This window comes from Diospyros lotus, chromosome 1 (assembly GCF_014633365.1).
Source record: "Diospyros lotus cultivar Yz01 chromosome 1, ASM1463336v1, whole genome shotgun sequence".
Lineage (NCBI taxonomy): Eukaryota > Viridiplantae > Streptophyta > Magnoliopsida > Ericales > Ebenaceae > Diospyros > Diospyros lotus.
In genome coordinates this window covers 31,061,812-31,133,900 of record NC_068338.1, presented here as the reverse complement: position 1 = coordinate 31,133,900, position 72,089 = coordinate 31,061,812, and the positions used below count along the sequence as shown (strand labels likewise).

General features: G+C 36.4%; 5 protein-coding genes across 8 annotated transcripts; 1 reads left to right on the top strand and 4 right to left on the bottom strand.

Moving 5' to 3' along the window:
- Positions 1–9,937: 9,937 nt before the first annotated feature.
- LOC127792239 (scarecrow-like protein 30) lies at positions 9,938–13,018 on the bottom strand. Of its 2 annotated transcripts, none has more exons than XM_052322690.1 (2): positions 12,772–13,018; positions 9,938–12,631 (listed from the first exon to the last, which is right to left on the bottom strand). In XM_052322690.1, the coding sequence occupies exon 2, from the start codon at positions 12,507–12,509 to the stop codon at positions 10,323–10,325; it is 2,187 nt and encodes a 728-aa protein (XP_052178650.1). In that variant the 5' UTR covers positions 12,510–12,631; positions 12,772–13,018; the 3' UTR covers positions 9,938–10,322. The 2 variants fall into 2 exon arrangements, with proteins under 2 accessions (XP_052178650.1, XP_052178657.1); XM_052322697.1 differs by having other exon boundaries at positions 9,938–12,523.
- Positions 13,019–14,368: 1,350 nt separating this feature from the next.
- Positions 14,369–17,640, bottom strand: LOC127799920 (scarecrow-like protein 9). Its single transcript, XM_052337911.1, has 2 exons — positions 17,054–17,640; positions 14,369–16,601 (listed from the first exon to the last, which is right to left on the bottom strand). The coding sequence occupies exon 2, from the start codon at positions 16,449–16,451 to the stop codon at positions 14,583–14,585; it is 1,869 nt and encodes a 622-aa protein (XP_052193871.1). The 5' UTR covers positions 16,452–16,601; positions 17,054–17,640; the 3' UTR covers positions 14,369–14,582.
- A 5,471-nt stretch (positions 17,641–23,111) lies between these two features.
- On the bottom strand, positions 23,112–29,091 carry LOC127797052 (scarecrow-like protein 14). Of its 2 annotated transcripts, none has more exons than XM_052329544.1 (5): positions 28,786–29,091; positions 27,309–27,447; positions 24,800–26,818; positions 24,614–24,680; positions 23,112–23,390 (listed from the first exon to the last, which is right to left on the bottom strand). In XM_052329544.1, exon 3 carries the CDS (start codon positions 26,801–26,803, stop codon positions 24,827–24,829), a length of 1,977 nt encoding a protein of 658 aa, XP_052185504.1. In that variant the 5' UTR covers positions 26,804–26,818; positions 27,309–27,447; positions 28,786–29,091; the 3' UTR covers positions 23,112–23,390; positions 24,614–24,680; positions 24,800–24,826. The 2 variants fall into 2 exon arrangements, with proteins under 2 accessions (XP_052185504.1, XP_052185512.1); XM_052329552.1 differs by lacking the exon at positions 28,786–29,091 and adding an exon at positions 23,781–23,891 and having other exon boundaries at positions 27,309–28,001.
- A 1,679-nt stretch (positions 29,092–30,770) lies between these two features.
- LOC127803867 (uncharacterized) lies at positions 30,771–34,023 on the top strand. Of its 2 annotated transcripts, XM_052340466.1 has the most exons (6): positions 30,771–31,018; positions 31,440–31,509; positions 31,921–32,058; positions 33,085–33,155; positions 33,307–33,393; positions 33,493–34,023. In XM_052340466.1, the coding sequence occupies exons 3-6, from the start codon at positions 31,941–31,943 to the stop codon at positions 33,754–33,756; spliced, it is 540 nt and encodes a 179-aa protein (XP_052196426.1). In that variant the 5' UTR covers positions 30,771–31,018; positions 31,440–31,509; positions 31,921–31,940; the 3' UTR covers positions 33,757–34,023. The 2 variants fall into 2 exon arrangements, with proteins under 2 accessions (XP_052196426.1, XP_052196418.1); XM_052340458.1 differs by lacking the exon at positions 31,440–31,509.
- Positions 34,024–34,689: 666 nt separating this feature from the next.
- On the bottom strand, positions 34,690–60,244 carry LOC127803863 (ABC transporter G family member 3). Its single transcript, XM_052340445.1, has 12 exons — positions 60,051–60,244; positions 57,719–58,398; positions 57,549–57,628; positions 50,032–50,318; positions 49,233–49,404; positions 48,793–48,906; positions 48,423–48,551; positions 47,684–47,875; positions 45,061–45,147; positions 36,147–36,419; positions 35,702–35,809; positions 34,690–35,085 (listed from the first exon to the last, which is right to left on the bottom strand). The coding sequence occupies exons 2-12, from the start codon at positions 58,188–58,190 to the stop codon at positions 34,825–34,827; spliced, it is 2,175 nt and encodes a 724-aa protein (XP_052196405.1). The 5' UTR covers positions 58,191–58,398; positions 60,051–60,244; the 3' UTR covers positions 34,690–34,824.
- Positions 60,245–72,089: the final 11,845 nt, after the last annotated feature.

Here is a 72,089-nt window from a genome sequence, read left to right as displayed (position 1 = left end):
GTTCCAAAACCTAGAGAAGATGGTGAAAATAATGTAACTCAAAATTTTGAAAAACTTTCTATAAGACAAAGTGAGTCTAATGCTCAAGAAAACGATTCATTTGAAGAAGATCAAGAATATCAATTTGAAAAAGAACCAACATTTCCAAGAGAAAGGAAATATGTCAAAATGAATGAAATCTTAGGAGATCCATCCAAAGGCATTAGAACTAGATCTTCCATTAGGAATGAATGCCAATATGCTGCCTTCCTATCTCAAGTTGAACCCAAAAATATCAAAGAAGCTTTAGAAGATGAAAATTGGATTATTGCCATGCAAGAAGAACTAAATCAATTTGAAAGAAGTGAAGTTTGGAAACTAGTGCCAAGACCAAAGGATTATCCTATTATAGGCACAAAATGGGTATTTAGAAATAAGATGGATGAAAATGGAGTTGTAACTAGAAACAAAGCAAGGTTAGTGGCTCAAGGTTATAGTCAAGAAGAAGGTATAGATTATGATGAAACTTATGCCCCTGTTGCTAGGTTGGAAGCCATAAGAATGTTGTTAGCATTTGCTTGTTTCAAAAACTTCAAATTATATCAAATGGATGTTAAGAGTGCTTTCTTAAATGGGTATATTAATGAAGAAGTTTATGTAGAACAACCCCCGGGATTTGAAAATCACAAATATGAAGACCATGTGTTCAAATTATCTAAAGCTTTATATGGTCTAAAACAAGCCCCTAGAGCTTGGTATGAGAGACTCAGTAAGTTTCTCTTAGAAAAAGGATTTAAAAGAGGCCAAATAGATACAACATTATTTATAAGAAGTCATGATAAGGACATATTATTAGTTCAAATATATGTGGATGACATCATTTTTGGATCTACAAATAAATCTCTTTGTGATCAATTTGCAATTCTTATGCAAGGAGAATTTGAGATGAGTATGATGGGAGAACTTAAGTACTTTCTAGGATTGCAAATAAAACAAGAAGAAGAAGGTATATATATTTCTCAACAAAAATACATAAGAGATCTTCTCAAAAGGTTTGATGTTCAAGATTGTAAACCTATGGCTACACCTATGAGTAGTTCTCAAAGCCTAGATAAAGATGAATTAGGGAAAGCTGTAGATAACAAGCTGTATAGAAGTATGATTGGCTCTCTGCTTTATTTAACAGCTAGTAGACCTGATATTATGTTTAGTGTGTGCTTATGTGCTAGGTTCCAATCTAATCCCAAAGAATCTCACTTGAAAGCAGTTAAAAGAATTTTGAGATACCTAAAAGGATCTACAAATCTAGAACTATTTTATGCAAAATCAAATATCTTTAAACTAGTAGCATACACTGATGCAGATTATGATGGATGTAAAATAGATAGAAAAAGTACAAGTGGTTCTTGTCAATTCTTAGGAAATTGTTTGGTATCATGGTCAAGTAGAAAACAAAATACAGTGGCTCTATCATCTACTGAGGCTGAGTATGTAGCAGCTGGAAATTGTTGTGCTCAAATATTATGGATGAAATACCAAGTAGAGGACTATGGCATAAGGCTTCAAAACATCCCAATAAAATGTGACAATACTAGTGCTATAGCTTTAACAAAAAATCCAGTGTTTCATGCAAGAACTAAACATATAGAAGTAAAACATCATTTTATTAGAGACCATGTTCAAAAAGGAGACATAAGTCTTGAATTCATAGATACAAATCATCAAGTAGCAGATATCTTTACAAAACCTCTTGATAGAGAAAAGTTTGAATATTTTAGAAGTGAACTAGGATTAATCATAACATGAGTAAGTGTGTTGTGCTCCTTTCTAATGTTTTTTTTATACATATATATTATTGAGAAGGCAAAGATTCAATTCTGTCAAATCAATTTATAAAATTGACAGAATGTTATCAAGCCAAAATTCATTTGTGATGGGGCATCTCTGCAAGCTTATCAATATTTTTCTCAAATATAGTCGACAGCAGTTCCAGCCTAGTCGACTATTCGTCTTGTGTTAGCCAAATATAGTCGACAGCAGTTTCAGCCTAGTCGACTATTCGCCTTGTGTTAGCCAAATTAGTCGACAGCAGTTTCAACCTAGTCGACTATTCGCATAGTGTAAGCCAAATTAGTCGACAGCTATATTGCATCTGTCGACTATCCCATCGCGCCTATTTAAAGACCAGGCGACTATCGGCCCTCTTTTATTTTTAAAAACCCTAACCGTCCGTATTGTCGTTTCCCTCCTCTCGAAGTATCGATTTTTCCTTAACCTAGTGCATTCGGTTATTTCGGTTTCTTGTGCTCCATCAAAGTGCCAAAGCATTTCATTTCATCCGCTATCCCTCGGCTCTATCTGTCGCTCGATCTCTCGGCCATTTCGCACGATTACTCTTGCTCTGTCTATCCCTCTTGCTCTGCTTCGTGTTTCAATCACTCCATATGGCAAGGACTAAGAACACAGACAAGGGCAAAGGCAAAGGAAAAGGGAAAGAAAAAGAATCGGGTTCTTCAAGCCGTCCTCCATCCCATCCGAGACCTCAAATCCAACTTTTCATTTCTGAAGAACAACAAGAAAGGTATTCCATGTACTTTGAGTCTCGTGAAGTCCTTGAGGGTCGTTATTTAGACTTATCTTTTCTAGAATCCATTGGTTTTCCCTACATTCAGACATTTAAGGATTTCGGTTGGTGGGATTTCTTAACAATTCATCGATGCATATATGAAGATGTGGTTAGGGCTTTTTATTCCAATGCCAACAATATCTTTCATAAGAGAAAATCGGATAAGAAGTTCAAGACTAACATTGGGGATGTTCATATGGAAATCACCATGATGCTAATCCACGAACAGTTTAAAATCCCTTTGGATGGAGAGGACTATGCTTCCTGGACTCAAGATTTTCTTCAAGCCAGTAAAGAAGTCATAGGAGATGACTCACTTACATCTAAGATTTCTGACACATCCAAAATGGACTTGAACACTAGGATTCTTCATCTGATTTGTTGTCAAATGATTCACCCTAGAAATGGAAGTTTCTCTCTTGTTACAAGACTTGACTTGTGGTTACTCCAATGTATTAAGGCCAGGAGAAGGCCAAATCTGTGTCATCTGATGATTAACTTGATGGTAGGTGCTCTTTCCACAAAAACTAGGTCCCTTCCTTATGGTATGGCAGTCAGTCTTTTACTGGATCGTTTGGTTGGAGACATGGACAGTGCTAGAAAAGTATATCTAAGCCAATCTCAACACATTAGTGACAAGACACCTATTAGAACTGGCTATGCACACAGGGATGGGGAATGGGTTAAAGCAGACCAACTTGAAAGGCCTAGCAAGAAAAGAAGATCAGAAGGACCATCATCATCTCATGAAGACTTAGTGGTTCAAGGAATGGCAGATCTTAAATTAGATATATCAAGAGTTGAAGCCAGCCTACAAGAATTTCGAGAAGAAGTCAGGCTAGATCTACAGAGTCTTCATCAGCAGCAAGAAGATCTATCTTCTCAGATGGGGTACCTTATTCAGTTGTTCTCTTCTCAGTTTCCTCCACCTACTGCATCTCCATCCATTCCACCAGTTGACTCTCCTTCCTCCGCTCAGTCTTCTCCTTCATCCATCTCTCCAGATGTTTAGATGATGCCCTCATCATACATTTCACTTTATTTTTACCTTATGTATGCTTGTTTTGGAAAATTTACCAGTAGCTTCTGTTATATGTTTTGTTGAACTCAACTATTACTCTATGAATGAATGTTTTAGTATTGACATTTCACTCTTGCTAATGTATGTTTAAATAGGGCTGAATGATCTGGTTGAATTATTTATGTGCCCTTGGTCTAAGGGGGAGCCTCAGTGTGTTTCAAAAAGGGGGAGTATTCTTATTATTTGATATTGACAAAAAGGGGGAGATAAATTGAATGATTTGATTTTCATATTTGTTTTGTCATCATCAAAAAGGGGGAGATTGATATTTTACTCTTGAGTAATGAAATGGTTTTGATGAATGTCTATATGAAAATCAATATATGAAAATCAATCTATATGGATTTTGTGAATGAGAAAATGCATTTTTAGTACATAAATCTTAAAGTAAGATATGAAATATTGAGTATGGATGAAAGATTGATTTGTTAAGAGTGATTTGTTTCAAAATCATACTTTTGATAATCTCAACTTGTTTTAAAGATAATCAAAATGAGTTTTTAAAGAATCGAATAAGGTTGTTTTGAAAATTAAGTTTTTCTAAAAGAATAGTCGACTATCAGGTTTATTCTGTTGACTATGTTTCAAAATAGTCGACTGTTTTTATTGTTCTGTCGACTATTTAAGTATCTGTCGACTATTTTAACATCTGTCGACTATTGAGTAAAAATAGTCGACTATGCCTTTTGATCTGTCGACTATTTTTGTTCATGAAATTCAAAAATTTCTTCACATTTCAGCAACTGTCGACTATTCAAGTATGTCTGTCGACTATTGGATTTTTGTATTAAAAATAGTCGACTATCAGTATATGTCTGTCGACTATTCTTAGTTTTACTTGTAAAAATAGTTGACTAATCTTTTCTTCTGTCGACTATTTTGTTTCTCAGATTTTACAACGGCTAGTTTTTGGTGCATTAAATGCTCGCCAACCACCCACAACGGTCCAAATTTCAAACATACCCACCATCAACTATAAATAGGTGGTTGAAGATGCATTAAAGGCTGTTGAGAAACTATTGAATATCTTGAACGATCGTGCCTTCACTGTTACATCGATTTTTACTTCTTTTCTCTCTGTACTCTCATTTAAGAGGCTTTGATATATACTGTTCTATTTCTTTTAAGCCTCGTTTATTTATTTAAAGAGAGAAATCTGTAACTAAGAGTTGTACTCTTAGCCTCTCTAATTCATTGTCTGTATTTCTTCCTAGCAGTAGCTAGAGGGCCCATTAAATTGGGAGGTTGTACATTGCCTAGTCAAGGACTAGAGGACCTACTCATATTGAGTAGGGGGTTGATAGTGATATTGGTTTTAAAAATCCTTAGTGGATAACTAAGGTAGTGGATTAAGCTTGGAAGGCTGAACCACTATAAATCTGTGTCTTCACTGCTCTTCATACTTTCTCCTTTAAGCTTGCATCGTTGCACTTTTGACTTTGTGTATTCTTCAATAAGACCACATTATTATTCCTCTTTACAAAAAAAAAATAAATACTTTCACTTTCCAAAAGAAATTTTTTTTACCAATTCACCCCCCCCTCTTGGTGGATATCACATCAGCTCAATTCTATCACTTACCGCCCTTATATAACATCATCAAAATAGACGAAAATGAGCTAAGCCAGCAACAGATGCAACACGGAAATGAATATGGGCTCGGCCCATAAACAACAGCCCACAATAATAACATGCATTACAATTAACAGATATAACAACAATAAATTTGGATAACAATTATATTCAGAAAAATATAAAAATATATCTGAATATCATGTAACAACATGCAATTATTTTAAACAATTTTGAATCACACAAAATCAACAACCCTCTTAAGTGGTCTTTCTAAGGAGGGAGATGATTTGACTACAAAAAGAAGACTAATAGATGTATACGTACAACAAGTGAGAGGAAATATAAAAAGAAAAAAAGGAAATTTGGTTAGAAACCCTTAACTATGACATAAAATATAATAGTTTTACCAGGAATATGGACATGAATAAAAATGTCTAAATCTAAAAAAAAATAAAGTTAAAAACTTATGATGTTTTATATTATAAATTCTTTGTGTTGCCAATCTTAGTAGTTCTCATCCCAATCATCTTATTCTTATAGCTCTTGCTATCTTTATTCTACAATTTGAAGTTATTCAAGGACACATGCAAAGGGAAGAGACAAGAACCACTATTTCACATAACAAGAGCTAGTTATATGATGATTGTTCCCTTCCAAGAGAATGGGAGTTTTCTTCTGCAAATGCCTCAACAGGATGCAGGGAACTAAGGTGAAGATCTTGAATAGAAGAACGCTAAAAATAACACCTGAGATGTTCAACAAATGAAAGTCGGCGACAATTATATGATTTTCAGGCGACGTAAAGATGACTATGAACTCAATTTTAAGTAAAAATCACAAAACAAAAAAAAAAAAAAGACTCTCGGTAACATTTTCAATCTCTAAAGTCACTGGTATTAGAATAGTACGATTTATGATTTGAATAGTACGAGTCGACTTGATTCATATAGGAAACGAGTCAACTCTATATGGTGAATCGAAATTGTAGAAAAATCAACATAAAATTGCATGAATTACACGAATCAGAAGAATCGTAAGCAAAAAAATTAAGACACCTAAAATACCCATAAAAACCCTTGAACTAGAAGATGATTGATAACTATAGTGAAAATTATAGACAATGGAATTTATTAGTAGCCTAATAGTTGTAGTTTTTTTTTTTTTTTTTTTTTTTCTAGTTTGTTATTTTAAAAGTGGTTTGGTTTGGTGCAATTTAAATTTTAAGACAACATGAATATACTTTTGGTATAATTTTAAAGTTGACAGATATATTTAAAAGTATTATTTATATATTTATATTTAAATGAATTGATCATGGTGGACACATTTCTTGCCTTAACAAGCGTCTTTCCCATTGACCACATGATCTATCATATTTATTAAAATATATTATATTTATTTTCAATAGATATATATTATTTATAGTTAAAGTTGAAAATGTGTATTGAATCATACAATTTGATTTAATTTTCAATCCACGATTCATGAAATAAGGATTTTGATTTTTTATTCGATTCTTAATTCAACAACTATGTCTAAAGGGGAATAATATCACAATTCACAAAATGTCATAATTCTTCAGCAAATCATCTTAAGCTAGAAAAGGTTGATCATAAGTAAAAGTGTTGTAGCACCTTGATATTTTGAGAACCAATAATAAATAAATTTCTATTTTTGAGATGATTTATTAAAAATTTGTGGCATTGTGAAATTTAATAGAGAACATTAAATTTTGAATAGGAAAGTGATTGAAAGTTTTTAGAATTTCGAGATCTAAAAGGTTGGAATTTGGGAGTTTCTTTAGTATAAAATTAATTATTGCAAAAATTATAATTAAAGGGGTCTTATAACTTGGTGGTTATTTATATACAAGAGAGTTGATAGCTTTAAGGTTCGATCCTTTGTGAGAGCAAGGTTGGATTTTGTACAAAGGATCAAGGTTAGATTTTGTATTGAATAAGGCTGCTACTTAATACATTATTATATTCTTTATCTACAAACACATCTCCTAAAGAAGGTTGCCACCTAGTATATTATTTTATTCATTTGTTAATTTTTTTCATTTGTTATAGACACATCTCCTTAATTCATGAGATTTCAGGAGAAAAACGTGGGACATAGGACATTTTAATTATGACTGGAGTGTGTATAAAATTTGCTATAAATGGTGAAGAACAAGCAGTGGACAAATTAGCAAGGAGAAGACACGAGCATTAATTTAAGAAGAAATTGAAAGGAAGAAAACAATTAAAGTTAAGGAGCAAAGTAAGTGAGATATGTTTGGTATTAGATAAATTTGACTTTAGTGATATTTATTTAAATCGTTCTTTTTACTTATTGTGTTTAATTTTGTTAGAAAAATTTTGGGGCATGACGTTGGTGATTCTAACGATTTAGAGGAATTTGTCAAGAAAAGTCATAGACATTATTGTGATAAGAGTTTATATGTTTTATGTGCAAATTACATTGTCATAACTTACATATGATAACAAGGGAGTGCCTAGACATAAGACTATAGATTTTGAGAACGGAATAAAGCTTGTGTTGGGATCCATAGAAATTCATATGAGGCCACCAAGAGTCTTGAGTGGATGAGGTGGACGGGTTTGCATGTATGTTTCACTTCATATTTTTTTATATTTGTCATGAGTTACAATTTGCTATTTTTATATATTGCCTTTACTGAATTTTATGACTCATTTCTTATCACTAACCACAAAGATGACTCAAGCCCTACTAAAGGAAAGTGGTAGTAGTGGACAATTTTCTGGTGGATGTGGTTGACCAGCCGTAAAAAGACTTTGTTGTACTACGTACGAGTATTTTATTTTTCTAATTTTGTATTAAATATGTGTGTGATAAACAAGATTTTAAGATTGGAAATGGGACTTAGAGTAATTTTATAGAAATTAATTTTTATTAGGCTTCCACCCCTAAGACCTTGTAAAATGTGTAACTCGACTGAGATTCGAGAGCCCTTCGCTACCTATTTTTCTTTTAGAACTTGAGTTCTTGGTGGATGAAGGCAATGAAACCTAGTTCTCACTCAAGACGTCCTAACTTGTTGGGGGCATACCCAACCTTCAAATTTGGTCAGTGGCCATGATTATAACCATGGGTTACGGTGGCGCCCCGGATGTGGGATCGGGGGCATCACAAGTGTTCACGATGCGATTTGGCTAGTCTAAACTGTTTTCAATATACCAAACCATATGTGCAATTTTTTTATTATTCCAAACTATGCGATCTGATTTGGTCTCCATAAATCGCATCAAATCGCACCTCAAAATACGATATGAGTTTCACAGTTTGTCTGAGTGGGCTTTTTATTGAGTTTGGTAGATTAATAAATTAGGTCTAAAGTTTTTTTAGTTGATCATTTTAACATATCGACAGTTTTTTATTTCAAAATTAACTTTTTTATAAAGAAAAAAAGAAAAACTATACTAGTAATTAGTTTAAACAAATTACAACTTAATAAAAAATCAAAATACAAATTTAAATATATTTCCAAAACATGCCATAACTATTAAAGTTTAAACACCAAGCATAATCAACTTACTACTAATAACTAAAATCCAAACACCAAGCATAATCAATTAATTACTAATTATTTTTTTAATTTTCATATTATTAGATTAGTTGGGCCATTATATTTATCAAACCGTAAATTGCATGATTTATGAATTTTTCAAACCGTTCTCTTAGAAAAACTACACGATGCAGTGTGGTGAAGTCGATTTTCATGGTTAGGCCCGATTGAAGGCCTATGCCTAAGGCCCCCAAGGAAGAGGGCCCCCAAATTAATAATTAATTTATTTATTTTTTATATTTTGAGATGTAATATTATTAATTTTATTTTATGATAATTTTTTTGAATTCATACTCTATTTATTTTGTGACTCTAATTTGCATTGATTTAGGTATTAAAAAAAATTAATAAAATTTTAATTTATAGATCTGATTATAAACTCTTCACATTTTTTATTTATTCAATTGTTATATTTTCAGATTTTTTTCTTATTTATATTGTCAATTGAAAAAAAAATTATTTTTTAAAGTAGAATACAAAATTTTAATTAATAATTTTATATCTAAAAAAATAAAAAAAATACATTTTTAATAATTTTTATTATTTTTTAAAAAAATCACTAAATTAATTATCATCAAAAGCCCACCAATTCTTGGGTGAGCCCTATGTTTTTTATGAAAAATGCTACTTTGCCCGAATTAGTTGACGTATAGGATGACTAAAAGCATTAAGAGGCAAAAACATCATCACTTTGAAACTGTTGTTTCACCTCAAAACATGCGTTCAAATAAAAGTCGGGCGGACTTCAACCTGCCCAACAACAGGCGGGTTGTTGGGCGGATAAAGTCCGCCCGTTGCTATGCGGGCGGATTTCATTTTAATTATTTTTTTATATTATAATTATAATTTAATTTAATTTTTATATTATAATTTTAATTATTTTTTTATTTTTATTTTTATTTTTATTTTAATAGCAATGTGTTGGGCAGATTTCATCTTAGATGAAGTCTACCAAACTTTGGCCAAATGGACTTCATTCCGTTCGATCATTTCATGCGTCAATCATTCAGGCACTGTAGCACGGCTCATTTTTTATTAACACTCCTAATCATAAATGGAGTGTTAGAAGAAATTTTAAAAAAAATGAGGGTAAAAGTACCCAAGTACAATGTTCAAGATATCAACTGATAGCAAAACCACAGACGTAAGATGATGGGGTCCCATGGATTATTGGAGGTTACAAAATATGATTGGCATGCCAGAATTACTACCTAAAATCTAGAGTGGTGATATTCAATACACCTAAAATGTTGCTTACACCATCAAATGTAAGCAAAGGGACACGACGTAAAGAGTGCGAATATCGCTACCAATCACCTATATTGTCTTCTGCTTTGGGCAACAAAATAATACAGAAAGAAACTCTATTGAAGAAAGGTGTTACCTTTGGCAGATTTACAAATACTTGAATTGTTAAGACTACCATAATTTATCCACCCCAAGCAGTAACATGGCAAGGTTTTCACTTACTAAGCCGGCTTCCAACAGGATAAAGCACTTAAGATTCGCCCCTTCCATCCAAGCAGCATCCAGTTGCGGTCCTCATCTACCAGAAAATCCTGATGGTAACCCAGCTTGACTTTAGTCTTCACGTTCTCTATGATTTCTCGGTCAAGTGGGAGCTGCTTGAATCCAGCCCTCAGATTCCGGGCTTGCCACTGTTTATATGTCTCTGGCCTTATAACCCTCTCGGTACCCTCACATGCTATGACACTCATCACTCCCCTGCCCAAGACCTCTCTTTCGTATAACATCCTGCCCTGATCATCGCGTGGTAAAACAGCATCAAACATGTCGAAAGCTGCATGTGATTGGAACAGCGTTTCCCTAAATCGGGTGACAAAAAAAGGACCACTATACGAACCATTAATAATTCCATGGATGAACAAATCTGGATTGATCCTCCTAATTAAGTTCAGAACAGCGTCCCTTGGACTGTTCACCTCCACTGTCTCGTCAGGGATGTATTGTAGCCGGAACAAACAATTAACAAGAAGCACCTCATTCTTTTGAATGTTGAGATCCTCAATTTGGATAGTGTGCCATTTCTTTGCTATAGCATTATACTCAAATGGGACATTAAATTTCCCACAATAATATGCCAAGCGACGCCCAGTCTCCTCAGCCCTTTGTGCTGGCCGAAAACCTGGTTGGGGAAAGTCTATCCCTGTAATTCGAACCTTAGGAGGCTCCCCAGTTCTCTGAGAGAGATGGTGGATGAGATGGGGCCATTGGAAACCATGTATAATGCCAAAATCAATTATGTGAAGCCTTGTTGCTTTCTCAGCTAGCTTCCAAATTGATTTGTTCGCAAAGAAATTTGACATCCTTTTGAAGGGCAATGCAGTAAGAAACGTCGAGTAAGCTTTTAAGGTGTCAGCAGCTGATATCCTTGTGGTCATAAAGGATGCATCTACTGCTCTCCCGGTTCCAGCCAAGCGCGCCTCGAGTGCATTTGCAACGTAATGAGCCATTCTTTCAGTAGCATCACCACTGGGAGAAGAGTGTTGTCTAATCTGCTTCAGCAGTTCATTAGCCGGTCTGCTATCATTGTTTCCCACAGCTTGTGCACACTGAGTTAGGAGACGCATAAAATCCACTACTTCCCTTTTCCTTCCCTGTTTCTTACCTCTTGGCCTGCCTCTTCTCATTCCATTTGACTGCCAATTCTTGCTACTCTGTAGGCCTTCAATACAAAAACAAGCTGACGACTCCTGTAAATGAGAATTCAGAGCAGGACAAAGCAACACCTCATCATACATCTCGAGTTGCTCATCGCAGTCATCAGCACAACCGGCCAACTGCTTGTTACTTGAGCCTTCTTCTTCCAAACACTCAGCATCCTCTCGGTAATGACTTTTCTTTCCCCTTGATTTACACTGCGAGCTCCCCTTCGAGTTCTCCTCAACATCAAGCAGTAGCCTTAGGTTCTTGTATTTTTGCTCCAAATCACAATTCTCACGATCCTCCTCAGGAACAACCAGCGAAAATTTTCCTTCCCCTCCCGAGAATTGCGAGATGGCTTGGCTCTCATTGGATGGAACTAAAACCTGAAATGAATCAATAAGAAAGCCCATGGTCCCACGAACACCATCACATAAACCACTAGAAGAATTAGACCTCGTGGCGTAGCCAAAGTTGTGGTAGGATCCAAATTTGTTCTGATCACCAATCAAATTGGAATAATCAACATTGTTCACACTACCAGAGCTGCTAATGCCATGACTACTGCAAGTTCCACTCCAATCATCATCCGGGATATGGACCTTTTCATCGGGCTTTCCCCTGTTTCGATCTGGGGAAGGTGGGTACTTCTCACCAAGAACATCATACAAGGATTTCTCAGCTTCTTGGAGAGCCAAGCTATTCTCCACGACACCAAGCCTATTTTCCAAGTCCTCATCTTCCATGAGCATCTGGCTTATGCACTTGAGCACAGCTTCGGAGACATTTCCCTCAGATGGAGCTAAATTACCACGATTATTAGGATCATTTGGAAGGAAATAAAACTGATGATGATTTGAATCAACCACATTGCTGGGCTCAAATAGATTCTCCACGAGATTTCGATCCGAAAAGGTAGGAAGCAACACGTGGTCGAAGCCAAACACATCTATTGAATTGGAATGTTGATATTCTCGGGCAGGATTATCCATGGAATTTGAATTGCCTAGAGTTTAATAAAGTAAAGAAGAAAACGAAAACTCCTTTTCAATTTTCAGCGCTCAAAAATCGAAGAGATGCCGTCGCTTTCAAGAGGCAAACGCCAACATTTCAACTAAACAAACAGAGACCGAATGAAGAGCTCAAAATCAAAATCAAAATCAAAATCAAACCCGTTCATGAAAAATGAAAAGTCATCGGATACAAAATCAAGAAACTGGGTAGAAGAAGAACATGGAAGGGAAGGAAGAATACCTTGAGAAAGAGGATGGACAGAAGAATCGCTTCTATTTGGAGTCAACTCCAATTAAGAGATACAATGGAATTCGTAGTTTTCATAAAGTGCCTGCCAGACACTAGCGCCGTGGTTCTCGCAGTTTCTCCTTGCCGTCGGATACTCAGTGGCGGTCTTTGGGAGGGGGGCGGCGTTCGTCGTCGGTACCAAAAGAATCACCTTATGGTTTTTCGGATTGGTCGATGAAGAAAATGAGTTACAAACGAAGAAGACACCACTCGTTTAATATTTTAGAACATTATTTTAATAAAACCAAATCACGTCCTTCCACGTGTATTTCATGACCTCTTTTTTTTTTTTTTTTATAAAAAAAATAATCTACCTTGCATTTTTGTTATTATTATTGTTCTCCTGTTAATTAATCCAAAATGCTTCTTTGACTTGTGTGCTTAATTAATTAACTAATCTAAATATATAACATATTGATATATAAGTAAATAAAAAATTTTAAATTCATAATTTTATATCTGTCAAAAATTATTACTCATCACCTAAAATACGTTTAGGAATAACAAATAAATTATTTTTATAACTTATAAACTGTAATCTTCTTTTAGTTACGAAGCAATTAACCTTTTTTGTTCTTAAGACACATTAGTAGTAATACATCTATCTTTTTATGAGCTAATGATGACTTAATTGTGATTGCATATATATGGGTTAAATCACAGTCATGTTCAACTATTAATTTGACAAAATGTGATCAACTATTTATTATCAAACACTATGCCATCTTCAACTCCTTATATTAATTAGGGAAATAATATTAAATAATGTGTATAAAAGAATAGCGATGTTTGACCCCAATTTATGTTGCAACACTTAAATCCATAGCAATTAAACTCTAAGTAATGTTAGAGTAAAAAAATTAGAATACCTAGTCTTCCATGAATTTAGGCCAAAAACTATTATCCTTCCTAAGACAATCCCCCAAGTATTGCAAAAACAAAATATAAGAACTTATATAAAAATATTATTACGATAATATTGGTATAATAATTTTAGAATGTTAGGTATGTATTTATAAGCGTAACATGATATAAATAAAAAAAATATTAATTTATATATATTTATATTTTGATAAAAAATAAATTTTTAATTATAAATAAATTCCAATCACGATTTAAATTTTAGATCAAAATTGTCACTCTTAGCCTGATGGACAAAATGAAAGAAGTGTCCTTAGCCTATATTGTTCATAAAAAAAAAAAAAAAAATTGAATGAAATGTACTTTTGCTTTCTCGGATATCAATGAAAATAAAGAATAAGATGAGGAAAAGGAGGTGAAATTTAAACATATGATAATATTTATTAATCAAAATATATATTAAAAAAATAAGATATAAAAAATATTTTTTTATTGTATTTGTTAAATTTATCTGGTGATTCTTAAAAAAGAAGTCACGTGACTTTTTATCTGAATTTTTTTAAATAAATTTATCTCTCACTTTTTAAATAAATTTATTTTAGATCTTACAAATAAAAAAAATATATGTACGTATCTTTTAGTACATTTCAAAAAAATTAACAAATAATTTGATAAAAATCTTAGAATATTTCTCAGCTTTATTTTAACTATTCTATATCTTGATTTGGAAAATATTTCAATCTCATTTTGATACAAATTCATCTTACACATTTTAACAAACGCTACCAAAAATATAACATATGGACTGGACCAATATAAAAGGAAGGAATAACAGTTTATGAAAGTAGTAAATACGAAGGGACACACATGTACGCACATGGGAAGCAAATTGAAGAGCCATCCTAGGCAGCTTTCCAACAGGAGTAAGCAGATAAGACTCTCTTCTTCCACCCTTCTATCATCCACTGTTTAGCCTCATCCACAAAGAAGTCCTTGTGGTAGTTTGATTTCACCATGGCTCTTACTTTCTTCATGATCTCTTGGTTTAAAGGAAGCGGCTTGAACCCAGCTCTCAACGTTCGAAAATGCCACTCCTTGTATGTCTCCTGCCTTTCAACTCTCTCTAATCCTTCACATGCTATGATGTTCATAATTTTGTTCCCCCATATTTCCCTCTCAAACACCATTCTCTCCTCACTTTCAGAGGGCAACGAAGCCTCGAACATGTCAAACAATGAAGAGTAGTAGAAGAGAGTCTCACGGAATCTTGAGGTGAAATAGGGCGAGTTGATGGGTGCATTAGTTATTCCATGAACGAAAATATCGGGATTAACCTTTTTTATTAAGTTGAGAACAGCATCCCGAGGACTATTATGCTCCACAGTTGTATTATCAAGCAAATATGCTGACAGGTAGAAGCAGTTTACCACAAGCACCTCATCATTCTCAATTCCTAGATCCTCAACACTTAAAGTTTCCCATTTTTGTGCAATGCCTTTGTATTGAAATGGAAAACTAATCCTTTCACAATAGTTAGCCAAGTGGAGTCCAGTTTGCCTTGCCCTTGCATCTGGACGGAAACCAGCTTGAGGAAGGTCTATTCCCGTGATACGAAGGTTGGGAGGCCCACCATTTCTTGTTGAGAGACGCTGAATGAGAAGGGGCCATTGTAGACCATATGAAATACCAAAATCAATAATGTGAACCCTAGTTGCTTTATCAATCACTTGCAAAATAGTATCACTGGCAAAAAAAAAAGGGGCAAACAAGTTCGGGAAATCTGAAAGGAACATCTTATAAGCTTTCAACATTTCAGTAGTCCTTGACATACTCCAAGCAGCAAGTGTTTTATATTCTGGTGTCCCAGCACCCAATAGGCGCGCCTCCAGGCCGTTAGCAAAGTAATGTGCCAGCCTTTGGTGAGCATCACCCCATGGAGAAGAACTTGCCCTTATCTGTTTCAATAGCTTACTTGCACTCTTCTTATCATTGGCTGCCACATATTGCATACATTGCATCAGGAGACTCCTCATCTGAACAACAACCCTTTTGCTAGCTCCCTTTCTAACACATGACTCTTTTTCTTTCCCATTTTGCTTACCAGACTCCCCACTTACATCCTCTGGCAACAAACCATCGGAAATTTTTAATGAGGACTCACTGTTTCCATCATGTAATGACAATCCTTTATTAAATATCGCATGTAAAATAGACTCGTCAACTATCGCAAATTGCATTTTAGTTCTCCCTCCTCCTAGATCACTCTCCTCCCTACCTGGTAAACTCCTTTGATCTGTTTCTGCCTTGGGTTCCTCCTCCAAAATTCGACCATCTGCACTTGGGAGGATAATCTTGCTTTCCTCTACCCTTACATTGAATGGATAACGAGATTGATTCTCCAAAGGACCATTCACGAGAGACTCCACTGGGCCATCACCCAAGGATCTAGTAGGGCAGGATGATGGTGAATTGGACAGGGAGGTGTCACCAGCAGATTCAACTGTGTTGGTACTATTGTGAGGAACACAATCATCTGACACACTGCTGCTTTGGTTTGGTGAGGAAGGATATTTCTTAAGTACGTCATATAAGGATCTTTCAGCAGCATGAAGGGTGGAGTCCTGGATCATGCAGGCCTTATCGTCCAAGTCATCTTCCATCAATACTTGATTAATGTACCACAGAGTAGCACCACACAAGTCATTTTCTTCTGTACACTCACCATTAATTCTATGGTCTGAAACATCAGAAGTCAAGGGCAAAGCCATCATACCATGATCAAAGGAGGTATCTTCGAGTTGAAACTGTTTTTGACTTCAATATAAACCAAACAGGCAGAAACAGATATTCGATTGCATCTGTATCCTTTCTTAGAACCAAGAAATTCTCCTGAAGATGAACTTGCGAACACCGTTGCGCACCTTCAATAACTCAACCCGTCAGTAATTTGCCAAATGTAACCAAATCTCCTATAATCTATATTCTAAATGTCTCTGGATAAACTAAACCATGAAGTAGGCAACCATGCCAAATTTTCAATAAACAGTAAGCTTATTGACACACAAGAAAGAAGACAAGATGATTTAATAAAATAGTATTCGCTATTCACCAAAAGGAACTCGAGGAAGATCATAGCTACCAATTTAAATACGTGTAGAAGTCCCCCACCAAGAGAGGACAAACAAATACAGCCAAGCTACCGAGATTACATAGCTTTCATAATTTAATACAGTCTAAGACCAGAATATTAAAGAAATGAACGAGAAACTCAAGATCAACTTGAAGAACTATAACTTTCACGACTGACTTTTATGTCATCAAGTCCAATTTCTCCAAAATCAAAGCTAACAAAAAATAAGAAGAAAAAGCGTACCCTAAACGCCAAGAAGATTCAGCATAGACTGAAACAGCTCCTTTGTGAGGAGCCACTTTGGAGATGAAGAGCAAACTTCATTGCAAATGTCCGGACATAAAATTGAGAGGGCCTTTTGCTAGCAAACTAAAGCCAGTTTTCAGCCAATCACTTCCCGTAAATCACAAACAGATAAGCCGCCATCGTTGACCAAATCCTGTAATCAGGAACGCTTGGAGTATAATCGAGGGAAATTTCCATGAACGCAGAGAATCTACAGAAAGATAAAACACTGAGAGCCAATATGGGAAGCTACGCCAATTTCATGGAATGGCTGAAAGATTTCTTCATTTTGGGAGGTAGAAGGCCCAAGGAAAGTTCCCTGAATTAACCCACCCTCCGCGCTTCCATCTGGTTACCGACACAAACAAACTTCGAAGTAAGAAGAAAATACCAGTAAAACACTAATAATATCATTTTCCTGGTATTCCAATGATATCATTTTTCTAGTCTTCATTCGTTGAGAGTGCGAGCAAGCTGCAAGCATGCTCCTCCATTTTCTTTATCCAAGGTCAGCAGTCAACAAGGGGACCTTGGATTTCACCTTTTGCACCCAAGGTCAGCAGTCAACAATAGAAGCACTATCATCATGTAGAAAATAATGACCATCAAAACAGGTTTTTATAACAGGAATGCCATTCCCAAAGTGATATGGCGCCAGTATCTATCTTCGTAACCACAAGCATGACTGCGCCACATAATTCTGGATAACATCTTTACGAGGCTCGAGTTTAAAAAACATTATTAAACTTTATTATTTGTTTTTGACTTTTTTATTATATATGGTTGATATTTGGATTGAATAGCTGGACTATTAAAGTGTCATTCTTATGCGACGACCCTTGTATATAATAATAGTTAACATTCACAATGAGTACATTATTAACAGAGTATTTGTTATTTTTAATTTATTGTATTTTTGCTTTTTTGTATTTTGTTTGTTGTTATTTTAGTTGCTGTTGTTAAGCGAAGTCATTTCTATAATAACATTATTATATTAGTTTAGGGCTATAATTTAAAATCGAGATCTTAGAATAAATTGGATCGATAACAACAACAACAACATATTCAGCCTTTATCCCACTATGTGGGGTCAGCTACATGAATTCTAGACTTCCATATATTTCTGTCTTTTGTCATATCCTCATTTAGATCCAAATATTTCATATCAAATTTTAATGTCTCTCCCAAAGTCTTCTTGGGTCTACCTCTACCTCTTTTTGTGACTAATTGTTCCATTTCATCAACTCTCCTCACAGGAGCGTCTCTTAGTCTCCTTCTCACATGACCAAACCATCTTAGTCTAGTCTCTCTCATCTTTTCCTCGATTGGCACTACTCTTACCTTATTACGAATAACTTCATTTCTAATTTTATCCTTTCTTGTATGTCCGCACATCCATCTTAACATCCTCATCTCCGCTACACTCGTCTTTTGCTCATGCTAGTATTTGACTGCCCAACATTCTGAGCCATACAGCAAGACTGGTCTTATAGCTGTCTTATAAAATTTTCCTTTCAATTTTAATGGGATTTCTGTTAGAAAACATTGATCTGATCATACGCAGCGGAAAATAAAATCTGATTTTATTGGTATCACGTTTTTCAAATCTTACGGTTAAATCGAAGACATAAAACGAAAAGTTACCTCGAAGCGAAATCTGATTTCGTTGCCGATAACCCGCCTGATATCTCCCACGCGTGAGATGCCGAGTCGGTCCACCCGAAATCGTCAAGACTTCAATAGACTTGAGAGAAAAAGGGACTCGGAAATTTTCTCTAAAATTTCCGTTTTGATTCAACTAATTGATTAATTGGATTTTGGGTTTAATGTTATATTTATAAACAAGAAACCCTAAAACCCTAAATGCTATTGGGCCGGGCTTTAGGTGTTAGCAAAAAGCTCAAACCAAATTAATAATTAAATAAATAATCATATTACTTATTTAATTATTCTTATTTCTTAAATAATTACATTTATAATTTAGTAATTCCATAATTACTAAATTTGCCCCCTTTTTCTTTTAAAAAACGATTTCTATTGGGTGGGACTTTCTGGGTTCACAATTAAATTGGCAACGAGAATTAATCAATTATTAATTCTCGTAAATCACGAGTGACATCTAGCAATATGTCATGATTACCCAATTTAATGTGAAGCGGGAATGTGAACCTTGCATTACGGTGTCCTGCAATACAGTCCCTCTATCATACTATATCCCGACGAGATATGAGATCACGGTCAGTAGGTCAAATCTCTCGATCTCGTCGTATGACCAAATCCAATAATCACACTTGATTAATATGACACAACCTCTACGGAATCCAAATTCCGTCGTCATATTACCTCGGCCAAGGATTTATCGTCAAGTGACCACTGGATCGCATAGGATATCTTCCTCGTATATCTCGAGATGATAGATTCCATGTCTGATGTACACATACCTCGTGTGTCACTGAACTAGGCACATAGATACGTACGGTTATCCCTGATTAGGACAACCATATAATATCGCTGATATCCTAATCCACTAACACACAGATATCCATGTCATCTCAGGTCTAAGGACTAATGCAAATCCGTAGTTAATATTAAATCATTGACCCGTGAGATAAAACCCATGTGATTCAATATTAATAGTCCCGTTCAGTGAACTCGTTCCTATAACGAGCACCCACTCGTCTTTCTTCTGTATCTTATACAGAGTGGTACGAGACCCACCAATCTTGTCTTTCGGTATCTTATACCGAACAAGGAGGAAGACGATGTGCCAGCCTTTGCGAGTTACTAATTATCCAAGTTAGGAACTCTATGGCCAGGAACATATTTATAGTATAACGTATTGTGGATTAACCGTCTCGATTATTCTTAACAATTAAGAATGGTATCCACTCCTTATTATACTAAAGGATATTTGTATGTTCAATTTAAATCATATTGCAATTTCAATTAAACATAAAACTTGCCATTAAATAAGGTTTAAAGAATTACAAGATCAAGCCCTATTGTGTCACTAGAACTGGTCTTAAGGGCTTATATCTAACAATTTTACCATCACATAACACCCCCGATGCATTTCTCCATTTTAGCCAACCTGCCTTAATTCTATGTGCGACATCCTCGTGGATTTCTCCATCTTTTTGAATCACTGATCCCAAATATCAAAAATGGTCTTTTCTTTGTAAGATTTGGTCTTCTAATTTTATTATAACATCATCCACTCTTGCATTTTTACTAAATTTTCATTCCATATATTCTGTTTTCTTTTTACTTAATTTAAATCCCTTAGATTCTAAATTGTTTCTCCACAACTCAAGCTTAGTGTTCACTCCTTCTTTTGTTTCATCCACCAACATTATGTCGTCTGCAAATAGCATACACCATGGCATATCTGTCTGAATATCTTTAGTGAGTTCATCCATTACTAAGGCAAATAAGTATGGACTTAGTGCAGAACCTTGATGCAGTCCCATTGTAGTTGTAAATGGTTCAGTATCTCATCCGCATGTTCTGACCCTTGTCTCTACACCATGATACATGTCCTTAAGGGCTTGTATATAGGCTATTTTGACTCATTTCTTCTCTAAAACCCTCCATAATACTTCTCTAGGGACCCTATCATAGGCCTTTTCTAGATCTATAAACACCATATGTAGGTCCTTTTGATGATCTCGATACCTTTCCATTAGACGCCTCAGTAAATATATAGCTTCCATTGTTGACCTACCAGACATGAAACCAAACTGATTTTCTGACACATTTGTTTCCTTTCTGAGCCTCTGCTCTATTACTCTCTCCCAGAGTTTCATGGTATGACTCATTAATTTAATTCCTCTATAATTTTCACAGTTTTGAACATCTCCTTTGTTCTTGTATATAGGAACCAAAGTACTCTTCCTCCACTCATCTGGCATCTTTTTTGATTTAAGGATAGTGTTAAATAGTTGCGTTAGCCAGGAGATGCCCTCTTCTCCCATGCATTTCCATGCTTCTATTGGTATATTATCTGGTCCCACTGCGTTATGATTTTTTATCTTTTTTAAAGCTTGCCTTATTTCATTTGAACTTATGCGTCGATAGAATGTGTAGCTCACATTCCCTTCGGAGTTACTAAGATGTCCCAACCTAACTCTTGTGTCACCACCATCATTGAATAATTTTGTGAAATACTCCTTCCATCTCTCCTTAATCGCTCTCTCATTTACTAAAACATTTTGATTGTCATCTTTTATGCATTTCACTTGATTTAAATCCCGTGTTTTTCTTTCTCTTGCTTTAGCTAATTTATATATATCTCTTTTTCCATCTTTTGTATCAAGTCGTTTATATAGATTCTCATATACTTTTGACATTGCTTCACTAACAGCTCTTTTTGCTGCCTTTTTTGCTTCTTTATAATTTTTTTGATTTTCTTCATTGTTGCATTGATATACCGCCTTATAGCAAGTTTTCTTATTTTTAATTTTCAATTGTACCTCTTCATTCCACCACCAAGACTCCTTAAGGTTAGGGGCTCTACCATTTGTCTCTCCAAGGACTACCTTTATCGTGCTTCTCAGAGCATTAGCCATTTCTTTCCACATTTGGTTTGTCTGTCTTTCTCCATTCCATTCCTTTCTACCCCTTAATTTTTCTTTGAAGATTAGTTGTTTCTCCCCTTTTAAATTCCACCACCTGATTCTTGGATTCTGTTTTATGTGATTTTTTCTCTTCCAATTTCTTATTTGGACGTCAAGTACTAGAAGTCTATGTTGAGTAGTCAAACACTCTCCCGGTATCACCTTACAATTCTTACAACATAACCGATCCTCTTGTCTCATGAGGAAGTAATCTATTTGGGTGCTTGAGGTAATATTTTTATATGTGATTAAGTGTTCGTCCCGTTTTTTGAACCTAGTATTGGTTATAATGAGCCCATATGCCATAGCAAAATCTAGGATAGATTTACCCTCATTATTAATTTTCCCGAATCCATACCCTCCGTGTACCTCTCTATATCCGTTTCCGTCTCTACCCACGTGCCCATTTAAGTCACCTCCTATAATCACTTTCTCTCATCTTGGTATCATTTGTACGAGTCCCTCTAGGTCCTCCCAGAATTTTGCTTTTATCTCATCACCTAACCCCGCTTGTGGTGCATATGTACTAAAGATATTCATAGTCATTCTTCCTAGACTAATCTTCACCATAATAATCCTATCCCCCATTCTCTTTACATCCACTACCTCATCTATTAAGCTTTTATCCATAATAATCCCCACTCCATTTTTTGCTCGATCAGTTCCTGTGTACCATATTTTATATCCAGCTTCTGATAAAGTTTTTACTTTTTCCCTACCCATCTCGTCTCTTGAAGACACATAATATTAATTTTTCTCCTAATCATCACATCCACCACTTCCATAGCTTTGCCTGTTAATGTTCCTATGTTCCATGAGGCATAATATTTTTCTTGTGTTTGTATTCTCTTTCCAATAATTATAAATGTTAAGTATAGAGATTAAATAGAGATTTTACTCCATTTGACTAAACTATTCAATCAAAGTTTTGAATTCAATAAATTTATTCCTGTTTTAATTATAAAACCCTTATATGAGCTCCATTACATTAACCTATTAGTGAATAATGTAAACCGCTTTATTTGCCATGTTTTTAACATTATTATATGTGGCAATATTAAAATCTAAAAAAATATTTATTTTGGTCTTTTGTCACATTTTTCTTTTATCTAAAACATTTAGCTTATAAAAAATATTGTGTGGTGTGTCTGTCTAAAAAAATTAGTTTCTCTTTTATTGTGTTTATTAAGTTATGATATCACATCAGTCATCAGCATAATAACATGATATTATTATTATAGTGTAAAGCATATAACTTTGTGATGACTCAAAATAATAAAAGAAATAAAGACTTAGTTGAATTATCTCGTATATAGAATACTAACTAGGGTAGGCTTAATGGATAACAAATATTGATGATCATTATATAATATACACAAATCAATAGAGGAGACAAAGGCTCACTAAACAATTTCATAACATATCTCTGAATAAGATATCTTAACATAATCCAAATGGGTAACGAAATTCATAATTCAGCTAACCCTGGATCCCCATCGCGTGTTTGATTGGAGGTCAATGAGTCATGTACACATCACCAGTTTAATAGTCACCGTATAGTCTAAGCCAGATCCTCAGTAGCAGTGTATCCAGAAGTGTGTCACCTGGACTGACATAGCTATCAATCATGCGATACCAAGACCACTGCAACTGTACCAAGGGAGTTTAGGTGTAGGGATCTGAGAAATGTAAAACAAAGGGAGTAAGTCAAACAAACTTGGTGAGAGATAAGAGTGCTTCATGACAGACAAAAACAAGTATAAATGCGAGATCAAATAACAATACGCCATAAGAGAGTAGACAAGAAGAAACAATATCACAACACAATGGCAAATACAAGTGGGTAAATGCCTTTTAGCAAATCCATAAATGATTGAGCTTGCGGGATATACCACAGATGGGGTTATCAGCGCCCTTATCATCAGATACAAATACAGAATGTGTCCCATAGATATATGCGCAGTAGTGGTAAAAAGTTTATGCCAGTTAACTAAATACTTATTTTTCCACTTCATTTCTTTGTAAATGATGAAAGTTTTAAACAATTTTTGTAAGTAAAGGGTCCATACCATAATGAAATGAAAATACATAATACATGCATAAACCACCATAATACAATCTATCGACTCGCAGTGATGATTTGAAGTAATTTGACCAACTAGATCTTGCCTGAGACATGCCTGGGCCACATAAGCAAGAGATATGTAAAAATTAATGAAATCAGAAAATAAATAAAATAAATGTTAAAATAACCCAAAATGGCTCAAAACTAGTGTCCCAACCTAACTTCGTAGCAAGCAGATGAAGTGAGGAAAAAAATGGAGCGAAATGACAACCTGGACAGGCGTGGACGTCAACGAGATGAGGTCATCGTTGATGTCAACCTGACCCTGTTGGCTAGGCAGGTCAACAGATTGAGTTTGGGTCAACTAGATGATGGGTCACAAGTCAATATTGGAATTGGGTCAAACCTAGCTCAATTGGGCTTTAACCAAATTAACCCAATTGGGCTAACAATGAATTGAGTATAACCAATTATGGAATAAGGATGACAAACCAAATCAAGAATAACACTAACTAGAATAGAAACATGGGGATACTCGTGGCCAAACTAAGAAACTGACATTGCATGTGAGAGTGAGGGCAAGTGGGTGAAATGTCAGCTTCTTTAGTGGTGGCCGCTGACAAGATAAGTGGTCAGGGCCACTTACATCAAAACCAAATCATTGGTGTGATGATGACTGAATGAGGTGGTTTTGGATTGAAGGATGCAGGTGGATGATGTGAAGGTTAAAGTTTTACAGAGGAGTTACACTAGGGATTACAACTCGAACTCGCGAAGAAGATGAGAACTGAACACAAATTGCGTAACAGGAGGAGGGATAAGTAAACAAGAACCCACCTGGACAAATGTTGAAGGAGATTGGAATCAACTCCCAATTGATTCACTTTCCACCATAAAAGCTCACCTACAGAGACAACCAGTGAGTGTAGTAAGTGCGGAAATACAAGAGATCAATGAAAAATAGTGACATATAGAGGTATAGAGACACATAAAGGAATAAAACCTAAATATGAAGGGGCATACTTCTATGCAAATTGAAGAGCCATCCTACTAGGCAGGTTTCCAACAGGAGTACGCAGATAAAACTTTCCCCTTCCATCTTTCTAACATCCACTGTTTATCCTCATCCATAGAGAAGTCCTTGTGATAGTTTGATTTGACCATAGCTCTGACTTTCTTCATCATCTCTTGGTTTAAAGGAAGCTGCTTGAACCCAGCCCTCAATGTTCGAAAATGCCAATCTCTGTATGTCTCTAGCCTTTCAACCCTCTCTAATCCTTCGCATGCTATAGTGTTCAAAATTTTCATCCCCCATATTTCCCTCTCAAACACCATCCTCTCTTGACTTTCACAGGGCAAACAACTCTCGAACATATTAAACAATGTAGAGTAGTAGAAGAGAGCCTCACGAAATCTTGAGATGAAAAAGGGAGAGTTCATGGCCGCATTAGATATTCCATAAACGAAAATATCTGGATTTATCCTTTTTATTAAGTTAAGGACAGCATCCCGTGGACTATGCTCCATAGTTGTATCATCGATCAAATATGCTAAAAAGTAGAGGCAGTTCACAACGAGCACCTCATCTTTCTCAATTCCAAGATCCTCAACAGTTAAAGTTTCCCATTTTTGAGCAATGCCCTTGTATTGAAATGGAAAACCAATCCTTTCACAGTAGTTCGCTAAGCAGAGTCCAGTTTGCCTGGCCCTGGCATCTGGCCGGAAACCAGCTTGGGGAAGGTCTATTCCTGTGATTCGGAGATTCGGAGGTCCACCAGTTCTTGTTGATAGACGCTGAATGAGGATGGACCATTGCAGACCCATTGAAGTACCAAAATCAATAATGTGAACTCTGGTTGCTTTACCAATCACTTGCATAATCATCTCGCTAGCAAAATAAAAGGAGACCTTCATGGTTGGTAATTCTGCAAGGCACATCTTATAAGCTTTCAACATTTCAGTATCCGTCATATTCCAAGCAGCAAGTGTTTTATATTCCACTGCCCCGCCACCCATAAGACGTGCCTCGAGGCTGTTAGCGAAGTAATGTGCCAACCTTTGGTATCCCTTACCCCAAGGAGTAGAAGATGCCCTTATCTGTTTCAATAGCTCACATGCACTCTTCTGATCATTGGCTGCCACAAATTGCATACATTGCATCAAGAGACTCCTAATACGAACAGCTTCCCTTTTGTTTGTCCCCTTTCTGATACAATACTTTCTTGCTCTCCCATTTTGCCGATCAGGCTCCCTACTTACATATTTTGGCGAGGAACCATTCGTAATTTTTGATGAAGACTCATTTTTTCCATCATCATATAATGACAATGCCTTATTGAACAAGTCATGGAAAATGGACTCGTCAGCATAAACTGCAGATTTCTTTTTAGTTCCACCTCCACCTAAATCACTCACCTCCCAGTCAAGATTTTTCCTTCCCTTCAGGAAACTATCTGGTAATCCCCTTTCATCCTTTTCTGCCTTCGGTTCCTCCAAAATTCCACAATCTGCAGTTGTGAGGTTAATCTTTCTTTCCTCTGTCCCTACATTAAATGGAAAACGAGATTGATTATCCAAAGGAACATTCACAAGAGACTCCTCCAGCCCATCAATATTAGTATCACCCGAGGATCTAGCAGGCCAGAATGATAGCATCTCCTGAGGATCTAGCAGGCCAGAATTGGACAGGGAGGTGTTATCACTAGAGGCAACTTGCACCTGAAAAGATTGAGGTACTATGCCAGATTCAACTGATTTGCTGGAACTGTGAGAAATATAATCATCTGACATGCTGCTTGTATCCTTGTAGGGGAAATGTTGATTCGATGAGGAAGGATATTTGTTGAGCATTTCATACAAGGATTTCTCAGCTGCATGGAGAGTGGACTCCTGGATCATGCAGGCCTCATCATCTAAGTCATCTTTCATTAATACTTGATTAATGTACCTCAGAGTGAGAGTAGCACAACACAAGTCATTTTCTTCCGTAGAATCTCCTCCTTTTGAGTCAAAACTGTTTGACAACATTATAACCTGAACAGACTGAACAGACAATTGCATTTGAATCCTTTCTTAGAACTAGTAAATGCCCCCATAGATGAATTTGTTAGCAGCTTCTGGTAGAGAAACTGGACGGTAGTCCAACTTCAATTACTCAGTAATTTGCCGACAGTGAACATATCCCAATAAGCTATATTTTTGCTAGGGAAAAACTAAAGAATGATCTCTAATCAATATATTAACAGCAAGTCTATTGAGACAGCAAGTTAATTGGAAAAAATGGTATTCACCAAGAGGAACTTGGGGAAGATACGGACAACAATTTAAATACATGTAGCAGTCCCACAAAGAGAGGACAAGTAAATACAACCAAGTTATAGATTGTCGAAAACCAGAATATAAAGAAATGAACAAGAAACTCAAGATGAAAGGAGAAATCACTTTGAAAAACTAAAAATTTCAGGACTTTAATGTGATAAGCTTCCAATTTCTCCAGAATCAAAGATAACAAGAAATAAGGAGAACATGATACCTTAAACGCCAAGAAGATTCAGCATGGGATGCAACAGCTTCTTTGTGCCATCTATGCCTCAGCAGCTATTAAGACCGGGCACTTTCGGTTGATCTTTGACGTCCCATCCCAGTGATTTGCAATTATGTTAAAAATGTATCTGTTCACACAATTTCCAGAGGATTATGGGAAGGCCTCCATAGTCGTCATTATTGAATGGCTATGGCTTTCTAATTTATGCGGTTGACTATTCTCCTATACATTTCAACTTTTTGGAAATGAGAAACCTTATGAACGGCGGCGTGTCTAAACAGGATTGCCCTCCAATGATATTCTTCCAAATATAAGAAATATGATTTTCCTAGCATTCATTGAGAGTGGGGTATACCGGGATCTAGAAATTTAGGTTGGGGTGGGCTGAAAAAAATTGGGTAGGGCTGGATTGAAGTTGAGCTGAAAATTACCTTCAAAATTTAAATTTCATTATGGACAGCTCAAGGCAGCTCACACATAAATCCGTTCCTAAGTATACCCCTCCATTTTATTTATCTAAGGTCAGCAGTCAACTAAAGAAGTACTATCACCACATAGAGAATGAGATCAAACAAGTTTTTATAAGAAGAATTTCATTTTCAAAATGACATGCATGGCACTAGTATCTTTGTAACTATGAGCTACTTTGTTCGAGTTTTTCAATCTTAATACATGAGATTCAGGAGCCACATAATTTCATATAATTTTTTTTAATATTGGAGTAGCCTATAAGACTCGAGTTATTAGTCCATGAGAAAAATTTGCAATTTATGTCGGCGAAATATTCAAAGTTCAAAAAGTCTTCGTGTTTTAGTACGTCTACATCTAGTCTGAATGCAAGACTGAAATTCCAATTGATCCAAAAGAGTGGTAAACAGTATAGTATGTCTGAAAGGTTCTACCTTATTGTAGGGTAGGACAAAGACCCTTATCATAATTTTGGCAGCGTTTCAAAAGCAATTGTAAATCACTATGTTTACCATTCTAAAAACAACACTAGGTCAACGAGTACAACAAGGAAATACTTCAAACTATAACTCTACAAAAACAGTGCTGGCAAAACGGAGAGGCAGAGCAAACTTCATCACAAATGTCAAGACATGAAACTGAGATGACATTTTGCTGGCGAACTAAAGCCAGTTTCCAGCCAATTGCTTCCCAGAAACCACAAACAAATGTTATTGTTTTTACCCTAAAACACGAAGATTTGTGCAGAAAAACATACACAAACATAACTTTTCACACCAGAAAGAAATGTTCTTTAATGCCCCTATATTTCAAGTCAAAACTCAATTCTTCTGGGTCATGTTATAAAACAATGCCACATGATCAAACCTTAATCCCACCAAAAAAAAACCCACAACAAGTGAAAACGATGGATGAATTCTGTATAAGATAGATTCTGGCCTGGCGGCCCTTTGCGCTTTGTTTTTAAACATTTGAGAAAGAAATCAAACAGCTTTACCTTCAATTGGAAGCATTCAAGTGGTGTGGTTATACCCGAATGGTTGGGTGCAGAGCAGACAACCCATCTTTTGATGTTGGCATTACCCGACATTCGTATACAAGTAAAATCAATCTTTCGAGTGCAAAAAAAGGCATGTTAAATGCAATTTTAGATTCGTGCAATGTCATGTTCAAAGAGCGACAAATGAAACTCCAAGTACAGAGGAGCGCAGCCGCTGGGAGTCAGAATCGACGGCCACCCACTCGGCCAATTTCATGGAAATGGCTAAAATTTCTTGATTTTGGGAGGTAGAAAGCTCTAGTAAAATTTCTTGATTTTGTCCGCCATGGCTTAACGCTCAACCTCTTGGATTGCTTAGATTGTAAGTATAGTTATGCTTTTTTCTTTTCATGAGCGAGACACTTGATGGTTGAGAATGGAGTCGCAAATGAGTCCTTCGCGTTGTTAAAAACTCGTTCAACTTTATGTAATAAAGGTAAGTGAAGCGATAATTTAATTTATAAATAAGTTAAATTTGAGTTTAATAAATCTGAGACTTAATAGTTCGCAAGTTGATTTGAATAAAAATTCATGAATTAACTTGATTATAGGCTTGTGAGCAACTTTGATTAGAAGTTTGCAAACACGCTAGATTATAGGCTTGCAAGTTTGATCATTAAAAGGCTCGCGAATAAACTCGATTATTTGTTTGTAAATATAGTTATTTATAAATATATTAAAAAAATTATTCATAATTTTATAAAAATATTATTTAACGTAAAATTATCAAATTTTACATTATTATAATAATGTCATTAATAAAATGTGTTAATAATAAAATATATTATGATTTCAAAATTAATCGACTCATATATGAATTTAATAGAGTAATTATTATTTTAATTGAATAAGTAAATGTTTAATTAAGTAACAATTAACAAATATTATACTCAATTGATTTTTTGTTTTAATCAAATATAAAAATTTAATAGGTTAATTGATTATATACTTATTTTATTTGAATATATGATGAAATAATATTAATTGAATAAATGATACATTAGTTGAGTAATTATAACATTTAACCTAATAATAAATATAGATTAAAATGATAAGTCTCTATAAATATATCATCGATTAAAAATAATTATTAATCGAGTAAAATTATAATTTATTCAAGTATCAAAAAGATTTACTTGAATAATTGTATATCTCACTTGAGTAATACTTAATTTATTTGATTAATGTTCTATTAATTTTTTTTAAAAAAATATTACAGATATTGCACATTTCAAGAATTTTATCTAAAATTAATAATAATTCACAATAGTTATATAAAAAATTAATAATAATTCAAAATGGTGATTAGAATTATTATTAATTTTAAATAAGACTATTATAAATTATATAATATTACATTAATATGTATAAATAATATTATCATAAAGATATAATAATTATTTGAAAAATATAAAAATTTATACATATTTTGAGTAATATATAGAATAATATTTTTTATTTTATATATTATATATTGCAAAACACACCAACACTATACATTAATTTTCAAATAATACATATTTATTATCTCTTATTTTTTAAGCATAACTATTTATTGTTAATTAATTTTATTATAACAAATGTATCATCTAAAAAATATATTTAATATTTATTAACTATATATATGAATCATAAAAATTAATTGATCAATAAAAATAATTAAGTTAATTAAATTATATATTATAATTCATCATTTAAATAATTTTTTTTCTTCAACGCTTTAATATGATGTTATAATTCTTGTTCTACGTTATTGTTATTTTTTATGATATAAAAGAAATTATAGAATAAAAATTTTTAAAAATGTAAAATAGTTAGGGTATATGTGAAAAATAATTAAAATTATAAAGGTTGGTATAGAATAAATAAGGGTGTATATGAAATTAGTGTATAATTTATATGATATAAATGGTATTGTCAGTTGTCAACCCTAACCATTTCAATTTAAGCTGCAAATTTGCAGAGCAATTTCAGGCCTGCTGAAGGTTTGGAACAGCTAAAGAGAGACCCATTGCCGCCGCCGCCTCGCTGGAGTGTCCGCTGCCTCGTCGCCGACCGCCGCTGTATCCTCCATCTCTGACGTCGCCGCCGCCTCTGTCGCCGTCGGCGCGTCTTCTCGCCTCTCACCGCCGACCCGTCTAGTGACCGACGAAGTTCAAATCATCTGTCAAAACCGTCTATCCTTAGCTTGGTAACTCCGAACTCTTAAACCCTATTTCTTAGATCAGTTTGTATGTGCTGTTCTTCCTTTCAAACCGCCTCTCAAAGGGGTTAAAATCCTAAGTACAAGTCTCGCGTGCCTTTTTTTGTCTTGTTAATACTTGCTGCTGCTTCTTGTATTCTTCGGGTGTGCTTGCCTTTTTTAATCCTGCTGTTACTTCTTCTGTCTTTGTTCTTCAAATATGCGGTCTTTTACTGTTTTCGTTGTTTTTGTTCTTCTGTAATGCTTGCCTTGTTTTGCTGGTTTGATTCTACTGTTTTCCTTTTGATTGTTTTTATTTTTCTTGTAGTGAATGACTGAAATAATGGAGATAAAAAACAAATTGTTAAGAATTTTTTGAACTTACGAAAGTAAATTTTTTTAATCTATTTTTTGGTTTGAAATCTACCAGGTACTAGTACCCGATAGGTACCCATTATTCAAGGGGGATTGGGATGGGGTAATGAACAAAATACCTTAAGGTACCCATTACTCTGCCTGAGATATGATTCAAGCTGGGTAAAAGAACATTATTTCACAATGCCTGCTGCAACCATGTTTGTTATCGGAATTGATAGTATAAATTTTATGTTTGCCTTTATGCATTTGTTATAAATTCGTGTACACATTACTGCATAGCTTCTCTCCTATATCCGGGTTCCAAAATAGTGAAGGAGGTGATGCCTTCTTTTTCTTCTATAATTCTATTCCTTTCTTTGTTTAATGGGAAAATTTACTTTTCAAACCAAAAAAAAAAAAAAAAAAAGGTAATTCATAGCTTAACAATATCTCATTAAGTGTTGGTCTTTTTATTTTCTTTTTCCCTTCTTTTGGGGAATGGGGTGTTATATAGTAGAATATATTCTGTGATTTATGGTCATTCCTCATTGCAGGTCAAACAATTCATTCAGAAATGTCTAAGAAAACGCAAATGGGAAGACATGGAGAAGGATCAGCAACAAGAAGTTATATGGACTTCATGGGCCAGAAAATGGACATCAAATCCATTATGAAAGATATCGAGTTTTTGGGTATAACTTTTTCTCTTTTAGAATTCAAGTTATGCTACTTCTGTTGGTTTTGGATGTATGACTGTGCACTAATTAATAGCTTGCACTATTTGGATTTTTACATGTGTAGGCATGTGCATGCTATATGTAGACCAGTTAAGACATGAGTCTTTATTTGAATGGGGATCAGATTTATGATTGTGCGTCACTGAGTCAGGTAAAAGCGAAAAAATAAACTAATAAGGTTTTTTAGTAATGAGGTACTTGTAGATCTAGTTTTGTGAACAGTAACAAGTACTGATGTGTAAAATCAATTTAACATGCATGATATTATGTTCAGATGTCTGGAAGCATGCGCAATGTTTACTAAGTTAATGTTAAGTTAAAGTTAATGATAAACTGTTAGCTGTAATAATCTTTCTTTGATTTTCCTCTTCTTTTTGGGGTGGCAGGGGGGGTACAACTGTTTTAAATTATTGAAAGGCGGTGTCATTTCCTTGTAAGCACCAACAGAGAAGACTAGGGAAAATTTGAAAAATGTATTCAAGGGAGGTTTTTCTTTTGTGTAATAGTAACTTGTGTTAGAGATAATGAGATTGAGGTGATTTGGGAAAAATTTTGTGAAAAGTTTCATTTTCCAAATCTCCAAATTAGTAAGGAAAAATTGGTAAGCTCATTCTAGGAATATTAAAGTTCTGTTCAGTTTTGGAAAACCAAGTTTTTCAAATCCCAATTTTCTGTTTAGAAAATTTGTATATCTGAATAAGTTTTAAGTTTTCATTTTTTCTGTAGGGTAATTTTCTGGAAACTGGAGTTCTTTTCCAAAACTAAGCAGCCCCTAGGCTTCGCCAAAAAGAAACTTTCTCCAGCTTTTAAATCTAATAGATCCAGTGATGTGGAGTGAATTTATGGTTTTAATGGTTGATCTATTACCCAGTTCCTACTTGAACTTTGAGAAGCTAAGCCTGTTGGTCTATATTGCAGGGCCTTGTCAAACAAAATAACTAATCAATTCTCGTCAACTAATCAATTCTCATGCCATTTCAGGATCATCACATATGACATGGAAAGAGAGGAAGGAGTTAGAGAATAGGAAGGTTGCTGCGCTTGGTGGGAAGGTTAGAACTGCCTGTCATTCTTTATTTTGTTGACAGATAACTGGATTTTAACCCTCTTTTTTTTTTTTTTTTGTGGCTATATTATAATTAACCATTGTTATCACATAAAATAAAAGCAAGCAGAGTTACCAATCTAGTTTCTCTTTGACAGCCTCCCAAAAGGCAGAGGTTACCGCTTAGTGTAGCAAGAATACCAATGAAGAAACAGAAAGAAAGGGAGCAGAAAATGCGAGAAGAGGTTATTAATGTGTTGCAATTTCTTATTACACTTGTTTATCAGCTATATGGCATTACACTTCGCAAACTGGACATTCTAACAACTGATTGTAACTTCTAGAGTTTGATACTTGGACGATTTGGTGGGAAGCTTGCCACTTGTTCTAAAAAAGCAACCGAGAAGCTCAAGCCGGAGGACAAGGTTCTGAAGCCGACGGAAGGTCGTTTCAGAAACGGTGTTCTGGATGTGAAACATCTGTTACAGCCGGCTGGACCGAGAAAAAACGATGGCACCGGATATGTAGCTTACAACAAAGGAAAGAAGAAAAGGAACAATACAAAGAACCAGGGAAAGAAGAAGGGTGGCAAGAGAAAGCGTCACTGAGAACGCTAACAGAAACCATTACATGTTGGGAGTTCTTTGTAAGCTTAACGGAAACTCGTAATTTGATTTTCCTTGAGAATTGTGCTGTTTCGTGAACTGTTCACGAAAACAGATGTCAAATCCAAACCCTAATGCCTAAAGTTTGTATCTTGTTTAGTTGGATGGAATGGGGCATGAGGGAACGAGGAAGGGAATCTAAAAAGTGTGTTTAATTGCAAATAACCTGAGAATGGAATGGACCGATTCAATTGGTCTTTTATTAGTTTATTTTTACTTTGTTAATAAAATTACAATAAGTTTAATATAAATTATCGTCAAATGAAAGTGTCATCATTGGCCTTTCAAATCACAATCATCGTTCGGTAAGTTAGCCCTTGCCTTTATCTTCTTTTTGCCATCTTTTAGTAAGTTGTCCTATCTTCGTTTGTCGCCGCCTAGGATGAATTTTGGTATGCCATTGGTACATAGTGATTCTAACCATGCAATAACTTAGTTGTCCAGTCCCCTGGAAATTAGTGCATCTTTCCATGGAAGAATGAACACAAGCTCCGTGTGAGAAATATCAAGGAATTGTCACTTTGAAAATAGTCGCTTCGTATGAATGAGATTTTATCCGTTCGAATATACCTCTAACAAAGCAATAATATATACATATTCTAGTCTAGCTGTGACTGTTGTACCAGAAGATACTGATCGATAAATGGACAAATAAAAGAATAAAATATCACTCACACGATCAATAATCTTAACTAAAACAAGCATCCATATCTAACAAAGATCCAGAGAAAACATTACTGGACGCGTTTACCGCCAATTAATTCATCAGAAATGAAATTTCTGGTCTCCAAAGTCAAGTCAACAATCAAAAACACGTGAGCTCAATAAACTTCTAAGAAAATAAAAAAAAAAAATCAATAAGAGAAATGGAGGCTATGTCAAAACCCTCTTCTATTTTAGTATTGCATTCCATTCCAGGCTCTCTAACAAACAACTAGTACAAATACAGCAGGGCCAGGGGGTACCAATTACAAAATCTTTATAGCCAGATAGGCAAATTCTACTTTTCATTCATCTTGCATTATTGTCTGTGTTCTTATTACACTGGAAAAGTTTACACAAAGAAAGCTTCTTCCTCACACGAAACTGAAGCAAAACAAACACAAGAAGACGATACCCAACTGCCATGAGAAACAACACCAGTAAATTCCCCCACTTTGAGTTGTTGTCGGCAGAGATCTCGTATGCACTTTTAAGGGCCTGGTATCCGGATATGGTTCTTACTTGCCCAACTGCAAAGTTAGTGTTGATGTACTCATTCTCCAAGAGCCCCTGAAACACAAGCAGGGCAGCAGTGTACATGAACATGAGATCTTTTCACCATCGTCAGCATCATCATAACCACATCTAGGATGTTACCAAATGTTTAGTTACTATTTGTCCTAAAAATATATCGAGCTTTCTGAGGCTCCCTCTAAAATGTAACTTGCTTGTGGACATTATTAACATGACAGACTAGAAGCGCACAACAGGACGCTGATATTGAGAGACGAATACATAAAACGAGACTTGAACCTAGGGCTTACTAGAACCAAAGCTCTGATACCATGAAAAACATAATAAATAAAAAAAGGGTATTCATGTGTGTGTGTGTGTGTGTGTGAGAGAGAGAGAGAGAGAGAGAGAGAATTTATTTATTAAGTTTCAGCCAAAAAGTAACAAACCCCTGCTAATCATATATGCCTATATGTTTTGAGTTCAGGTACTAATCTGAAGTTTACAAATTAAAGAAATACCACTATTTCTAGCTAAAGACTAAAATTAGAATAAGAACAGCAATAATGTTAACAGTAGAATCATGCATGCACCATCTAGCTCAGATCAGAGGGAAAGCCAGGGCATTAAGTTTAAAAAAAAAAAATGCAATGCCATAGAAAGTTCAACTTGCCTGTATAGAGTAAGTGTGGAAAGAAACATAGGATACCGGATACATCCATACAGGTCTGGGCAAAGCACTTCGAATTTTGAAGTAACCAGCTGAAAGCATCATTACCACCTGAAACGCCACACAATTGAGCATTTAATCAAAAAATTGAAAAAAAAAAAAGAAAGAAAGAAGAAATAACCAATTGCCCAAATTCAGTAGTAATAACTTATTGGTTTCATGCCAAAGAAATTAATTTCAATGTTGATTGCAAATAATACATCAAAGGCAAAAATACATAATGAATGAAAGAATCATATAATGAAGAGAATAATGCTACTCTTGAAAAGTAAGTACAAAAAGAAATGGGTGAAAGATAAGCAATGAGAAAATAGCGACAGAGTAATAGGACTCCTAAGCAACCCAAACAAAATAAGACTTTAGAGTACTTTTTTGTGTTGGAGCTTACGTTTATGCAAACCAAACTTAATATGCTCCAGAACATGTCTTGCCAAATGGTAACAACAGCCAGCATCAGTCCTTCATTTACCAGGAGGCACATGAAGAAATTTAGTACAAAGTACATCAACAAACTGAACTCGTCCCGCAGTCCTATGAGGAAATAGAACACAAGGCCGGATGAAATGGAGATAAGGAATAAGAAAGGGATGCTGGAAAGAAGCTGCCCAAGTAAGAAAACCAATGCTCCTGAATGCTGGTTTAATTGTTCACAGGCATATATCTGCATCATATATTGCAATTTGGTTAAGTTATTATTGGGTAGAATACATGCAGTAATTAATTAGCAACTTTTCAAATGAACTTATACATGACATTTGTTGTGCAAATAACAGATGGTTAATCTTAGCAGTTAGCATGATAAGGGAACGCGTACTATGATGGTGTCATTTTCTTTTCTATTCAAGGCTGTAACATGATTTTCTTTCTTGGTGAAAGTACTTTCTCGCTCAACAAATTAGAAAGTTCTATCTCAGGAAACATCCAACTCAAGCCCATCTCCTTTTGAAAAATCATTCAACTGGCAACAAGACTGTTGTGTGTTGAGAAATGAAAATTTGCAGAATACAGGTTATAAGAATTTGTTAAAGATTTCCTGCTTTGACAATATCTATAGCTGGAAATTTCAAGAAAAATACTCAGCACAAAAACCACCCAGTATCATCCAGTGTTATTAAAGGCGTGCCTAGGCGCACCCTGGGTGCCTGAAAGCATTCCAGGCAGGCGCAGACCAAAAGGCGTGCACCTTGGGCTTTTTAGTTGTTTTTCAAGGTTTTTATTTCACTGTTTGTTGCTTTATTTAATTTTTTATTGTTTAGGGTTTAAATTTATTGCTTCAACTACAAATTTGACAATAAGTAAAAAAATTACTACTTCAAATGCTCCAATTAAATTTGAACTAGATGAAGATGGATAGGGAGAATTGAACAAATTCAAGGCATGCAGTAACAAAATGCAACATTAAGTCACCAAAACAAAGAAAAATGCAAATTCAAGTCTAGTATATTACCTACCAAAAAAATGTATGAAACTATCATCACACTTCTAAACCATAGAAATCATCCAACAAGAAGAGTAGATGATGTGGAAGAAGATATTAGAGATGATGCTTCTAATGATGAAAATTGAAGACGATGAGAATATGGAAATTGAATCCAACTCTTATTCAATTAGTTCAAATATTCTTTACATACTTGGTCCCTATTTAACATGTACATAGAGAATCAACAAATATGGAAACATAAAATTAAACCCCAATAATCAGCGTAAACAGCCTAAATATTGGATCTCATTATGGTCTCAATCTCTTACCGCAATCTCCTCCAAATTCTCTTCAAATCATTCAAGATTTCAACACTCCCTCTCAAGTTGGATCATAGATGTTGATCATGTCCAACTTGCAGATAAACTCTTCAAAACTAGACCTCTGTAACCCCTTAGTGAATATATCTACCAATTGTTCTCTTGTAGGGATATAGGTCATGCAGATTGTCCCTTTTCTCAATTTTCTCCTTTATAAAATGTCTGTCAACTTCTATATGTTTAGTCCTGTCGTGTTGAACAGGATTATGGGAAATAATAATAGCAGCTTTGTTGTCGCAGTAGAGTTTGATGGGGAACTCTACTGTGATATGTAGTTCCTCCAAAAGCTTTTGTAACCATAGCCCTTCACACATCCCTTGTGCAACAACTCTGAATTTAGCTTCGGCGCTACTTCTGGCTACCACACTCTGCTTCTTACTCCTCCATGTTACTAGATTTCCCTAAACATAGGTGCAATAGCCAGGTAGTAGATCTTCTGTCTTCTGCTGAGCGTACCCAATCTGCATTTGTATAGATCTCTATCTTCTTACTGTCTCATTTCTTAAAGAATAGACCTCGCCCTGGAGAGCCTTTCAGATATCTGAGAATCTTATATACTGCTTCTAGGTGACTCTCTTTTGGTGAATGCATATGCTGACTGACCACACTTACAGCGAAAGCAATGTTAGGTCTAGTGTGAGATAGGTAGATCAATCTACCTACTAGCCTCTGATATCTTTCTCTATCCACAGGCTTTCCAACGTCTTCCATTCTTTTCCCTGCCTCAATCAGGGTATTGCTTGGCTTGCAACCAAGCATACCAATCTCAATCAAAAGGTTAAGAACATACTTTCTCTGGGAGACACTAATTCCCTTCTTTGATTTGGCAACTTTCATTCCCAGAAAATATCGCATTTGACCTAGGTTTTTTGCCTCAAACTCTGTGGCTAAGACCTTCTTCAATCTTTCTACCTCTCCTATGTTATCTCTAGTGAGTATGATGTCATCGACATACACAATTAGAATGGTCCTCCTTCCATCATTGAATTGTATGAAGAACATAGTATGATCTGACTGTCCCTGTTGATATCCTTGATTCTTAATTACCTTCGCAAATCTATCAAATCATGCTCTTGGTGATTGCTTGAACCCATATAGAGATTTCTTCAACCTACATACTCTGGTTTCTTTTCCCTCCTTGTAAAATCCTGGTGGTAGCATCATAAATACTTCTTCCTCTAGTTCACCATTCAAAAAAGCATTCTTGATGTCAAACTAATGTAGTGGCTAGTCCAAGTTTCCTGCCAAGGACAAGAGAACCTGTATAGTATTCAGTTTTGCTACTGGTGCAAATGTCTTGGTGTAGTCAATACCGTATGTTTGAGTGAACTCCTTTGCAACTAGTCGGGCTTTGTACTGTTCTACTGTGCCATCTGCCTTGTACTTCACCGTGAACACTCACTTACAACCCACGGGTTTCTTCCCCCTTGGCAACGTCATCACCTCTCAAGTTCTATTTTTTTCTAATGCCCTTATTTCTTCCATCATTGCTTCTCTCCATTCTGGAATCTCCAAGGCTTCTTGAATATTCTTAGGAATCTGGATTCTGTCAAGGTTAGACGTAAAAGCACAACACTTGGCAGAAAGAGCATTATAAGATACAAATTTTGAGATAAGATGGAGAGTACATGAACGAGGTTGTTTTCTAAGAGCAATGGGTAAGTCATCAAGATTTTTTACTTGGTCAAGATTGGGTTTTGGCTCATGAGTAGTCGGAACTATCATCCGTTCAAACTCTTTTGGTGGTTCGGATGCGAGAGTCTCATCAGGCTTTGATTTAGGTCTCCTTGAGTAGACAAGTGTCTCCCTGTCTGTTTGTTTTCCCACACCTCCCCCTGAGTTCAAGATTCCTTCAAGATTCCTTCTGCGTTGGACAAAGGAGAGGGTGTATTATAAGGGGTAGACTCAAAGATCGCAACATCGAAGTCGGTGTCAGAGGGTCGAGCTTCACTCAAGGACTCCCCCTGAAGCGAGTAGTAGGGAGTATGCTCAAAAAATGTGACATCCAGACTCACATATAATTTATATGAGAGAGGCTCAAAACATTTGTAACCTTTCTGAGTAGGGGAGTAACCAAGGAAGACACATTTGAGAGCTCTAGGATCCAACTTAGTACGTTGGGAGGCGTGAATGTGGACAAACATGGTGGACCCAAAAGCACAAAGTGGGAGAGATGAACTGAGTCGAGAATCAGGGAAGATCTCGTGGAACTTTTGGAGACGGGTTGCAAATGAGAGAACTCAACTAGGCATTCGATTGATGAGGAATGCAAAGGTCAGAATGACATCACCCCAAAAATTATTTTCATGTGAGAGGTGAACAGTAGCGCATGAGCTACCTCAAGAATATGCCGATTTTTCCGTTCAGCAACCCCATTTTGTTGGGGGGTGTGAACGCAAGAACTCTGGTGAATAATACCTTTGTCTTGAAGATAGGGTCCCAAAGAATGATTGAAGTACTCATTGCCATTATCAATACAAAGAATTTGGATTTTTGTGTGAAATTGGGTGTAAATCATAGTATAGAAGTTCATGAAGACAGAACTAACCTCAGATTTATAGTGTAGTAAATACACCCAATAGAGACGAGAATGGTCATCAATAAAGGTAATAAACCATTTTGTGTGGGTCCTATTGGGAACTCGTGAAGGCCCCCAAAGGTTACTGCGAATCAGAGTAAAAGGTAGTGACGGTTTATAAGGAGATGAGGGAAACGTAGTGCGATGATGTTTTGCAAGTTCACAGACTTCACATTGTAAATCCAAGGGAGTTTTATTTGAACAAAGTGAAGGAAACAAATATTTTAAATATTGAAAACTTGGATGACCCATTCGTTTGTGCCATAACAAAAGGTCACTATCCCTAAGAGTAGATGTAGAATTACAAATAAGAGGATGACACTGTTTACTCATGTGAGCGTCATCAAAGTAGTAGAGTCCCTCGCATTCCTTAGCACTGCCAATCGTCTTCCCCGATGATAGGTCCTGAAAGCAGTGTTCAAAAACGAGCTAGGCGCTAGTCGGGCGGTAGGCTGGCGCCTAGACGGGGCCTAGATCAACAGCAAGCTTGCTGCTGCAGCAAGGAGCAACCAGCAAGTTGTTGCAGCGAGCAGCGACCAGCTACAGCATGCAGCAAGGAGCAGCAAACAGTAACGCAACAGACGAGATCGATGAGATCAGAGGAAGATGGATACATACTGGAGGAAGATGAGATCGGCGATGAGAGATGATAGCCAACAGATGAGATTGGCGACGACGAGAGAGAACGGCCAACAGACGAGATCGACGGCGACAACGAACGACCAAGAGACGAGATCGGCAGCAAGAGAGAGAGAGAGAGACGACCTGCGATGAACGACCAGAGACAGAAAGGGAAGGGGGTAATAGGTTTGCCCAGGACGCGCACGACCTAGGCAACCCTAGCCGCGCGCGACCCAGGCGATTTGGCGCCGCTTGGGCAGCCTAGGCGCCGTTATGGCCCGATTAATCGGGCCTGGTGACTAGGGGTGCCGGGCAGCCCTTAATCGTCGCGACCAGTGGTCGCCTAACGCCTAGGCCGAATTTTCGAATACGGCCTGAAAGACACAATGGGAAGACAAAAATGTAGCTGAGCAATGAGATTGGTTGGTTAGCTAACTAACAAACAACAAATTGCAAGACAGATTCGGAATATGAATAACAGACTCTAAAGTAATAAATTTAGAGATACATATACTCTCCTTGCTAGCTACTGGGGATAAAGTGCCATCTGCAATTTTTATTTTCAAGTTACCAGCACAAGGTGAACATGTGGAAAATAAATGATGGGTATCAGTCATATGGTCGGATGCACCAGAATCAATAATCTAGGGTGTACAGCGCGAAGTAGTACTAAGAGCAGTCAAAAAAGTACCTTTGTGAGCTAAAGAACCTGATGGCAGAGAAGTAGAAGACTAACCCGAGGCTTGAAAGGTTGAAAAAAGAGCATATAACTTCTCAAGTTGCTCGGGATTAAAACCCCCAATAGAGGCCAATTGAGTGTGATGGATTGTTTCTGTTTGCTGTTCAGTTAAAGCTTGGTACCCATGGGATTTGTTGGGATGTCTGAGCTTCCAGTTAGCAGGCTTTCCATATAAAACCCAACAGGTATCTTTGGAATGGCCTGATTTTTTGCAATGGTCACAAAATGGCCTTTTATTTTGTCTCAGCCTAGATCCTATGGGAGGCCCACAGGTTACAAGGGTTGAAGCTTCAGGCCCAGGCGCGATTTTCTCCTTCAACATCACCTTACTTCTACTTTCTTCACGCCGAATTTCGGAGAACACTTCTCGAATGGAAGGTAATGGCTGGCGACCCAAGACTCAGCTCCTCACATCGTCAAGCTCTCTGTTGAGCCTAGCCAAAAACTCGTAGACTCTCTCGTTCTCCATTCTCTTCTTGAATCGCACACTATCACTCGTGCACTCCCAAGAATCTTCACAGCTGAGGTCCAGTTCCTACCATAAACCCAACATCTCCGTGTAGTATTCCGTCACCTCTCTTTCTCCCTACTTCATTTGCCACAGCCGAGTCTTTATCTCAAAGATTTGAGAGGCATTCTCGGCGTTGGAGTAGGTTTCGCGAACAGCTTCCCACACGTCTTTCGTCGTCGACAGGAACATGTACGTTTTGCCGATTGTTGGTCGCATGGAGTTGATCAAGTAGGAGGTTATGAGGGAATTTTCAGACCGCCATTTCTGGAAGGCCGCTACTTCCTTGGAAGGTGGTTGTTTGATCTCGCCGATAAGGAAGCCCAATTTGCCTTTGCCGTTGATGACCAGCTTGATGGATTGGGCTCATTCTCGGTAGTTCTTACCATTTAACTTTTCTACGGTAAGATAAATTGAGGAATTTTCAAACCTGCCGGTCAAACCCATGGAGGGGATTATTTTTTATTCTCCCTCCTGAGTTACCGACTGGGTAGACTCATGGCTGGCGGCCATGGCTTGCTAGGGTTTTTAGAATGACCTGAGCTCTGATACCATAAAGACGATGAGAATATGGAAATTGAATCAAACTCTTATTCAATTAGTTCAAATATTCTTTACATACTCGATCCCTATTTAACATGTACATAGAGAATCAACAAGTATGGAAACATAAAATCAGCCCCAAATAATCAGCCTGAATATTGGATCTCATTATGGTCTCAATCTCTTACCGCAATCCTCTCCAAATTCTCTTCAAATCATTCAGGATTTCAACAAAAATATAGAAATGCTTGATCTTGATGATGAGAATGATTTTTAAATTATTTAAAATTCATAATTAGTTAATCTTGACTAAGATTTAAGACCTATAATTTTTTTTAAGATTTAATTTAAGTTGATTTAAAGATTTTTAGATTATATCTTTTGACATTTTTAATTGTTATTTTCATTAGTATATGTTGAATTTTTTAATTTCCTTGATAACATACTTGTAAATATGTTATTAGGAGTTGTGACTTATTTTATACCTTATTTTTCAAGTAGGATATATATATATATATATATTTAGTAAGCATGCGCCTAATTCTATCAAGCGCGTGCCTCGCCTTGCATCGCGCGCCTCAAGCTCCAACACCTTTTTGTGCCTTAGTGCACCTTGAGCTTTTAATAACACTCGTATCATCAAATTGATCATTTGCAAGATTTACAGCACAATGCCAACATCACAATCCTTAATCCCACTAGGTAACGTGAGCTTATAAAGATTCCTAAGATAGCACTAAATAGCAACATAAGATGGGGAACCACACTATGAGAAGAATCATGTTATGCCTGCTATATTATCAAGGTAGTTTGAATTCCTTACTTTCCTGATGAAAATACTACTTTTTTCACTTCAGAAAACAAGGCTGGGAAATGATCTTAGCCACAGGACTGTTAGGAGGAACTGAATGAAAATTAGAAAAGCCCAACACAGTTGGAACTCAATAAAGGTTGCAATTAAAACATCCTCAAAGAAATCCCCAATTTGAAAGTTGAAATACAGCAGAATGCACACACACTTCTACAAGCAACCAAGGTGTATTTTGTAAGGAAACTACAAAACTGCATGCAATCCTTAAGTTGACACAACATATTTGCGCATGCAGTGCAGCCTCTCTTTGATCTAGAGCAACCATGACAGAACAGAATAGCATGTAGCAAAATGTTCAAGGACATGGCACAACTTATATTTTCTTCTGCCATTTTTGCTTATTCCTCTCAGTTCCCATTAACCTCAAATAGCACCAGCCACATCAGTCAGCAAATCCTTCCAATAAAAACCATTTCAGAAAGAAAGGATTCCCCTTTTGGCTAGATAAAAGTACAACCATCATTATGTAATTCAGATAGAGGCACAGCAGCTTTGTACATGCTTCTGAAATTACACACAAAAGGGGTGGTATTTATTTCAAATAAGAAGAGTGCAAAAATATCACAATGAGTGGTCTTGAAAGTACTCTACTAGCATAACAAAAGACAGGGTCGTAAGCTAATTTTTCATCTGGTACAGAAACCTCTTGAAATTCCTTTCTTACCCTTTATTAATATCATTTATCCCTATTGCAGTTTTCCAGTCAAAGTAACCAATCAGATTTCTTAGTCTTACTCAGCATGCAGCCCAAAGTACCAATCAAAGTTCATGGTCTTACTCAGCATGCTACTCAAAGAAACCAATAAGAGTTTCTTCGTCCTACTCAGCATGCCTCCCAAAGTAACCAATCATCTTGATCTTACTGAATCCAAAGTCAGCTTAACAAGCCCATCAATAAGGTCACCAAGCAAACTTGCATGCTAGTCATTGTTAAAGGGGTGGCACCAATGCACAAGGCTCTCCCTGTTTGTGAAGGGCCTAAGGGTTTTTTTTTTTTTTTAATGCAGTCTTATTCTTGCTTTGCAAAGAAGTTGTTTCCACAACTTGTACTTGCGACAATCACGAAGGAGTAAACCGTTACTGCCAAGGCTTGTCATGCAAGTCATTGAAAGAAATGATAATAGACCCATTGGGCTTGTGATGCCCCAAAGAATCCTAGATCCAGATAAGTAACATTAGTTCATTAAAGTGAATTGAGGAACTGAGATTCTGAGAATGGAATTTGAGGGGTAAAATAGGTAAACCAATTTTGTTAAAGTAAAATGCCTGAAAGGAATTTCAAACCAATTTTGTTAAAGTAATGCATATTGCTATGAATACAGCACTTTGGGCACATAATAATTAGATCACAAATACATAGTGTAAACTGTAAAACAGTAATCCAACTCCCTTAACCTCCCCATTACTTACAAAAAAAAACCTCCCTTTAGGCTTTAGTTTGGACTTTGATTAGATCTTCTTTGATCACTGTCATTTATGGTTATGTATGTCTCACTACTCATGAACTATCCACAATCTGGTTTAATACCATGCCTGGATAAAAAAGGAATATTTTGACGACAATTAAATCTAGCTGAATTCATTGAACTTAAGCTGCCATGTAAATGAACTTCCAAAACAAGAAAGTGGCAATTCTTGTTACCTTGATTTCTTTCATTTGTGCAGGTACTCCAGCAATGCTTAGAAGTGAACTAAATGACACAAATACAAATATTGCAGCAACTCTAGTCTGCAATTCAGAGGTTTATCACAAAGAAATGTTAGGCATATCAAAATGAAACAGAACAAGCAGCTGAAGATAGATGAGAACGAGAGCAACATAAACGCTAGTTAAAAGACAGGACTGGACAAGATAGAAAGGATATTATACAAGTTAAATGGCAAGTCCATCCTACGGTCATCAGTACATGAATATATATTGCATAATATTCTGTAAGGTTATGCAAAGCAACCAACTACTACTGGGGTTTTGACAAATAATTAGACACCAAGAACTGAACACCAACATGACAGTTCTATATATCTTATAAGCTTCAACTTCAAGGGATCAACAACCATGTACAAAACAATAGACAAAGATCTGTCAAGGAACAGTATAGTTGCTAATTTAGTCTTATAACTGAAAAAAGCAAGCGAACACCCAAGGAATATATCATAAACATAAAAATTTGAAAAAAAAAAAAAAAAGAATTGCCAAGCTTTATCAAGTCTGCTATTTTGTCCTTATCATGTAACTGGCAAAAATAAAGGGAACATCCAAAAGATTGTGACCACAAAATTTGAAAATCTTACCAGAGTCCTACTGTCACAAGTTGTATCAGAGGTTCATCAAAACATGGTTTTAGTTCTTCAAACACAGGACAAAGAATAGCTTGGTGACAGATAAAGCTTTGCATTATTAACAATGCTAGGACATAAGATCTTGCATCAGGCAAAAGGTGAAACTAGTGGTGTGTCTTTCAGTGACTTCAAGCTAGAGTTTAACTGTACGTTTCTTCCAACAGTCAGTATCAAGCTTGGGCCTACTTGGGGAATTTAACCTCTGCAAAGGAAGCCAATCCATGTAACCTCAAATCACAACAAACAACATTACATTACCATGTGACTGTTCAAACACAACAGCGATTATGGCTGAGAATTTTGGGAAAGGTTTGATTGGAAAGAAAAAATTGTATTTTCCTATAAAGTACCAAAAATTAAGTCCGCATAAGCAAAAATGGGAAGGAAACAGGTCCAAACAACAAAGTTACAACAACACACCAAGGCTTAATCCATCAGATGGGTTTGTCAAACAACAAAGTACATATCCCAAAAATTACCAGAACAATTTGAGGGAATACCAGATTTTGATGAAAACATTACTGCAGAAACATAACTTGAAAAATAATTGTATTTTGTCTGGTTGACTATATTTTCCAGATCATGTAGCCGGCACCTAGTAGGATTAAGGCTTGTAATTTGTTGTTGTTCATTGCATTGTACTTTTTTGGAGGTGTTAAAGAGTATACACATGGGAGCACTGATCTTAGAATGGATGGAATGCACCTATGCTCATTTTTTGTATGTTACTACAATCTCACGCATGCAAAATCTGAGAAATGATGGTAATCTTGGATAGGAAATATATTATTTACTAAAAGAAATCATAACTACTATTAGTAAGTCTCTGTATCACCCAAATGGACGTCCGTCCATACATCCACATGATGGCTTTCTTGTAATGATTCAGTCCACGTATTTCAAATAGAGAATTTATTTATTTATTACACTGTATCAGAGCAGGTCAAGCATATTTTGTGCTAAATTAATGCTTCCACTACTTGGCTGATTGCACTTTGCTATTCATCCAGCCTAACTCCTCTTAGTTCTACTGTCCTAATAAATAAATAAATAAAACATCTTCCTTCCCCTGCAATCATGAATTTGTTGTCATCTTGTTCACCTTGCTGTTGCCAAAAAATTTATCATCCTTTCACGTGCTAGTGAATTTTATACTTTTTGGATTAACTTGCAGAAGATGAGGAATAAAGGAAGTTCTTGATGATTATGATTCAACATGAGCCGGTGGCCTATGACAGAATTTGCATGGCCCATTTGCCAAAGTCAATTGTTCTTCAACCAATTGATCATCTCAATAAAATCACAGAATTTGTATGGGCCATTGGCCAAAGTCTATTGTTCTTCAACCATTTGACCATCTCACAAAATCACAACCAATGATTTGCCATCAGAAGTATAACATATGCCTACGTCCAACAAACTCATAAGATGGTGCAGATTCCCTATTAAGTTTGAGCAAGCCTGTTCAAGAGCATGATCTTATGGTTGGTTAGATACAGCTTAGTACCAGTAGTGTATCTACTCACTCCAAGTTGTTGCATGTGACATGTGAGAAATTAGTGTGTGTTTGAAAAGGAAATGAAATATTTGATTTCTCAAATCACAGAATCAAAAGATTAAGTTTCCATACATTCTATCTTTGCTGAATCCTATTTAAACTCACATGAGGTTTCATGTAATAATCCAAGTAATAGCTCCAATTTTGTATTTTTTTTAAGAAAAAGGAGAAAAAAAAAAACAAATGACCAATGTACAGGCATCAAATCGTAACTTTAAAACCAGGAGGGATTTAATTAAAGCAAAGGCTTCTCAAAGTTTAGGCAACAGCATCCTTTATTAATTGACCTATGATATAAATGCACATTGTCCTCAATATTTAAAATGTCGCAACAAAAGAAAGTTCAGTCTGAACTTAGGAAACTCACCACAACAGATGACAAGGAATGCCCCAATCCAGAGAATACTGTACCAATGCAGACTGTAAGAAGCATATAGAGAATTAGCCGAAGCCAGTAGTACTTCCACTCTCTTGACATAATCAGCAAGGATCTCCAAGTCAAAACTGCAATTCGTGTTGCATTGCTTGCCTTCCCCTTGCTTTTGAGAGATGGACCTTCCTGTGACAATAATTGCAGGTAACAAATGAAGTTGATTGAGGGCAAAAGCTTCAAATGATAATTAGTTCAGTCATTTTTACTAAGGAAAAAAAATAAATAGTAAGAAGTCAGAAATTAGAAAGGAAAAAAAAAAAGTGGTTTGGGTATCTTTCAGATGCAAATCTCAACGGTCAACACTCAACAGAGTCAAATTTATCAGGAAAATGAGAGACATTACGGATCTCAGCACACTTACCACATGTATATTGAGAAGGGAATCCAATACCTTCCTTATTTATCACAGAAAATTCAATTTTCAACCTTAGCACTCTTTCATCTTAAGTGACTCCTAATGAAACTATAACTTCACACTTTATAACAACTAATGAAGCTCTTTAATACAGAAACAGAATTAGGATTCATGGTCAATACGTAATGCTTTACATGGACTTAACTCTCATGTCCAGTACAAGTACGTGATTATATGATGTGGCACATAACTCAACAAGAATACATTAAAGAAGACCAGCCTACACAGGACAAGAAATGTACATAATAAAGCCTATACCTTTTCAGTGAGTCTTATGATCATAGTCTCAACAGCAGCAGCATCTGCTGATGACTTATAAGTTGCTTCAAGGGTGCGTATGGCGACAGCAGTGTCCATATTTACGGATGAAAAATCTCCCTGGTCATCCTGTAAACACAATTCGATCCATGTTACAGAACACATACCAAGAGGGTAAAAGAATGCATTATGTTTCACAAAAAGGTGGACAATCACCATTTTAACCTCAATTTATTAACCAACCAACAAAACAACCTTAACCGCCTATCTAGCTGTAATTAATGGTTTTTTACTGTTACCTTTTCTCTAAGGGTCATGAAAGAAGATCAGACTAAAAGAATTAAGATAATCCTAGCAAAGAAGTAAATACCTGCCAATTTTTGCACATAGCAATGATCCTGTCAAAATCTGTATTTATTGCGCGTAAGAAGTGGTCAGAAGGACTTTGCATAATTGGGCAAGGAAATCCAGCATTTGAAAAGTGCTTCATCAAGAGAAGAAAGTTAATTATAAGATCACATAACCTGGAGGATAAGAATCTCAAATATTGAAACTTAGTGCACCATCTAGCTTCTATTGACTCCTTACCATCTTATTGTAGCAAATAATAACGGCAATTACAATGGTAGTGATAGTAATGATATTAGTCCCACTACCACAACCAAAATCCAACTTTATTCTGGAAACAATTCAATGTCCAAAAACTGAAGGCAACCCACATATGATCTGCTCAGAAGCTCTTGAATAGAAATTATTATACAGACCAACACGGAAGAAGGCAAACTGAATTGGCAAAAACCGATGCCTTACCTGCAAACAAGCCAACGTCTCTCCAAAAAAGAGTGTGTTTCCATTGGAAAGAAGGCAGATTCGGTCAAAGAGTCCAAAAACTTCTGTGCTGCTCTGGTTGATAGTAAATACAAGAGTGCAACCCGTGCTAGCAAGCTTCTTTAATGTAACCATCATCAGAAGTGCAGACACGCTGAAAAGGAGCCCCTAACATTTTGTTAGAGTTGGAGTACAGCTCAAAGCATACTACAATATGGCACTTGTGGTGACAGTGACCTGCCCCATTAAATATGAAGGACATAATCCAGGCACAATTCAACAAGACACTCAGAAAATTAGAGTTACCAGAATTAACGACAAGAGTGTTTTGAAACTGTAAATACAGACAAAATGACATCTTGATTGGAAGAACGGTTTAAAACTTCAAACACAGATAAAATTATATCTTGACGGTTCAAAATCTAGACGAGTAAAAAAATGATTTTACCAGCAGATAGAAGGTTTCTCTTGTTTGTGGGTAATTTATATAGGCAATTTCAATGCCTTTTACACCAAAAGTATAAATGTCAAACCTTGTAAATTAAGAGCACCTATAGACGGTTAACAGTTCATATATTTTGATTATGTGAAAACAATACTAACAAATGTCTTCTCCAATTCTATTGCAAGTGGAACAGAAGTGCGCACTGCAAGTAAATATGCATTTGAAAGTTACATAACACAATGTAGATCATTCAAGGCAAAGATACCAAATATCAGTTAAGGCCCTTCCAGTCCTAAACCAGAGTAAAGATAGACAAAAACAATAAACAGAAAGCACCTGTCAAGATGATAAAGAGGCTCGTCAATAAAGAGAATATGTGGTCTCATGACAAGCTCCCGGGCAATACTGACACGCCTTCTCTCACCATTTGGAAGACCCTTCATATAACAGTGACCACCTATAAGTTTATTTGCATAATCGCCCAGCGACATAGCAAGAATGGCATCCTCTACCACACTCTTTTTCTGACAGAAAAAACCAGGAAGTTGGAGCAGTGCAGAATAGTAAAGGAACTCCCGGACTGTGAGGGATCCAATAAGTGTGGTTTCCCTCTCAACGAATCCCTGCAAGTCAAGAAAACAGAAAATGACATATCAGGATTTTGAACAGTTCCAAAAGAAAAAACATTGACTACCCAACTGATTCTTTTTTGTACTCATGAAATTCACTTCAGCACACTTTGCTGCAAGCCCAATCTAATCAAGAATAATTTCTTAGGAACTTGAAAGATTCACAATCAACATGGGCTATGTGAAAATGTGCAACTTCGGAACCTAAAGGAGAATAACCAGAACCACCATAACAAGAATAAAGGATTTTATTACACCTATGCACAAACAAATATGGAAAGAAGACTAATAGAGGCTCTTGTGAGAAGAGTGGATGGAGTGGACCAAGTATTTGGCAAAAGAAGTAGAGGAAGACCAAGAAAACTTGGTAGAACTTAGGAATGATATTAGTTAATAAGGGCTTTGCATAAGATAAGGCCATAGGTAGAAGTAACTAGAGAGCTAGAATTCATGTAACCAACCCCACAAGTTGGGATAACGTCTTGTAATGTTGTTTTTATGCACACAGACAAATATGAAGCATCTGAGGGAAGCAAAGGAAAATAATAAGAACAACCACAGCCAAGAACAGAGGATTTTACCAGACCTAAGTGCAAGGAGAAAACTTGAAAAACTTAATTGAAACCTGTAGAAATATTCTATTTGTAGAAAATATGCTAAGGATATTCTTCTTTCCTTTTACTATTATTTCCTTTCATATTGTACTCTTCCTCTATAAATACAAGAGAGGAATCCATGTATTTGTGAAAAATATAAACAACAACAACAACAACATATCCAGCCTTTATCCCACTATGTGGGGTCGGCTACATGAATTCTAGACTTCCATGTATATTTGTGAAAAATATACAGAGAAAAAATATTTCTTCAGTCTCCCTTTGTTAATATGGTATCAGAGCCAAGTTCCTAGGTCTTAGGGCTTGTTCTATCTCCCAGCCTTCATTGCTGGCTAACCTGCCCTCATTTAACGAAGGGCCTCTCTGGGTTCCTCTGTCGGAACCGATCATCGCTCTGCCCACTAGAAGTTCAGCAAACGGGAGGACTTCCCCGCCACCAGAAGTTCAGCGAACAAGGCCGACAGTAGCTGTCGCTAGCCGTCGTGGTTCAACCAGCAACCATCGCTCCAATCGCGCCATCGCCAGCCGCCTTTTCCATCAGATCCGATTGTTTTGTGTCAATATCCAGTCACTGCTGGCCGCTTTTTCGCTAGATCTGCCGACCATCATCACCGCTTTTTCGCTGCCTTCCATTGCTGCGCCGCCTCCTTAGATCCGGTCTTCCGCCCACTGTCGCTGCCTCACTCTAAGGTCAACGCCGCCCTTGGGTTCTGTTTGGCTGGTTGACGACATCCGTGCTAGTTGGTTGTATTGTCCTAGCTGATCGGGTACCTCTCTTCTGTCGGCAGAAGATCTTTAGCCTGCCATTGCTGGCTGTTCAGCCAACTCAGACCTGATCCAGATCTAGTTTAACCCGTTAGGCCGCTCCAGACCTGTCATAGACTGCCAGCCCATTCAAGATCTATTTTCTTGCCCAGATTTGACCTAAATCTGATCAACCACAAACAAGACCCTTCAGAAAAGAGCAGCTTAATCAAATTATGAAACTGCTACAGTCCGATTCATTACCTGGTACACTTAATTGTTCTTTGGCTCATTCAAGTAGAATTCCTTTAGCCTTGTCAAGTTTCTTAAAATCTACTCCATGGATCATTGATTCAGGGGCATCTGATCACATGACCAACTTGTCCAATCTATTCGATTCATATAATCCTTGTTCAGGTAGTGAAAAAGTAAGGATAGCAGATGGCAGTTTTTCCTCTATTGCTGGCAAAAGCCTCATTAAAATCTCTGAAAGTATTGATCTTCAATTAGTACTTCACGTTCCTAAACTTGTAATCTTTTGTCTGTCAGCAAACTTTCCAAAGATTCTAACTGCCGCATTACATTCTTTGATTCTTATTGCCTATTTCAGGACCATAACTCGGGGAAGACAATTGGCAGTGCCAGAGAGATAAACGGACTTTACTACTTCAATGAGGATTTCTTCGGTAATAAAAAAGCTCATGAATTGAGTGGTAAGAGTTTAATTTCTGATGTTGATCCAATAATGCAATGGTATCTTAGGCTAGGCCATCCTAGCTTTCCTTATTTAAGACACTTATTTCCAAAATTGTTTAAAGGAGTGGATTGCTCTATGTATCAATGTGAAAGCTGTCATTTGTCTAAAAATCATCGTGTTAAATTTGTTCTCAAACCTTACCGTCCTTCAAAACCATTTTATTTGATTCACAGCGATGTTTGGGGACCCTCAAAAGTTACCACTTTATCTTGTAAAAGATGGTTTATAACTTTTATTGATGATCATACTAAACTATGTTGGGTTTACTTGCTTAATAAGAAATCCGACGTAGCAAGTGTTTTCAAAGATTTCTTTTATATGATCGAAACCCAATTTCAAACAAAAATTAGTATTCTTTCATTTGATAATGGAACAGAATACTTCAATGCATGTTTAAGGGGTTTTTTGCAAGAGAAGGTATTTTACATGTAACAGAATGGCATAGCTGAATGAAAAAATAGCCATTTACTTGAGGTAACTAGGGCTATTATGTTTTCTATGAATGTCCCAAAATACCTCTGGGGAGATGCTGTATAAACTGCTTGCTATCTAATCAATAGGATTGCCACTCAACTCTTAAACTTTGAGACACCTTTAAATTCCATGAAAAAGATTTTTCCTATGTGCCGGTTGTACTGTGAGCTGCCTTTAAAAATTTTTGGATGCATTTTTTTTGTTCACATTCCACAAATTTTTCGATCCAAATTAGATCCAACGGCTGAAAAATGTGTTTTTGTTGGTTATGCTCCTAGAAAAAAAGGGTACAAATGCTTTAATCCTTTGACAAAAAAAACTCACATAAGCATGGATGTGTCTTTCATAGAAAATCAACCCTATTTTACCAAAAATTATCTTCAGGGGGAGAATATTATAGAAGAAGATAATTTTTTGCAAATTTCTAAACCTGTAGAAGAAGATAATTTTTTGAAAATTCCTGAATCTCTTCCAAATATGTTAGATATGATTGACACTCCACTCCACTCTGATAAACGATCCAAGAAAATTAGTGCTCAAAACAATAAAGAACAGGATGTGTCTAGTTCACATGTGCCAAACATCATAATGGAATCAGAATCAGGGGGAGAATTACTACAAACGGATCAAAACAATCCGAAACCTGAGCTTCAGTTTTATATCAGAAGAAAATCTCAGGGAAATGCTATTGATCCGAATATCCTTCCAGTAACTGAGCAATTGACATCTTCGGATGATGGTCCTTCTTCCAGTCAAGGTAATTCTAAACTTACTTCTTCAAATTCTTCCTCAGTTGATTTGTCTGATCTTGATATCCCTATTGCCACTAGAAAAGGAGTAAGATCTTGTACTAAACATCCTATCGCCAAATACCTGTCATACCAAAAATTGTCCAATAGCCACAAGGCATTTCTTTCAAATATTTCTAACTTGCATGTACCAAGAACAATTCAGGATGCCTTAGGTGATCCGAATTGGAAGTTAGCAGTAAATGAGGAGATGAATGCTCTTAAAAAAAATGGCACTTGGGAAATTGTGGAGCTACCGAAAGGCAAGACAACTGTAGATTGCAAATGGGTCTTCACTGTAAAATGTAAGGCAGACGGGAGCATAGAGAGGTACAAGGCAAGACTTGTTGCCAAGGGGTTCACCCAGACATACGGCATCGACTATCAAGAGACATTTGCTCAAGTGGCAAAGATAAACTCTATTCGAATCCTCATCTCACTTGCAGTGAATTTTGATTGGACTCTTCACCAATTCGATGTAAAGAATGCCTTCCTAAATGGCAACTTGGACGAAGAAGTGTTTATGGACCTCCCCCCTGGATTTGAGAAGAGCCTCGGTACCAACAAGGTATGCAGTCTAAAAAAATCCTTGTATGGTCTGAAATAGTCTCCAAGAGCATGGTTTGAAAGGTTTGGAAAGGCAATGAAAAGCTATGGTTATACTTAGAACCAAGCAGACACAATGTTTTTCAAACACTCTAATGACGGTAAGAGAGCTATTCTAATTGTCTATGTAGATGACATAATAATGACTGGTGATGACAGGGGAGAGATTGACGAGCTTAAGAGGAAACTAGCTCATGAGTTCGAGATCAAGGACTTGGGCCCTCTAAAGTATTTTCTTGGAATAGAGTTTGCAAGATCTAAGAAAGGAATCTTTGTTAACCAACGTAAGTATGTCCTGGATTTACTCAATGAAACAGGAATGCTTGGGTGTAAGATAGCTGAAACTCCCATCAAACCTAATTTGAAGCTACAACTTGTCGAAGCCAAAGATGTGGTAGAAAGAGAGAAATATCAAAGGCTTGTGGGTAGACTCATCTATCTATCTCACACTCGACCTGATATAGCATTTGCAGTAAGTGTAGTAAGTCAATTTATGCACTCACCTGGTTCACAACATTTTGAAGTTATCTACAGAATTCTAAGGTACCTAAAGGAAACTCCTGGAAAATGTTTGCTCTTCAAAAAACGTGGACATCTTCACATAGAGGCTTATACAGATGCAGATTGGGCAGGCAATGTTACTGATAGGAGATCTACACCGGGCTACTGCACCTTTGTGGGAGGTAATCTAGTCACTTAGAGGAGCAAAAAACAAAACGTGGTGGCCAAAAGTAGTGCTGAAGCTGAATTTCGTTCAGTTGCCCATGGGATTTGTGAGGTCATGTGAATAAAGAGGCTACTAGAGGACTTAAGGGTCTCTGCTTCCATACCAGCTAAAGTTTACTGTGATAATAAAGCTGCAATTTCCATCGCCCATAACCCAGTGCTCCATGACAGGACTAAGCATGTAGAGGTGGATAAACACTTTATCAAGGAGAAAATTGATAATGGGGTAATTTGTATGTCCTACATTCCAACAATTGATCAAATTGCCGATATTCTTACCAAGGGGTTACACAAAAGTCAGTTTGAAAAATTAGTGAGCAAGCTGGCCATGGAAGATATCTTTAAGCCAGCTTGAGGGGGAGTGTAGAAATATTCTATTTGTAGAAAATATGCTAAGGATATTCTTCTTTCCTTTTACTATTATTTCCTTTCATATTGTACTCTTCCTCTATAAATACAAGAGAGGAATCCATGTATTTGTGAAAAATATACAGAGAAAAAATATTTCTTCAATCTCACTTTGTTAATAAAACCTTCCTGAAAAAAACAAACAAACAAAACTCTCAACTCCAATCCTAAACAACTGTAAAGTGCAACCTGCTGCTTTCACCCATTCCAACCACTCTCACAGGCTTATTCTCAACCAACAGACGGTAACTTGTGCCAAAACACATCAGCCTTGGTACTTCTCAATTAATTGACAACACATAACAGATGCTAAAGCATCTTAACTCTCTTGGTAAAAATTCTCTTTCTCAACTTAATATACTCCCAAGCATTTAAATGGCAGTTGTGACATTGTATAAGAAATGATGAGGATGCTGCAAGCAAGTGGATGATCATAACAGATCCAGATATTGAGTCATAATTTTTATTCACATCAGATCCAGATATAAATCCAAGAAATCTCAAAGTTTTGGACATGTTTACTTGTAGAGAATGTTTTCTATTTTCCATCTCCAGTTCTAATCTCTATTTCCACGTTTCCATTTCTACAGAAAATAAGAGAAAAATGGAAAACGCATTCATTTCCATTAAATATGAAATTAGTTCTATACTTCAAAAAGACAAGAGAATGCGTTCAAAGTCATGTAGAAGAAGAGATATAAAGATCAACGACAAGGGGAGAGGTGAATGGTCAGGGCGGCCTGATGAAGAGAGGAGTTGTCACTGTCGTAGTGGCAGAGGGAGGCGTAGGGGTACTAGTCGAGGGATGAGAACAACAAGAGGAGAGGAAGAAGGCGGCAAGGAAAAGGGTGCCGATGATGCTTGTTGTCACAATGGTAGAGGGCATCGTCATAGTGGCAAGGATGAGGATGACAAGAGAAAAGGCCGATTGTGCTCGCCTTCACAATGGTAGAGTGGAGCAAGGAAGAGGAGAGAAAGGTGTGGTGAGTGAAGGGATGGGTGCGAATGAAACACTAGGAAAAAGTGAAGTAAGAGAGAAGCAAAAGGGAAACAATTGTTGCTAACAGGAGTCAAAGTGGGGTTCGTGTTTTCCCTAGAGAACATGTATATATTTAAGATGTTTTCTAAAGTCTAGTACAATTTTTGAAAACAGAAAATTTGTTTTCTATTCTCCAATTTAGAAAAAAACTATTTTGAACATAGTTTCCAATTTTCTATCTCTGTAGAGATATTTTTTGGAAAACTACTCTAGTTTTCCACAAGTAAACATACCCTTTATTTTCTCATAATTCTTATTCAATTATTTTCCATCAGCAAAAATACTTGAGCTTACTTCGTAACATGCATTGACTAAAGAAAAAATCAATACACTATCAAGCCCAAGCAGCAAACTTTGCAGAACAATCATACACAACAGTACTGGTCAATTGGCTGAATCACATGGGAGATGGAATTGTGGAAGAGATTGGATCCAAACATTTATGTGCACCTCTCACAACTTCTATAAAAGTTTGGTTTAGGAGGTTCAATGAGGATCATATTAAAAATAATGAACCTATCTAAGCTCTATAAAGTTGATACATAGGTTACAATCAATGCACATGGAATGCATACAAGTAACATGTAATGCCATCCTACAAAACATTTTATTAGTCAAACATGCACTGGTCAGTGTAATTATGTAACATTTATGTGCACCCTTCACATCTTCTATCAAAGTTTGGTTTAGGAGGCAGCGTTGGGATCATATTCAAAACAGTTAACCTTATCTAAACCATTTAAAGTTATGCCAGTATATAAATGTAACATGTATGGAATATTGATTACAAGTAAACAAGAAATGACAACCTACAAAAGAATATATATATATATATATATATTAGATAAACATGCACTGGTCAGCATAATTTCAATATACTGAAGTAGAAATATAGTCTTTGGTTCACAAGGAATGAAACACTCAGTACCACAACTTCAATGTACAAATTTAAACTTGGTGAACAGTATGAGACAGATCAAATTCAACAATAGCCTACTTGAATTAAGCTAGTACCAAATTTACATAATAAAACTGATTGCAACCATAACATAATTAAAAACTTACATAGGACCCGTATGGCAAGTGTGATTTTTCTCCATTCACAAACACCTCGCCATACATTTTAGCTGAATCAGGCAACCTTCCTAAATAGAAAGAAAGCATCATTTTAGATTTTATTCATCTGCATGGTCACTGGCACTTTTATTATTATCAATCAATTGAAATCTACAAACCTGCAATAGCCCGTAAGAGTGTTGATTTCCCAGACCTGGCAGGACCCATGATAACAGTCATAGTCCCTGGTAATGCATAACCGTTTGAACTCTTAACAACTCTATCAGAGTACTTTCTTTTCCCCTTTATGGTAACAGTCAAGTCCTTCCAAACAACTGAAGCCCCTGCAATCTTTCTGGCAACAACAGCACCCTCTGGCAATGGAGGAGAGGGCAATGACCCACTATTAAGCTTTGAGAGAGATGGGGAAGCTGGAGTGGTTGCAGCATTGATGGAGTCACCTCCTTCCTCCACCCTAACTTCAATATCTGTGTCATCCCAGTCTGGTGAATCCTCAAAAGATATGGGTTGTCTAAGCGAACCAGGTTTACGCAGATAGAAAAAATTACTTGATGGCACCCTACTTGCTGGACTACTTGCTGATGAAGATGATGATCTGTAGTTATCAGACTGAGACTGTATTTCTTCCATTTGACTTTCAAGGAACTAATGTTTTGTAGAAAACTAAGAAGCTACAACCATAAACAATTTCTTCTGCATAGTTAATCAAAATGAATGCATACTCAGAGTCATCCAGTTACTCCAAGAGCCAGTATTGCAATGGGGTTCCTTTTTCAGCCGAATAAAAGGAGAAGCTCACATGCCTTCAGTCTAATACAGTATCCAAAAATAAATAGACCTGCATCCAAACAAAACTATGATAACAAATGAGAAGACACAAATGGAAGCTACAAGTGGAAACTAAGGGCTTGTTTGATTATGTTGTCAATTTTCATGTGTTTGTTTTTATTTCCTGTTAAAACATAGAAACTAAAAATTGTGTTTGATAATGTTGTTGATTTTCAAAATTTCGAAGAAAGAACTAAAATAATGTTTGATAAAAAGATGTGGTCTGTTTGATCAGATAATTGAATATTACGTAATTATTTTATATTAACAAAAATACACATCCCTTACAAAAAGGGTGATTGGTCGCTAGAGGTTGAGTTGATGAAGGGAGTGTGGTTGGTCAGTCACCAGAGGTTGGATTAATGAATAGCGTGGCTTGTTGGTCAAATGGAAACAAAAATATGAACACGGATCATTTTTGTGTTTCTATTTTTAAAACAAAAAACAACACACACTAAACACATTTTCTTTTCTTTTTCTTTCTTTCAAACAAATTGAAAACAAGAATTGAAAAACAAAAATGACAACAAAATTAAATGATCCCTAACAAAGAAGTTTCAGGTCATGACATCAGTACCCCATGAATACCTCAATGTAGAGTCTTAACAAACTATTTTCATTCTCATTACTTTTCCCAGATTGAAGAGTAAAAGATGAAGACATGCTGGAAATTGAATCTTTATTTTCTTAACATGAGGTGACATAAAAGGTCAAGGAACTGATCAAGTGATCCAAACTAGATCCTTTGTTCTAATTTAGGTGAACTATTTTTCATTGGTACTTGAGCTTGAAACTAGTAGAGATGAAAAATAAATTAAGGGAAATAACTTGTAGGGGAATAGGTTTCTTGAGGGAGACAAATGCTTGATATGTTGTTGTAACTTGTAGGGGAATAGGTTACAATCCACTGTCTGGTTTTGTAAAGAAGCGCAAAGGAAACTAGAAGAAAATAATATCTTCACAACTGAAGTAATGAGGCAATATCATCTTGAAAATAAGAAAAACAAATAAATAAAAATAAAGTTAGACATGTTGCATTGTTTTTCTCCGGTTTCCCTCTCTCTCTTCCCTTCCAAGCTAGAAAAAATGGGCAAAACCAATTCATTTCTATTTCTTTCTCAAGTTGCAAACAGACTGAAAAATAATGCAGAAGCCAGGAGTGTCTCTTTTCTTTTTTTTTTTTCTTTCATCAGTTTTCTCATCATTAATTTATCATAGCCCAGTAAAACCCAAAAGCTCAAACACCTGAGCCAGGAGTGTCACTTTCATGTTCTTTTTGCTTTTACCCGTCTTTCTCATGATTAATTGATCATAAACCAATAAAACCCAAAAGCTCAAACACCTATAAAAATTCGCATAAATACATAAACATAGGAACATGACCCAATAAAACCCAAAACCTCAAACACCCAAAAACAGATTTAAACACGTACTAAAATAGCATCCCACAATGATCCCATCTGACTCATTCAACAGAAACCGTTCACTACAACCGAAATCCATTCAAACCCAACGCGGTACTAGGTAACAAGAAGCCACAGAACCCCAGCCTCAACAAACAAAACCCTCGGAAACTGATGTAAGCATGAGACAAATAAATCAAATAATCAAAACCCACAAATGGTAATGGACAGTAAGTGACAAAGAGCAGAGACGACTAACCTGGATCTGAAGTGGTGGAGCTGAGTGGTGGAGCTGAGCGAGGAAGAGAGAGAGAGAGGGGAGGGGGGAAGCGAGTGGAAAATGAGAAAGAAGTGACAACGAAATGTGGAATTGTTGTCCTTAGATTTTAATGGATCTTTTGACCCCGCTTTTTCCGGTTTCTTGTAATGCTCCTCTGTTGGGCAACATCTCATCTGCTTTATCCTTTATTCTTTTTCTTTTTATTTATGTGGAATTGCTGCACATATATTTGATCCTTCAGATACAAATGATTATCACCATTTTGGTTGAGCTGTTCTTCTTTCCTTTTCCTTCTTATTCCCAATGATTATAGATATTTCGTCTTGTTTTTAGTGATAAATGATAATTTAGGTGAATTTGATATTTTAAATTTTAATTACATAGACCTCAATTAATTTTTCACTAAATTATATATATATTAGATTTTATTATAAAAAAACAAAAACCAGCAAACTATCTCTATTTGGAATTGCAACCTTTTACTCCCATAATTGAGTTTGATCAGTTGGGTGATGTGATGGTTTCTTTCCAATATATTTGTTAGGGTGGTGAAAAAAATAAATAAATTCATCCATTTTTATAAATGAATAAATTAAATATAAATACACTCTTATAATTAAAAGAAAACATAAGTTAAGAAATAAAATTATTTGGAATAAAATACCCAAAACATGATTAACTCGATTGAGATATATATATATATATAGGGTATAAGCTGTGTTCCTTTTTTGTTTTTGTTTTTATGTTTAGTCTTCTAAACGTTAATTTACATCATTATTATTTAATTATTTGAACTACTCTTAAAACTTATTATCTAATGGTATTAGTAGATACAACATAAATAAATATAATAATTTGTCAGATAAATATATAATAATAAAGAACTAAAATGTCAACAAATTAATGAAACTGACCCACAGAGTGGATAATTAATATTTTTTTATCATAAATAAATGTTATTATATTGGTCCACTGACTTATGAGGCAATGGAGCATTTTTATAATTATACAAATGCAGAACAACACATCACGTACAGACAGATTAAGCTCTGGCGTGGAGACAAGCTTAAACTGGGAGAACAAATCAATAATGACATATTTCTGAATCTGCACGCCACTTTGAAGCCCTAATTGAATTGATTTGAATCGATAACCAACCCCCCATTTCTTGAAGAAGCAACGCAACTGCCCATCCCTTAAATAAATATTGCACAATCATGAATCTGGTAATGATGTCTCGCGGTTAATAAAGCAACCAAAGAGATTATTATACAATTAAAATTCTTCTAAATCAAGTTTGTTTCTTTTAATGTGTGCCCAATAAGGATTTTAGTATGTTGTGAAAATAAAAGAAGAATTTTGTTACGTGTTTAATGTACTTTATTTGAAGCACTAAACATTTTTATTAACTAATAATAAATATATTATATGTTAAAATATCATAAATAAAATACACTTTTACAATTGTCTCAAAGACACTAATTAGCAAAATCTGAAAAAAAAAACTTTAACAGAAGAAAACTGATAAACATATATAGTTTTATTCAAATATATTTCACTTGTCCTATGGAGGGAATAAGAAAACAGAAAACTTTGTCCCGTGTGGCAACATTTATCAACTCACCTAAGGAAACGCGAGTCACCAAGCAGAATCATCCGATTCGCGCGACTTCTTCGCGAACTTCCTAATCATCAGATTGCTGTGGAAATGTTCGATTGATTCTGTGAGATAGTCTGTTTTGTTTTGGTTTTTTCTATGTCCTGATTTATCAGGAAAAAGAGGTACGGCAAATTAGAGCGCAAGAAGTCCCATGAAAGAGCTCCAATACTTCGGCGGAGACACTATTCTCATTAAGGTCGTTTATGGGTATTTGCATTTCAATTTTATGAATCGGGTTTGGGAATTATTGGGGAGATTTGGGGATTTTTCTTTTGTTGTTGTTGTCTTGGTCAGGATTCATAGACAGTTGTTCATGTTGTGCCAGTGTGAGTGTATGTGTATGCGCACGCACATGTGTTTTCTCTATTCCAGTGAATTAAGGAAGATTTCGAAGGGATATATTTCCCCTCCATTGCATTTGGTTTGGGCTCAAAGGGCACCCAAATTTTGTGAAATGGCAAGTCCCTACCCACACGCCTGCGTCACCATCTGTCTGATCGTACTGAGAAAATAAAATATATTTTTATTATAAATTTATTTAATAATTTTATTTTTAATCCAAACAAATTTCTAGATTTCACTTCAATCGGTTTGTTGATTTTTCGCGATGACTCCGAATTTTGCTCAAATCGATTTGCTGAATTTCTGCGAGATTCTCAGCACCTGATTTTTCAGTTTGGTGTCGGGCTTCAACTATATATATAGCCGCCCCCTAATGCATCTTCCATATGCTAGTTCTTCCATCCTCGTCCGAATGCCTAGAGAGTGAAAATCATATATCCATGTTCGAGTTCTGATAGATCTAGTTGTTTGTGGTTGCAGTTCAACCGGAACGATCGTTGTATCTTGCTGAGACAGTCGTTGCAGTCTACTCGTAACCTTTGCAGGGCGAAATTTGTTTTCAGGACAGCGCTTCAGCGTGCCTCGATCGCTGCTTCGTCACTCTTGTTGTTCGTCCGTTTCCAGTTCATTACTTATTGCTAAGATCTTGGTTTGTTGTTATTTATTGCAGTATTAATTATTTTTGTTGTATTAGATTATTTCTATTGTATTGTATTTCTTACGGTATTGGTTTAATCTTGTTGTATATTTCAATATTCCTACCATATATATATTTCCAACAATTTGAAGATAGACTTCTGATATGGCCTCCGTCGACGCCAACACCACTGAAACTGCCATTGTTCTTGCTGCTACTGCCACCACTATTGTTGTCATCCAACTGACTGTTGCCAAGGCGACCCATCACATCGAAAAACCACAACAGTTCAATGGGGAAGACTTCAAAAAATAGCAATAGAAAATAGTCTTCTACCTCACCACTTTGAACCTGACACACATACTAAAAAATGAGTGTTCAGTCACCCCACAAGAGAACATCACTGTAGAGATTCAGGCTGCCAAGGAGGCTTGGTTGCATTTGGATTTCCTCTGTTGTAACTATATCTCGAGTGGGCTAGTGGATTCACTATACAACGTGTATTGTACCTACAAAACGACCAAACAACTGTGGGAAGCTTTGGATAAGAAGTACAAATTGGAGGATGCTGGCACTAAAAAAATCCTCGTGGGGAAGTTTTTAGACTTCAAGATGGTCGATACCAAATTGGTAGTTAATCAGATGGAGGAATTGCAAATTATCATTAGTGATTTACACAGTGAATGAACTATTATTAATGAACAATTCCAAGTCGATGTTGTGATTGAGAAGTTGCCACCTTCGTGGAAGAATTTCAAGAATTGTCACAAGTATAAGTGAAAGGAGCTATCCATGGAAGATCTAGTTATTAGACTCCGCATAGAAGATGAAAATAGAAAGGGTGATAAAGTCCCTCACAAATTTGAAGCTAGAGCCAATATAGTTGAAGCATCAAGGCCTGAACACCAGAAGTAACCGGCTAAGAAGAAGAATGTAAATTTGGGTCCAAGGAAGAATGTTATCAACAAGTGCATCCAGGGTAGTTGTTAGGTGTGTGGAAAGACAGGCCATAGAACTGTTAATTGTCGACACAAGAAGGGACAAAGCTCCAACAACAATAGGCGCAATCAGGCTAATGTGGTGAAAGATGACAATGTTATTACAATTGTCTTTGAAGTCTGCATGGTTAGACTTCATGGTTTTAGACAACAAAGGTTAGTGGGTCAATACTGGTGCTACTAGGCACATTTGTGAGGACAAGTCTTTGTTCGTCATATATGGAAAGCTAGTCAGAAATGAAAAATTGTATATGGGAAATGCTTCAGCTTCTACTGTGGAAGAGAATGAAAGGTTTTACTGAAATGGACCTCTGGGAAAATATTGACCCTTAATGATGTATGGCATATTCTTAAGATTCGAAGGAATCTAGTTTCTAGAATCCCACTAAACAAAAAAGGGGTTCAAGCTGATTTTTGAGTCAGATAAGTTTATTTTGACTAAAAGGCGTATGTATGTGGGAAAGGGCTATCTGCTCGATGGATTGCTCAAACTTAGGGTGCGTTTGATTACAAGCATAGAATTTGGGTGGAAAGAAAATATTTTCTAGACAATTGAATTGCCTAGAATTAAATTCTAGGGAAAATATTAATTAAAGGTGTTTAATTGCCTTAATTTTTTACCGAAAAATTGTTATACTTTTCTAACTTTTGATGTTTGATTGCAATTATTTTCCATGGAAATAATCACATACACATGTAGATAATCAATAATCAAATACACAAATTAATAATCAATTACATAAAATAATAAAATATACATACACAAAATAATCAAAATAACCTACTTGCCCAGCAACTTCAGCCACAACCGTCGTCGCTTGCCCACTGCCATCGCCGGTGACGTCGCCCAAAGCCATCGCTCTGCTGCCATGGCCGTTCAGCCATTGCCCCTGCTGTTGCCATTGCTGTTAGAACAGTAGGTTCTATGGCACACACCAAGAGGGGGGGTGAATTGGATATTTTAAAAATCTTTGATAGAACTTTGAAATCCTTTTGATGGAAAATTCGATGCAAGTGAGGATTATTGAATTGCTTGAAATAATAAATGAAATAAAACCACAAGCACAAGAGAAGAACGCAAAGGATTTATAGTGGTTCGGCTTAACCCAAGCCTAATCCATTACCTTAGCTCCTCATTAAGGATTTTTCAAACCATCCACTAAAACCCCCTACTTAAACCAAGTAGGTCCTCTAGTCCAAGACTAGGAATTACAACCACTTGCTTATACAAGCAAGCCCTCTAGCATCTAGCTAGGAATTACAGCCACTTGTTTCAACGAGCAAGTCTTTTAGCACAAAGCTAGGAAAATAAGAACGATATAAATGAAAGAGAGAAGCTAAGAGTTAACACTCTTAGTTACAAGTTCTCTCACAATGAAAACAAGGCTTAATAATAAATTTACAATGATAGAACAACAAAGCCTTGGATAGAAAATACAACAGTGAAAGCGCAAAGATTGTAAGCTTCGAGTAAAAATGATTTGAACTCTTTATATCAACTCGTTCCGGTCCATTAGCCTTCTCTTGATGCTCCATGAGTTGTATATATAAGCATCCATAAAGATTGAAGAGGAAACTAGCCGTTTTTGTGACCGTTGGAGTTGAAAAACTAGCCGTTATAAAATTCTGTGAAACACAATAGTCGACAGAGAAAAGGATTAGTTGACTATTTTTACATGTAAAGCAAGATATAGTCGACAGACAAAACGAATAGTCGACTATCTTATAACACAAATTTTCAATAGTCGACAGACACATTCCAATAGTCGACAGATGCAAAAATGTGAAGAAAATTTTGAAACTTATGAACAAAAATAGTCGACAGACCAAAAGGCATAGTCGACTATCCTTACTCGATAGTCGACAGATGCTAAAATAGTTGACAGATGCCTTAAATAGTCGACAGATCAAACAGAATAGTCGACTATTTTCAGGCATAGTCAACAGAATGAAAAACATAGTCGACTATCCTTTTGAAAAGATTGAAAATTTATCAAATCCTCATTTGATTCTTTTGAATCCTCATTTTGATTATTTTGAAAGCTCATTTTGATTATTTTGAAAGCAAGTTGACATTATCAAAAGTATATTTTGAAACAAATCTCCCTCAACAAGCCATACTCAATATTTCCTCTAAAGGATTTCATATCTTGCTTTAAGACTTATATACTAAAAATTCATTTTCTCATTCATATAATCCACATAGATTGATTTTCATATATTGATTTTCATATAGTCATTATCAAAACTATTTTATTACTCAAGAGTAAAATATCAATTGCCACCCACTGCCATCGCCCCTGCCCATTGCCATTACCGCTGCCGCTACCATTGCCCTTGCCCACTGCCTTCACCACCTGCTACCATCGCCCTTGGCCCACTACCATTGCCGGTGGTAGAAGAGGAATGCCAACATGGTGGGCAATGGTGGCCAGCGTGGGTTTTCCATTTCCATAGAAATCAAATTTACCCCCCTGAGAAAATGAATTCCAGCAAAAGTGGGAAAAGAGCATGTGACCAAAAGATGGAAATTATTTTCCATGGAAAATTTGAGTACTCAAACACATCAAAATCTAGAATTTGGGTGAAAAATGTGGCCAATCAAACATGGATTTAATGTTTTAGCTCAAGTTCCCAAAAATAATAATAACAATTTTTCTGCTTATATTGTTGAGTTGTGTGATGTTTGGTATTCTAGATTAGGGCATGTCAATTATCGGTCATTACAAAAAATGATAAATTTATGACTATTGCCTAACTTTAGCATTGATAATAAACATAAATGTGAAGTTTGTGTTGAATCAAAATTTACTAGAAAGCCATTTTCATATGTGGAAAGAAACAATGAATTACTTGATTTAATTCACAATAATGTTTGTGACATGAAAAGTACTCCTACTATATAGTAAAGATACTTTAGTAAATATTGAGTACTCCTACTTTGTCACATTTATTGATGATTGTAGTAAATATTGCTATGTATACCTACTATATAGTAAAGATGAGACATTAGATATATTTAAAACATATAAGGCAAAAGTTAAAAATTATTTGAAAGGAAAGTGAAGGTGCTAAGATTAGATAGAGGTGATGAATATGAATCATTGTCTCTTTCTGAGTTTTGTAAAGTTCACGATATAATTCATCAAATCACAACACCTTATACACCATAACAAAATGGTGTAACTGAAAGGAAAAATCGAACGTTGAAGGACATGGTTAATTGCATGTTAAATAGTTCGGGATTATCCCATAACTTGTGGAGGGAAACTTTGCTTACTACAAATTTAATATTGAATAGAATTCCACATGAGCAGACTGACAAGTCTCTTTATGAAGTATGGAATGAGAAACAACACTCCTACAAAATCCTGAAAGTGTGGGGGTGTCTAGCAAAGGTACAAATTCCTTAAACAAAAAGGACTAAACTTGGACTTAAAACTATTGATTGTGTCTTTATTATCTATGCCTTGTATAGTATCGCCTATAGGTTCCTTGTGATAAAATCATAAATTTCTAATATTAACAACAATACCATTATGGAATCTATTGAAGCTGAATTCTTTGAGAATATATTTCGTTTTAAGGAAGTGAGACACAATGATGGTGGTTCCAAAAGGAATTATGAAGTGAGTTCTTCAAAAGGTAAAGATGATTAGGAATCTGAGATTGAACCTATAAGAAGTAAAAGAGTTAAGAAATGTACATCATTTGGACCATATTTTATAACTTATATGTTGGAAGGTGAGCCATAAACCTTTAAAGAGGCTATGTCATATTTTGATGCTCCATTTTGTAAAGAAGCTATCAATAGCGAGATAGATTCCATTATGCAAAATAATACTTGAGTATTGGTTGACTTACCCCCTAGAAGTAAACCAATCAGATGCAAATGAATCTTTAAAAGGAAATTGAAGGCTGATAACACTATTGATAAATATAAAACCCGTTTAGTAGTTAAATGCTATCATCAGAAAGAAAGGCAAAATTTCTTTGATACCTATTCTCCGGTGACTAGGATCACATCTATAAGGATGTTGATTGCAATCGCAACTTTATATAATTTGGAAATTCACCAGATGGATGTAAATACTGCATTCTTAAATGGAAAGTTAGAAGAAGAAGTTTATATAGAACAACCTGAAGATTTTATTATAAAGGGACATGAAAAGAAAGTTTATAAACTTATAAAATCTCTTTATGAGTTAAAACAAGCAGCCAAGCAATGGCATGAGAAATTAGATCACACTATGTTATCGAATGGTTTTAAGATAAATGAGTGTGATAAATTTGTTTATGTTAAAATCATAAATCACGAGTGTGTTATTGTGTGCTTATATGTGGATGATATGTTGATACTGGGCACTAAGAAAAGTGTCATAGAATCCAAAAAAAGATGTTGAATACCAATTTTGACTTGAAAGACCTTGGTCTTGTTGATGTTATTTTTGAAATTCGAATAACAAGAAATATAGAAGGATATATACTATCTCAGCCACATTATATAGAGAAAGTATTGAGAAAATTTGATCATTATGAGAGTAAGTCGACAGTTATTCCATTTGATCCAAATTCTAAATTGAAAAAAAATGATGGCGAATGTGCATCACTCTAGAATACTCTACAGTGGTTGTATAGTTTTGAAAGGTGCAAGGCACAAAAGGTCTTGGAGCCTGAGGTGCAAGGCGCATAAGGCGAGGTGCACCTTTGCGAAGTGAGGCACACCTTTTAGAAAAAAAAAACTCAAAATCTTGTAAAATCATAAAAAAACTATCAAATTATCAATAATAACACATGCATATGATTAATGATTCATTATCTTCAAATTCTAAACTAATATCATCAAAGTTGTAATACCCGAGAGTAATTTGAGGACAAAAATGATATTTGATAAAGGGCATAAATGGAATTGTAGAAAAAATAAGACTATAGGGTACACTTAGAGATGGCAAATGGGCCGGGCCGGGCCAAATCAGCTCGCTTAAAAACTGGCCAGCAGATTGCTGGCCCTAGTCCGGCCCTACACGGGCCCGCGGGTTAAGCGGGCCCGCCCAATTTTTTTTTTTTGGCCCAGAGGCAGGCGGCGTGAGCGAGAGAGGGTAAGGGGCGCGGGCGACAGAGGGCGAGGGGCGCAGGTGAGCGAGGGGCGAGAGCGACGGGCGAGGGCGAGGGCAAGGGGCGCGAGCGAGGGCGAGGGTGAGGGCGAGGGCGAGGGCGAGACAGATGGCGAGGGCGAGGGTGAGACAGAGGGCGAGACAGAGGGCGAGCGAGGGGGGAGGGCGAGCGCGAGCGAGGCGAGGGCAAGACGAGGGCGACGGCGAGCGAGGGCGAGAGCGAGGGGCGCGGGCGAGGGCGAGGGCGAGACAGAAGGCGAGGTGAGGGCGAGGGCGACATAGGGCGAGGTAGAGGGTGAGGGCGAGGGCGAGAGGCGAGGCTGAGGGGGAGGTTTGTCTTTGTTGATTAGCGGGCCAACGGGCCAGGCGGGCCAGCCCGGCCTGCCACCATTTGGCCCGCCGGGCCAAGCGGGCCGGGCCAAATCGGCCTGGCCTTAAATGGCCCAGCAAAATGCTGGCCCTAGCCCAGTCCCGGGCTGGGCCCCAACGGGCCAGCCCGTCGGGCCGGGCCCATTTTGCCATCTCTAGGTACACTAATACAGCTTTAGACGACCAAATTAGTCGGAGGAAGTACCCCGAACCCTAGATGGCCAAGGAAAATTGTATAGAAATGACAAGTGATTTAAATTATGATTTTTAGTGAAAAAAGAAATGAGATCGGGAAGAATTTTCGATACAGCAAAAATACAGCTGCCAATAAGCTCGTATTACTGAATTGTTATAAACGATATCCAAAAAGTCAACGGAGAATTTCAAGGACTAGTATTCGATGCGTAGAACAACCCTTAAGTGGTTTCAGGTATAATCGAATGGATTTGAGGTCAAATCAATCAATCGGGCCTAAGTGTAATTTTCTAAAAATGCCCGAGGGAGGTCAAAACGGTAAATTTTCAGAAATTTCAAGGGAGAAATGAGAAGTACTAATCTTGAGGGTCTTAGTGATAGTGATAGAGAGATCAGGGGCTTGAGGGTAAGGGCCAAAATACAAAAGAGAAATTTCAAAAGGCCAAAGTGCAATTTTCAAAAAGTTGTACAAGCATGGCCGATTTGGCCATAGATTTGGCCAGAAAATTCGGCCATTTGACAGCTCAGGACCGTCAGGGAGTGGCCTAGGGTGGTCTAGGAGGCGTGGGGAAAAAGTTTTGGCCAAGAATTGGCCGCGTGGGGGTCGGATTTTGGCTATAAATAGCCAAGAGTTTCGGCCGAATTTAAATCATCAAATCGCTCAAGTTTGAGAGCGAATCGAGGGAAACCAATAAGGGGCTTTTGATCCTTGAGGGAAGAGGATCATTTCTGGAGATTTCGGGAATTTTTGGGGCTGTATAGATGTGTTTTTGCATTTGGCCGTGTAAATATATATATATATATATGTATATATATCGAGTGAAAATGAAATCGGGTTGTAGAGTGATCGATTGAGCGATCTAATAAGGGGCTTTTGGTCGCAAGGCGATGGGTAATTGATCTGGAAAGTTTCGTGTCAATTGGAGTTCAAATCGAAGGTCAATTTGGCTCGTCGGAAAACACAAAGCTTCGCAGGAGCCAGACTGTAAATCGTCAAATCGGGCAGCTTCCGATAAGTTTTTCGACCATGTGAAGGTTCCACTGTGATCAACTTGAAGAGGGCTTCAAGATGGTATCTTCAGATCAGCCATCGGAGAAGGTCGCCGGTCGCCGTCATCTGAGAAGATGACCGGAGGTATTTTTTGTGTTTTTTTAAATACTAAAAATATAGAAAATTTGATAAAAAATATAATTAAATGAATTAAAATTATGGAAAAATATACAGAAATTCAAGAAGGATGAATAGTTTATTTTGATAAATTTTTATCTTGGAAATTTCTTGAGGAGATAATTATTTTGGATTTTTGAAAGGAAAGGTAAATGGAAAATAAATAGGAGGGATTTTTAGAAAATTATGAGAAAATTCCATAAGGATAAGGGATTTATTTGATGAGTTTTTGTGATTTTTATTGAAGTATATTCGAAGTAAATCGATGAGAAATAAATTTTCTCAAGGAAAGGTAATTATGGAAATTTGAGAAAATAGGAGAAAAATCTGGAAAATTTCCATAAAATTCCAGAGGCTTATAAATATTGTTTTATAAATTCTTATGGAGAAAAATTTAGAAAAAATTCTTGAAAAGGTATTTACTTGAAATTATCGAGAGAAAAATAGGGAGAAATTAGAGAAAAATAAGGAGAAAATTGAGAAAATAGATATTAATTTTCCTTTGAATGCACATGATGTCTAGGGTATCGTTGAGACTCGAATTTGAACTAGAGACAGCCTGGCACGAGAATCGAGGTCGATCGGGCACGTATTTCGAGGAATCTTGAATTTAGCCCAAGGTGAGTGTTCGCCCTCAACTTTTTTTTGACTTGTGAGTGGTTCTACCCGAAAAGACTTTAAGTGACATGTGAATGGTTTACTGTGAGTGTTCATCCCTATGGCTTGGTTTATTGTGATGGATTGTCCAAACGGTTATTTACACATGCATTAAATTTCGTACGGTAAATTGCATACATCGAAATGTTGATTTTAAGCTATGCATGTTATGATTTTCGACATTGGCTTATTTTGTGTTGTCCATGTGGGACGTGGGTTGGTAACCTGTGACGTAGCCCAGAGTGACAGCACTCGGGATGCGTACCTAGGATTAATGCTAGGTGACCCACTTGGGACGGGGCTGAGACGGACTTCACCCTATGGGACCCAAGTGGCAGGGCTGAGAGTGGACACCACCCCGGTTGTTGGCTCAAGTGGCGGGGCTGTGAGTGGACACCACCCCAGGTTCCTTTGAGCAATAGCATTAATGCCGAGGTGACGTCGATTCCGAGGATAGTGCTGATGTGGCACTCTTGCGGCTAGGGTTGCGTTGGGTTTTTGAATGCTTTTGAGTTGGAGCGTAAAGCCTAACAATGACAATGGGGTGATTCCCGGGTTCATATGTCGAGGTTGTCCCTCTTAAGTAGGATTGTTTTGCCAATTGACCGAAGTGGTCGTGTCGCCTTTAGAGAGATTGCATTTTCCCCGGTTAAGGTTAAGTGCTATGTGGGATTCTCTTAGGCTGGTGTATGTCAGGATTTATCGATTTTATATATGATTTTACATATCTGCATGAAAATGTTTTGAACTCTCACTTAGATGATTCAACATCTAATTTGGACTATGTCCCTGGAATATTCAACGTTCCAGGTGAATGCAGTGGCGCCAAGGGAAAGAATGTCATCGAGATGTAGCTGCTATGATTAGTTTTCATAGGT

What these genes read in the sequence shown, in the direction of transcription:
- LOC127792239 (XM_052322690.1), bottom strand. Translation starts at nt 12,509, where the DNA reads ATGGATAATCCTGCCCGAGAATATCAACATTCCAATTCAATAGATGTG.
- LOC127799920 (XM_052337911.1), bottom strand. Translation starts at nt 16,451, where the DNA reads ATGATGGCTTTGCCCTTGACTTCTGATGTTTCAGACCATAGAATTAAT.
- LOC127797052 (XM_052329544.1), bottom strand. Translation starts at nt 26,803, where the DNA reads ATGTTGTCAAACAGTTTTGACTCAAAAGGAGGAGATTCTACGGAAGAA.
- LOC127803867 (XM_052340458.1), top strand. Translation starts at nt 31,941, where the DNA reads ATGTCTAAGAAAACGCAAATGGGAAGACATGGAGAAGGATCAGCAACA. An exon ending in TTGCTGCGCTTGGTGGGAAG is followed by an intron (nt 33,156 to 33,306) that starts GTTAGAACTGCC and finishes TCTCTTTGACAG; the next exon opens with CCTCCCAAAAGGCAGAGGTT. An exon ending in AGCAGAAAATGCGAGAAGAG is followed by an intron (nt 33,394 to 33,492) that starts GTTATTAATGTG and finishes TGTAACTTCTAG; the next exon opens with AGTTTGATACTTGGACGATT.
- LOC127803863 (XM_052340445.1), bottom strand. Translation starts at nt 58,190, where the DNA reads ATGGAAGAAATACAGTCTCAGTCTGATAACTACAGATCATCATCTTCA. An exon ending in CTATGTGCAAAAATTGGCAG is followed by an intron (nt 48,552 to 48,792) that starts GTATTTACTTCT and finishes TTGTGTTTACAG; the next exon opens with GATGACCAGGGAGATTTTTC. An exon ending in CACAAATGAAAGAAATCAAG is followed by an intron (nt 36,420 to 45,060) that starts GTAACAAGAATT and finishes TATATGATGCAG; the next exon opens with ATATATGCCTGTGAACAATT.